We start from the raw sequence: 70,409 nt of genomic DNA, 5'->3' as shown, positions 1-70,409 counted from the left end.
GAGATGGGGCTTGATTCTTTGCATATTGCGCAGCATCCCGTGGTGATCTCACTGAGCTTACGGAAGCGAATTATTCCTAGGTGTTCGGTGTTTCGAGTCCTATTGTCTAAGGGCTTGGTCCATACCCATAGCTTGGCTACATCCTTGATAGTTCCGGAGAGTAGGTTTATAAAGGAATTCGTGACCTGTTACTTGGGAAAAGCTCCCCAGTTGTTGGATCTTTATAAGGAGAAGATGGGTCTTGCAAGCTAGTTCTGAGCTTTATGCACTTGTTTGGGCTAATATATGATGGCAATGAGCAAAGGAGATCATACACCTGCTGTATTGGTCTATGTTGATAATTGGTGATGCTGAGTTTCGTGTTACTTACCTTCTCTGTTTCATCCCTGAAGTTCTCCATGTCTAGCTGTGTTCTATCATAGGCTGCTCCGTTTTTTCATTGGGAAAGTGTGCTCGCTCATGAAGAAAGCTTTGCTCTTAATTTACCTCAGTTTAACCTAAACTTAAGACTTTGCTATTTATTTCTTTCTATTACCGAGGTTACCTAGTGCCATGCTTATTGATCTTCATGAAAGGCCTGTTTTCTTTATATTAATTCTCTGAGTAGACTTTGCTAATTTGTGCAATTCCAACTCTTTGGGGGCGATAGCTTCTCTTATTTTACCTCAAAAAAAAAAACATGGATGTATAGTAAGTTTGCGGTTGTTCTTAGCTTCATGATAGGGTTCCCATTCGAATGCTTATCAAAATTGCTCTAATTTGTACTGTCACCGCTTCCGTCATTTGATGTATGGATCTTGGGCTTATGACATGGTCTCATATGTGCTGAGTTTCTATTCTGTATCACGGCTTGATTTGGGGTTTGATGATGCTGTGTATTGATCCTGTTTTATGCGAGTCTATTGCTGTGTTAAGAGGCTAACAGAGCAGAAGTCAATTCTTGAAATTGCTGCATCTGCTTCATCTATCTTGTCTAAATTGATTTTCCGAGCTGTTAATTGAGTTTTTTGAGAAAGTTATTAGCTATTTATTGTTGCTACTCTAATGAGAATGCAAAGTGTCTGGAAGATTCACTGAGTTGTAAATGGATAGATGACCTGCTTTTCTGCAAGCTTTCCCACTATTGATCGCCAGAGTGGCTAACCTCGTTTGATTCATGTGATTATATGTCTTTTCAAGCTCAAACTACCGGGGATCGCAAAGTCTCAACCCAAAAAGAAGTGATGTTAATGCAGAAGATCCATATGTTCTTCTGTTTCTTCTTTGTCTTCAGTGGCCCATCGAACTCCCTCGTGGCATCCACAACTTTTGACATGAGAGAGCATCTTGCATTTAACAGGGGAGCTTCAACACTTGCAAGCATTGCACTGATCGTCATGTGCTCCATGCTCACGATCGTCAGTTCCAGGCCATATGTCTCCACCGGCGACTCAAATGTTGCTCCTCCATCTTCTCTCCCTGATCTGAGCCGCTCCGAAGCTGATCGAATCTCGCTTTCCTGGATCCCCAGCACGCCATCATGCACTAGCTTCGCGATCCACCATAATTCCCGATCATTTTTGTTTCTGCCCGGTGCTTCAATCAGAGAAAAGCATACGGCATTGCTGAAGTACCCTAAGGGCAGCTTCTCACGCATCAGCCCCGTCATATCGATGGCCATCTTCACAATCCTGGGATCCCAACTGTTCTCATGGTTTCTTCGATGGAGCGACGAGAGTCCAAAAGAGCACAGCAAGAACATCGAACAGCATGGCATTAGGGCACCACTCATGGACTTCCGAGATGAGTCGTGTCATGGTTCGGTTGGAGAATTTGAAGGAGGATGAGGACATTTTGGCGGGGGAGGAGGGAGAGGATCGGGGCGGTGAGGGCGAGTCAGGTACAGGTGAGCCAGGGTGAGTCGGTGATGCGGCGGGTGGGGCCGAGCTGGGGAAGCGAGGCGGGTGGCGGATGGGGATCCGGCGACAGACTTGGGACGACAATCGGAAGAGGAGGGCCCGGGTCAGCGTGCAGGTGGGTGCAGCTCAGGCCCCTGGCTACGCCTCCTCCTTCAAATTCACTTACCAGCCAACCAAAACAATCACAGATTCACATCATGTCTTGTTGCATCGCGGCGGACCAGATCATACATTAGTGAGCAGCCGAAGTAATTGCAATCGCCACCGCCCATTTCGATTTATTGTACGATGCTGTATGCTTTTATTAACTCGCCTGACCGGACAAGTTCGTGTTTTTCGCATTCTACTCTTTGCCGTGTTCACGCGGCACGTCCCAAAAGTATAGATGTCCCCGGTTGTCTTTTAAAACATAGAACGTACGCCGACCCATGAGCGGTCCGCGTTAAATAGAAAGTCGAATTGCGCAAAGTCACTAGACATGACAAGAACATGAATTACCAAAGTACCTTATGCAACCGTGGTATCCCGACTGGAGAGGTGCATAGATTGATCCTCGTGCGTTTGATTGTCTAAATTTCTAATTAGAATTGGACTGGATAGCATGTGATATGAAATCTAGAGATTTTATTATATCATATTTATTGTTTGGGGATTACAGTGATAAAATCTAATATATTCACATTATATCATTGTATAAATGACATATTAATATAATGAACCAAAATTTTACAAATGAAGATGGTAAACACCTCTCATAACACTCTTGCCTACTTTATTTTTATTTGCTTTTTTTATTTTATTTTCCTCCCTTTTTTGATTAATTTCTTTTTATTTCTTTCTACCCCTTCCATCATTCTCTAATAAAATCTTATTAAATAGTAAACTATACTAATATACCTAAAATACTAAAATACCTAAAGTATATAATAAATATAAATGTAAATTTATATTTATATTTATATATTATAAAATGAAATTTTGAATATTAAATAAAATAAGATTAAACTAAAATAATTAATTATTTTTTTTAAAATATTTTCAATTTCTTATATTAGAATCCAAATGTTATTTATATTGAAATCTAATTTTAATTTTGTTAATTTTAGATGATTGTTATTTGAGAAAAATAACTTTTCTATTATGGATATTAAAAATTCTATTTACATTTGTCCCATTTCTCCCATGGAATAATTTTATCCGGTTTATATCCTCTCCTTGCATATGACTTTATTCTATCTTTAAAAGACACCAAATATAAGATAGAATAAATTTTATTCTATCATAAATTTTATCTCGACTATCAAATGCAGTCTAGAGATCACATAAGGCTCCAAATCCCTCTCGCAAAGATCTAAACTAGGGTTTAAGTAGGTTAGGGACTCAATTAAGCTCGACCTTTTACCATCCCCACATTATATTTACACAAAGGTAAAGACCGATGAGAGGTGATAGTGACTTATGCAATCGTGGTATATAGTGTCGCGGTCCAATCGAAGACCTGTACTATACCAAGGGAACCGAGTTAAAAAGGGACTCCTTTTACCATGTAGGAAGAGCGCACTCGAAATTTCAAATGTGTGATAAATGCAAGCAGATCATGATGTTTCCGAATGTAGCCATCGTCCTGTACTTTTTATCATTATGGATATGACCAATATCATTCTAGATATGACTAAACATTGTACATATACACATATTACTGTACATGGTGCCGACAACGATAGAATTTTTGGAGCTGAGGTACTTACTTTTAGGTTTTATGAGTCAACGCTTGGGCAAACTTCTGCTTTTCTGCAATGGTATTCGTGTTGGAAATCCACATTGATATACATAATCCGATTTACTACACCATGGACTCCAATTTCTGGTACCATTACTTGATCTGCCAAGAACAATCAAAACGTCCATATCTTTGCACGTACCTGAATTCGAAACGGCGACCATATATGAGGATCTTGGGGCATGTCCTCCCGGACTGTCAGATCTCTCTCCTCGATCCCGTCGGCTGATTGCAGCCACTCATCGAGACTGGCCCCCACCTTGGCCTGGAGCACCCGGACACCGGCATCGTTCCACTTGACCTCCCAATTGCCGTCCCTGTCCCTAGCCAGTAGAAGAGCAAGTGAACCGAGTGGCGGCCCATCGCACAGTCCTGTGTGGATAGCTTGTAGCCGTGACCGGGTCCGACCGACTTTCTGACACTGCCGTTAGAGTCAATTCGCCCTTGACCCGGCTCTTATTAGAAGAGTCCATCATTCTCTATTCTCGTTTGCGTAAATTTGTTCTTTCCTGGCTTATTGGTTCTTGGTGTGGTGGATGTGAGAGAGAGATCAAGGTGATTCTTGCGTTACTGAATGAAGAATTGGCCACATTTATAAATAAGAGCAACCCATGTGCTGCCCATAACCTTAACGCCGGTTTCAGATCAATGATTCATCCTCACGAATTACATTGGTCCATATAGGTTAGAGAGAGTTCTAGCCATGACAGGATGGCATCGTGATAATTAAATGATATCCTCAAGATCGATGGGGTTCATCCGACCCGTGGGGGAGGCATTGAGAGGTGCAGAAATGGGGAGGGGACGGAGGACGAGTGGTTATATTGGAATGGGGAAGAGAAATGGGTGGGGAGGGACAAGGTGAAGGAGGCAGAAGGTCGAGTGCATTTAAAAGGGGCAACCTTCTCAAGAAAAGAACAAAAGGAACTGCAGAGAGAGCTGTCACACGACCCACGAGCTTTCAAAATGTCATATCAGCATCACACATGGTCATCTATTACATGGAATTCCTCTCAGAGGTGAGTAGATTATAGGTTGGTTAGAGAGGCCTTCCCTCTTCATTTCAGCAGACAACTTTTTGCAGGCCCTTTTCTAAAGTTTGTCGCACAATTTGTCATCTCTTTTTACCACATCAAGCGCCCAATGTGGAATCAGACATCTGCCTAAGGATGCTCACGGAAACCCAGTTGTGGTACCAAACATGCCACATTCACCCCGGAAGAAAAAAAGGACACGTTTTCATTAATTCACGGAATCAATGCTGCTAAATGTGGCCCGTCTGGAGAAAACATCAGTTCAAGCACATATCTCGCCGATAGATCTTGTTCAGTAAGAGACAGTCGTAATGAAGGTGTCACAACAACGCCAAAAGAAGTTGATCCTTCTCTATGACACAAAGTGATATAAAGTTGTTCGGGACAATTGGTCACTTAGATTCATAGAAGGCGAGCAAAATTTCGAGAGGAATTGGAGGATTTTCGCACTAACGACACTGCTTTCCCTTGATACAAATAGTCTCCAGCGTTTTCGTTTACTCCAACATCAATGGTCCTCAACCTTCTTCAGACCCTTCATGTCTGTTGTTTCCACTCTGCACAAGCAAAGCCAACAGAAGAATTATGAGAATCTGGAGAAATGCAGATCCAGATGAAGGGAGATTGCTTGCAGCAGCACCACCTAGCCTGTGTAGAATGTGTATGGCAACTAGCACTACCATAAGCAAAGACATCAAAAGCAAAGAAACTAGGAAAGGATAATGAAGAGAAATAAAGTGATTGATGCCTGCCCAAACAAAGATTCATAGGATTAAAAAGATGAGGGAAACAGGGAAGCCAAAGGCCAGACAACCAAGAAACAGTTGTCAAAAGGGACTGCTTTTACCTCCCTAAGAGAAGAGAATGCAGGTTCATTTAAATGAGTCAAAAGCAAAGTTAAGCAACCTTCGCTAGCAAATATACACAGGACAAGTTGCTATTTAGGCAAACATGGTAACTAAGGGCCCATTTAATAAACCTAATTAGGCATTGAATGAAAATTCATCGGAGATTAAACATGTTTGGTAACCTTACTTAGTATTGACTTAATAGACTAAACTAAGCCAAAAAAATCCATTAATGCGGTAACCAAGAGAGGGCTTACTTAATTCATTCAATAGCAAAAGTAATCAATGACAACTAAAAACTTGCCAAATTTATAGCTAAATCCTACCAATGATTGTAATTGTTACATCTTTGGTGAGAAATTAACAAACTTTACCTATTATTTTTCAATTATCATCAAACAACTTTTTATTTTTATTTTCAGCAATTAAGATTACCAACACTTAAAATTCAGTACTTAATTTTTATCAAAAGCCTCAAGAGACATCCCAGTTCAATCTTTCTCCAATTCCACCAAGCATAAACATACATTATGCCAGTCCTCAGGCTTTTCATAGATCATTTCTTACATTTTTTTAAGCCATGTGCATATTCAGATACAACCAAATACAATCTAATCCATTCCAAATGCAATGCAAATTCCCTTTCATCCAGCTATTTTTCCCAACTTGTCGTAGATGATTGTTCTACAGGTCAATTTGCTTCAACTGTAGTTAATAATGCTCCATTCTTTCTTTTCCTCATGAACTTCTAGCTATTGTTCCCCCTTTTTAAAGTCGCAATATCTATTAATCTTGCCAATTTGCTAAAAGAGATGGCAATATCTATTACTTTTCACAATATATATCTCTTAATCTTCCCTTGCTCTGCCCTGCCCTATCCCCTACCACTCACTATGCTTATGTTCATGATGTTCCAGCAAAATATCTTAATAATGACTGTTTAAATAAATAAGCTACAAAACTATCATGTTAGTGGGATTGGGTAGTATTTCATCCAACAAGCAACCAGCAAAATTTACAAAAGCAATATGAAGGCCAGAAACTAATGCTAGCCAGTAACCATCTCTCTTTTGTCAAACTTCCTTTTTCCAGTTCGGTGTTTATCTATTTTGTTCCTTTCCTTTTAACTCTGATTGTAGCACCAAATACAGGTGAGTAGTAATCTACAAATAGGGAGAACGTACGTGGTTCCATGCATCGCAATCTTCTGCACTTTTGTGATGTCAGAACCAGACTGATTGTCTTCAATAAAGATTGTCAAGCTGAAACACATTTAAAAAGAGAAATTTGGTGAAAAACTGCAAATCATGAAAGAAAAGTAATATTAGGATATCAACAATTAACTACCTGCGAACATTTTGAAATTTGACATACTTCAAGACAACTGGCTTTCCCTACACAAAAAATGGCAAGTTCTAAGAAAACAAACATTAACAATCATTATTCTTACCCTCAAAGATCGATGCATCTTCCAGTTATCTTAAGTGCAAAACCTCAGGGAAGGATAAGTCAAATGACCAGCAAAAGCAGGAACTCTACCTTAAGATTATCTTCTGATAAAACTACTGTGTCGCTTGGAGGGAAATCATTGACATTACTGCCATATTCATTGTCAGAAAGAGGAACAATAAGATTCTTCCTTCATCAACGTATATTAAATCAACGCAATCATCAGGCTATCTCACCTAAACCCCATGTGTTCTCTGTTAGAAAACAGCTTCACTGTCTTAGGACCTACATAAAAAGTCACTCAGTAAAATTCTAAAAAGTGTGTAATTCTACATGCTCAATATAAGGACTGGGGAAAGATAGCCACTATGATCATTATACCTTCCTCTTCAGGCCCTTTTACAACAAGAGCATATAATTTCACTACTTGGGTGAAAGGTATATACATCAAAAGCTGTTCATCTGCATCACTCTCTAAAAGCAAACCATCATCTTCTCTGTAACCCTATTCCAAGGAAAAATAATGCCCTGTGAAAATCATGCTCATAACTATCTTTTGCACATCAAACGATGGAGATCAACGTATCAGAGAGCTTCTATGATGCCCAGTCAAGAGTTTGAAAGTTCATATGAAAATTCAGTGCCCAAACTTAACTTCAAAGTTCAGTAAAAGACAACAGTCTCCAGACATCAGCAAAGGTATAAACATAAATGGTATTCGAAAGGACAAGAGCTTTGCAATTTTTGAACCTGGCAAATTGTGTTCTTCAATGTAACCTCTAATTTTCCACATATGAAGCACTGTCTCAGTCCTAATCTCTAACTGCCTGATGCGCAATGTAAAATTAGCTATTTTTAAACTTAGAACCTCCTTGTAGATAGATATAACTTGGTGCTATAGGTTTGACACAGACATCAACTAAGACAAGAATGACCAATGATATAACATCGAGAAGATTTGTAAACTCATGCATAAAAGAAACAGTTTTCTATGAAAGAAAACATATTAAATTTCGTCAAGGATGAAAAGTACAGAGAGGCATCTTATACCAATCTGACAAGACCTTGCAACTACATGAAGCAAGCCTAGTGGTTTCAAGAATAAGGAAAACAATGCCTAGTCCCTAAAGTTTATCCAGTTTTGCATTTAAGCCCATAAAGCTAAATTGTTGACATTTTTAGTTCTTAAGCATTTGCTTTAAATTGACTGGTTGCTCCCTCCATCTCATGTAATGAAAATATTTATAATGAAGCTGAAGAAATCTGACAAGACTGAGCTATATAATTATGATCTGGCTCTCTAACTGAGGATTCTTTTGATAAAATGAAAAAAAAAAAAAATGCACCACATCATCCAAAATGAGGTTGAGAGACCAATAGATTACATTCCTAGTGGCTCCACCAAAAACGAGTATGTCCTGGTCCAAACATTGACTAATTTTAAACTTCAAAGACTAAAAATGAAAAGCTTTTTTCCTAAGTGCGATGGCCAAACATTAAGGATCATCAGTTGATTTCTGCTATATTCCCTTTAATTTGCAATCTTCACAAATGGAGAATCGATTGGTTTTCCTCTGCCATGGTGTATCAACCAAACACAGAAGGCAATTGGAAGCCCCAACCAGGAGTGACAGGACAAGGGCATTGACCTAACTGCTCCGATTATCACTTCCACATAATTTTGTCCATTTAAAAAAACAGGAAACATATCGATCCCAGTTTGACAGAGGCAAAGACGGCCACCTAAGGGGGGACCTCAAGGCCATCACCCTCATCCCGTCGGCCGGGCAGTGTAATTTTCTTCAGTAATCACCTCGTATAGTACATGAAATCTAATCACAGAATTCATGGGTTTTGTTTTCCCCACCCCAAGTAAAGATTTTGCAAAGTTCCCAGGTCTCGAAATCGCGCCACCCTAATCAAAGTCAGCCCCGCCCCGCCCCGCCGCAACTACTTCGAGGGCCCGGAAATTCACGCCTCCAGAAACGCCCAACCACAAACTCAATGCGAAACAAAACACCCCGTGAAGCTCGGCAACGACGCTGCTTTCGAATTTCCCATCCCATCGCAAGACAACAACGGAGAAGAGCAAGCGGAAGAGGAAGAGGACCGAAGGAGTCACCTGCTTGAGGGCGTTGGGGAGGGAGTGGGAGGCGCTCTGGTTGAGGCACTCGACGCCGGACCAGTCGATGAAGTCCGACAGGTCAACCTGGGACAAACCCAATCGCCGGCAAAACAAAAAAAACTTCCGACATCAGATCCTCCCCATCTTCAGCCACACCCAGATAGAGAAAGAGAAAGCGTACGGGAGAAGGGGTTCACCTGGTTTCTTTGGATTGCGCTGGCTGATTCTGCAGACATGGCGGGCGGATTCGTCGATCGGAGAGGTCGCGCAGGAATCGGAGCGCAGCGATTTCGGATGCTTCGACGCGAGAGAGAGAGAGAGAGAGAGAGAAATGCTTTGAAGAGAATTCGGGGGAAAAAGGGAGAATCTTTTTGCGTGCGGGGCGACGGCGTCGTTTTGCGTGTTCAGCTCGTCCTCCTCGGGGAATTTCTAGGGTGTCCCCGGTTCCATCGGGCGTCTTTTGTGATCCGGGCTTACGGTATTTTGGTACTTAATTCTGATGATGCGTGGCACGGTTGTATGGTATGCCAGGTGTATTATGGACAAAAATGTTATGGTTTTTATTTGACAAACTAGCTTGGCGAATCATGACGGATACCATCCTTGATTAGTGTTGATACGCTAGTTGAGTTTGTCGTGCTCATACCAGTTGACTCCATGCTCAAAATGTAGGCTCGGACATAAAGAAGGTGAATGTGATGGCTGAGATTGGGCCATGACAATATTCTTGACCTATGAAGATCAATTGGTGGATGACAATCTTATTGATCATTGAGATCATTACTGCACAATTGACTTGTAAGGCTTATCAATGGAATGTCTATGAGTTCATTGATCAGTAGTTTTCAATTGATGAAGTTTAAGTGGAGACATGACACGTACCTGCAATTGAATGATTGGAAGCATGCACACAAGTTAAAGACTTAATCAAGGAGGAATAAATCGAGAGTGGTTACCAATCATCTTTAAAATAATGGGCAAGTCAAAGGTAGTGAGATTCTTGTAGGATGAATCAAAATGCATAAAGAAATGACCCATTTGAAGTATGAGCATCAATCACGAAAGGAACAGATGAACAAGTGATCACATCAAAAAAATCATGAGGAGCACATCAAATTTTGAAGATTAGAAAGTAATTTGTAATATATCTATTTAAATTATACTTCGCCTGAAATTCGACTTTAATTTCGAATTTGATTAGGATTTCTAACTTTAGTGCTTATCTTAGATTATAAAAGCTTTCTAGCCATGTCCGGTAAGATTTTTTTAACCTTCTTTATGCGCTGCAGTCATTTCCACTACGAAGTTCATGTTCAGATACAATCATCATAGAGCAAGCATGACATCTTTGATGCCATTTCTTTAATTATTTTCAATCTATCGTCTGCGCACAATTTACAAAATCCTTCGGGCTTCAGGGACGTTAGAATCCAATCACTTTTGATTTGTAGTCAAAATTTGACACTTCTGCTGGCCCACTGATCATTCTCGATTTGAGTTTCTTGCGATTACAACTTTGTCAAAAATCTATGTCGCAGAGTCTTTAGGGTTCAGAAGCAAACGTCTCCCAATAATTAAGAGTTGACTACCATTCCCGGCCCATTAAAATCCCACAAGAGGCTTATGATAATATAATTGGGATGGAAGACCACCGTCTAAGCCTGCCGCCAAGAATGTGCAAGAAAAAGATGGCCTTTGATCTATTCACTCGATTCGTCTTTAGGAATTCAGGATAAAGCTTTTAAGTAAAGTAGACAAACATTTGAGGCCTCGAATGCTAACATTGGGATTGAAATTGCTAAACAGGTTGAACTCACTGCCCAGATGAATCTACGTTGGGGCCATATGGTAAGAGAATCAAAAGAAGAAAAAAAAAAAAAATCAAATCACTAACAAACGAGACGGTAATAACGAGGATTCATGGAATTGTCGAAAGGATGATTGATCCCATGACTAATAAAATGGCCGAATGAGCAATTCAAGCCTTGGAACCAACCTTCGAAAGATAAGAATGTCCATAACTATTTTAGAACTAATGTCAGGAGACTCATTGATGCCTTCAAAAGTAGAATGAATGAAGAAAAATTGGTCGACATGGGCTTTCAGAGATAAACCCGAATGCTGCCGATGGGAACAATGGCCATTTCAATGAACAAGCTCCTGCTAGGATCGATCCCAACTAATAAACCCCTCATTAAAATGGTCAATCCATGGGATTGTGAACTTAGGTCCATGCATGTCATTTTTTTTCAAAAGGGTTATGATAAACTATTAGTATTTCCATAGGATCTATTTTAGACTTTCAAAAGTATATCATACTATATTGTCACGAAAGGGATGTTGCGCTAAATTCACACCTAAATAAACCAAATAATAGTGACTCCATCACTATTAGAGTTTTTTTTTTTTTTTTTTTTACATTAATTGAAAGAAAAATTAATAAAAAAACCTAAATCATATGTATGGAATACAATCGAGTCTTAAACATTTCAATCAATCAATGCAAGTTAAATTCTAAACTTTTATTGGAAGGTGCAATCCAGCCATAAATTAATTTCAGCAATTGTTTTTCCTCCAATAAGCTCTCATTACCCTATCCACTTTGAGTAGATTTGTTAAAATATTTCTTGAAAATAAATAGACTAAAAGTCCTAAAACTTGTCAAGAAGTGTAACCGGATTCTAAAATTTTCAAAAAGCATAATCAAGTATTAAAATTTGTTACAAAACTACAATCAAATATTGGAACTTTCAAAATATGCAATTAACGAAAGGACTTGATGAAATTAATTTGATAAGTTGTAAAATTTTGTTGCACTTTTTGAAAACTTATAGGATTTGATTGCACTTTGTGATGAGTTTTATGACTTAATCATACTTTTCTAAAATTTTAAGACCTAATTATACTTTTGTGACAGATTTTATGATTTTCAATACACTTATCCTTTAAAAAAACTATAATCAAAGCTTAATGTAGCCAATCTTTGAGTGACTTGTTAATAATTTTTGGTATTGTTCATCGAAAACGCGGCATTGCAAATTTTGAGAAAAAGAAAATTAGGATTTGATCATACAAAATGAACAGTTTAAAATTCCATTACACATCATACATAAAATTTAGGATCCTATTCATATTCAAAGGAAAAAAAAAAAGGCAAAAAGGCATCTCCTTTGACACATCCCAAACAACATAAGAAAAGAACAAAAAGAACGAGGATGAGCAGCGGCAAAAGACCAGCCTCCCATTCCTCACTCTCTCTCTCTCTCTCTTCTCTTTCTCTCTCCTCGCCATGGCCATCGCCGCCGCTGCCACCAGCACCGCCACCTCCGCCGCCGCCGCATTATCCTCCCTTATCCTCCTCCTCCTCCTCCTCCCACTCCCGCCTCCTCCTGCGCGCCCCGAGGGCCCTCACCCCGCGCGCCCCCCGCCGGGCGCGGCCCTTCTCCGTCAAGGCCCTCGCCGCCCCGGCCCTCACCCAGGACGACCTCAAGAAGATCGCCGCCGACAAGGCCGTCGAGTACGTGCGCAGCGGCATGGTGCTCGGCCTCGGCACGGGCTCCACCGCCGCCTTCGTCGTCGCCAAGCTCGGCGAGCTGCTCAAGGCCGGCCAGCTGAAGGACATCGTCGGGGTCCCGACGTCGAAGCGCACGGAGGAGCAGGCGCGTGGGCTGGGGATCCCGCTCTCCATCCTCGACGACCACCCCCGGATCGACCTGGCGATCGACGGCGCCGACGAGGTCGACCCGGACCTGAACCTGGTGAAGGGGCGGGGCGGCGCGCTGCTGCGGGAGAAGATGGTGGAGGCCGCGAGCAAGGAGTTCGTGGTGGTCGCCGACGAGACCAAGCTCGTCGACGGGTTGGGCGGGAGTGGCCTCGCCATGCCGGTCGAGGTCGTGCAGTTCTGTTGGAAGTACAATCTGGTAAATGTCAATCTGTTTCGAATTCAGGGCAAGTACTTCCGAATGTGGCGAAAAAGGCGGATTTTTTTTTTTTTTTAATTATGAAATTGTTGCGTTAGGCGTGAAAAAAACTTGCTTTGTGGTTTTAAGATGAGTGTAGCAGAGTGGACTGTTCGATCATGAAATGGGGTTGTTAGATGGATGAAGGTAACAGGAAATCTTTGTTCCTTGACCGGTTAGATAATCGTTGTGGTTAGCGGAGTTAAAGATGAGTGTCGCAGTATTCGAATTGTGGGTTCGGTTCTTAGATGGATTGGATGTGTTCTATCGGTTAACTGGAGACAATTCACCTTGTTTTGAAGAAAATGTCTCTGGAAGAACTTGAAAATCGGCTTTGCATTTTGTTTTTCGGTTCTTAGATGAAGGTGTGACTGGATGGCTTTGGTTACCCGTAAAATTCAAGACATGAAGCCAGAGCCTTTTAAGTACTCTTGAACATTGTTGAATAGAAACTCTGCCTTACTTGTAGTTTAGAGGACTATGCATTTGCAGTACATGGTAGTCATTTTGTGTCCCAACTGAAATTGACAGAGAATTTACCTAGTAGGAATTCCTCATGATACTATTCAGTTCTTGACATTTTGAGAAGCTGATCATTTTGGGAATTCTGATATCGATAGGTGAGACTTCAAGAATTGTTCAATGAAGAAGGGTGTGATGCAAAGCTACGGTTGAATCAAGATGGGAAGCCTTACGTGACAGATAACTCAAACTACATCGTGGACTTGTATTTCAAGACTCCAATTAAGGACGGTCCCACTGCAGGAAAGGAGATATCTTCGCTGGAGGGAGTGGTGGAGCATGGGTTGTTCCTGAACATGGCAACCGCCGTGATTATTGCAGGAAAAACTGGCGTAGATGTGAAGACGAAGTAACATTTTTGCCCAGCAGTCACCTCAGTGAGAATTGTAATCTTCATTAGATTCAAATAGACCGTATCTTGCATCTCTTTGATGAGTAATCATGTTCAATTTGTTGTAAACAACTCAAATGTCTAGATGGGTCCTCCCATGTTTAAAGTGTAAATCTTCCAATTTGCGGCAGCCCTTGTAATGCTTATTATCAAGCCATTTTGAGTATACTCTGCTCATCAGTTTCAGCTGTTATGATAGACGATTGTGTTCGAGGTTGTAACATGTGAGTACACTCCTGTCGACTGTTGCATATCCTTCATTTATCATTCCATGTTGCTGATAAGACTATGGAAGTGATTCAACTGAAGGGAGATAAAAACCAGAGGTTTCTTGGGCGAAGCGATTTGGCCTTTAATTTGAACCATTATTGCATTCATGCATGATACGTGTCAATACTCTTTTGTTTGAGTTTCTTTTGAGGAAACTGATATTCACAAATACTGGCTATTGGTATAGAAATGGAAAGAGTGCGACTAAAAGATGGACCTGCTAATTGAGGATGTTAAGATTTCTAGTTTCATTTTCAGGATTCAGAAAATATGATGGATTCATCTTTATTAGCCGCCGTTCTCTCTGTTTGCTATTATATGGCCTATCAGGTTTTTACGATCTATTACTTTTATCTGTGACTACTATTCATCAGCATCTGAATCACTCTGCGAAGATCAAATATTTCCATGAAATTATCGAGCGATGATGCGACGCTACTGATTTCGAAAAACAGTGCTGTGTCTAGGGCATCAATAGCTCTGTTTGCTGGGCTGAAAGCTGAAAGAAAAGTGAAGAAACGCGCAATCAAGATGTTTTGCGAAACGCCAGTAATGTTTGATCCTATAATGGTTGCAATCTTCGGACACCTCAGTGAAAGGAGTGAAAACACTCTCTTTTATACATGTAATGTAGTGTAGTGTAGCGTCAATCATAAAATTGACATGTTCCTATAACAATTTTACACAAGAATGTCACTTCAACAAGTGAAAGGAGTGAAAGCACTCTCTTTTATACATGTAATGTAGTGTAGTGTAGTGTCAATCATAAAATTGACATGTTCCTATAACAATTTTACACAAGAATGTCACTTCAACAAATAAAGAACAAAGTGTAACGTAAGCAATTGCAGAAATCGAAACTGAGTATAATTTATACGGCTTTAGTACAACTCCACATGAAGTCTCGGTCTCGCGATGACGCCCTCTTCTAGTTCCATAGAACTAAAGCCATGGATGCTGTAAAGATGGTCATCCACAGCAACTTCCCAGGTAGGAACATGTGCGCTGATGAGAAACAAGAAACTAGGCATTAGGTTTGGTGAAAATTTCGCTAGATTGTAGTTCATAAATGCCTGTTTATTGTTCTTAAAGGAAGTTGATGATTTGGAGGTGTGATTATGTTAATAGCTGCCATTTCAGATTGAACTACATGGTCATCGATAAGTACTGATCATGAAGGATGGACTTCTCTTTTTTGACTTCATTGAAACCTTAGGAAGCAAGTAACTAGTCCTTGGGAGAACTTGTTTTGGCCATAAAAAAAGGTAAGATCGAGAGAGAGAGGTTTTTAGAATCTCACCATAGCTTCCGCTGTCTGATCCTGTAGCAGACGAGTTGGAAACTTTGATTCCGAGCTTTTCACAGTCATTACCAATTGCGCCTTTAGAGAATCCAACACGAGACACGTTAAAAGGAAGGTACACATGAGTGGAAAAATTGGGAATTGGTATGAATTGCAAACTCGAGTCTTTGATTATATATCTTACATTCGCTGAAGCACGGGTAGACGCTGACATTCATGAGATTCGTGTAACCGGCATCGCACTGGCAAGTGTGCTCGTAAGTCGAGGACTTTGTGCATGTTCCTCCTCCACAATATATCCAGTAGCAAGCTAAAAAGAAAACCCAGAAACCGCTTAGAATTTTTCCCACAATATGACTTATGTATAGAAAGGATGAGCGAAGTGAAGATGATTTACGATCGAAGACGGATGTGTTCTCTGGAACGGAAGGGACCGGCGGAGGCGCAGGCATGCAGGAGTACTGAACAGAACCTGCACAAAGAGAAGACTTGCAACTTAAGCATCTGTCCACATAGGCAACACAATTCATATGAACCCTCAGCATATAAGATGTATGTTTATGTGAGGTACTGCAGAGAGTCCGCAGATCAAACTCTCGAGCTTCATGTTCAAGGATTAGTTTTTCATTTATCTTCTTATAGTCTCATGATCCATGTATTTCGCCATTTAGCTTGAGCGAAAATTGGAAAATCATACTTTTTGTTCCCATTTTACTGCAGAGAACTAGTTAAATGATTTCTTGCTTCAAGGCAAGGTGTTTGCTTTATCTGCTGTTCAATTCCTGCAACCTTGTGAACACAGAGAGTGATTAGAGAAGAGTGTGCTCACAGTTTGGGATGACACAGGGAAGGAACTTGTAGTCATCTTCATTGTCAAGGCGAGTCCGCTTCCAACCTGCGTTGCACTGGCATTCGAAGCCAAATGTAGCGCTAGTGTTCACGACGCACGACCCCTTTCCACATTCCACTTCGTTGCATAGCTCCTCTGCAAAATTGATTGAAACCGAGCAAGAAGATCAGTCCATTATCGGTTGTTGTTATTCGTGAATGCGATGCAGATGTGAAAATCGGAAGCTGTTTTTGCAGGCCCCGTATGTGGCGACAGTAGCTAAGAAAGAAGAGCGGGCAATATATACCAATGAAAGGAGTCAAACTGTCAGCAGCAGTAGCAGCCATAGGGAGGAGCACAACAAGAAGAGCTAAAACAGCCATGGTTGTGGAAGAAGCCATCTCTTCAGGAGCAGAGAAAATATGAGGGAGAGGGAGAGAGGGGAAGGGCTAGGAGGTAAGTAACGTATTTGGGCGTTGTATAAGGTTGTGGAGATTGAAATACTAAAACCTTTTCACCAGATATATATACAAAAGGAGATTGGTGACCATTGACATTGTTGTCAAGGAGGATTTGATCAGTACAGAAGCTTCTTCAGACATTAGAATCGATCAACGTTCGAAACAGGTTGTTGAGGTTGTAATTTTTTTTGGGAAACTCTTCTAGAATTACAAGTTTTTCCTCAACTTTGAATTCTTGGTTGGAGGTATTATTATTATTTTTCCTTTGAATAGTTCAACAAAATACAAACATCAGTTTTTAATCGGTTCTCATGTCATGTTTGACTTCATTTTGTTTCGTTTTATAATAACACCAGACATAAGGACCTTTTGGCTTGATTGATCCTGCGAATTTTTGCGAACCACTCCAATAATATGAATCACGTAATTGGATAGGGCACCTTCTATAGAGTAATGAGTATAAACTCTGAGATCGCTCTAAGCGAGAATTGCGGTGATATGAAGCTGAGCTCTGCCTGCATCCGAATCGAATACCGGTCCACTTTGCCAACTCGGATTGACTCCCATTTTCTTTCAACCAAATCCATCCTGAATATTTAGGGGTTTTTATGAACAAGTCTGCTTGATTAAGAGCCATACAATGGTTATCTGGGTACATAGGTATTGGAAAAGTCAACAAAGGATAGCAGTTGCTTTATGTCTGAAGTCATGTGGAAGTTTCCCAATCTTCAACGCCTTGATGCTTAAGATCACGGGAAAGACCGCCTTCTTTTCTAGAAGCCTATTAGACTAAAAGGACAGCTCCAAGGGGAAGGAAAAGGAGACAAAGTTGATTAAGCCGCCAGATTAGCTTAATGGATTAAATTATTAATACACAGGAGAATGATATGTCTATGTAATTTGAATTTTTCGTACCATGAGATGCAAATAATTCCAATCAATTTTTTTAATCAGCCTGTTACCTAACTCATAAGAATAGTAGAGTATTTCATTAATTAATATTTTACCTAGAGAAGGTAGCTTCTTTGTTGTCAAGAAAAAAAAAATATCATTCATGTTAGCAAATAACTTTATCGTTTTTAGAGTGGTGAGAGGTATGGTAAAGTATAATAGGGCAAATTACAAAATTTTCATGTTTTATGTTCCCTTTAATTACACTTTCCATCCTCTTGTTTGAAAATTTGTACTTTGCATTCTTTATTTTAAAAGTATTCTAGAATTTAAGTCTTGAGATATTTTAAAAAGTCTATACTTTGTAAGCTCTAACTAAAATCATGTGAACCGTTGATGTTTATCGTTCAAATTTCTTGTTAGGAGAAGTTTCCCAGAAATCTGGCTGTTCAAGACACATGGCAGCTTCCGAAGGACTTCCTAATTAGCTACGTGCATTGCACACTTCAAATCGTTGACTTAATGGCCATTTCTTCCTTGGTGATAAGTCCTTTTGGGCCAAAGACGAAAGAAGCAAGAAATTGTGACAAATCTGTGAATAGTCTAGCGTTTCATTGATGAGGCCACGAGCATCGTAGTTGAGATACACACGCATTACATTTTTCTGATGCTGAATCATCCTCAATGAAAGGGTTTCTGTTGAGTAGGTAGGTATAAGGATCCCAACATCTCTAAATCTTTTGAGAAGGACAGCAGGCATCAACAAGATGAAGCTATAAATCAGCCATCTCTGGCAAGTTGATTAGCATAAGGAAACCCATAAAAATAGAGAGGAATGATATAGGATAATGCTAGGAGACCTACCACTGGTTTACCAATTTGGTGAAGTGATGTGATAAATATTTATTGACGGTGAATATGACCCTTTATTAATTTTGTTTGAAGATCAATCAAGTATTTCATATCATATCAATATTATAGCATATGCACATCGGACAAACTCGAGATTAATATGTATATATGCATACACACATTTGTTTTTGTCGAGTTTTTCTATTATTATCATGTATTCTTTGGGTCAAGGATTGCCAAGTACATAAAAATTTATATTTTTTAGAGTTACATAAAAATGAGGAAAAGCAGGCTTGAAGGTGGAGTGGGCAAAGGCAAGAGCAGCATTAGAAGGCTATTTTCCCTGTTTATGATCAACGAATTGGTCAACTATTCCATCTTAATGTTTTAGGTTAGAATCGAGTTTGCAAAGCTTTCACATAGGTCGGTCTTCTAGGTTTTTATTGTGTACTTACCGGGGGAATAAGATCCTTTATCCCTATTTGTGCCCTGTAATTTGATAATTAGTATCTCACTCATCTTAATCACTAATTCATGTGAATATGGATTAATTGGGAAATTCGTGATTGAATGTACATTTAGAGTTATCGAGACGCCAATGGAGACATCGAGCGTGATAGATAATCTTCAACCTTATGCGACCATCAAGTGAACTATATACTAAATTTTCTCATGCTTTCTATTCTTGCTTTCATTCTCGCTATAATACCTAATCATACAAAGCTCTTGCAATAAAAGAACAAAAAAAAAAAAAACCAAACAAACCCAAATAAATCACTTTCAAAGACAATGTGCTGCATTTCTTATTAGGATTTATTAAAGTAATAGCGCGAGCATAAGACCTTATTATCCGGATGTAGCAAATACAATGAGCGCAAGTAAGCACACGTCTTCCAATTCCACGCTGTGAGAATAGCAATTCACCACGTTAAAATCATATTAAAATATAGCCAAGTTTCTCAAGTTATCTCCTTTTTCAAAATTGTAATTTATTGTTTTCAACATAGTTTAAAGGACACGAGTTTGAACTTTGAAGTGGGCAAATGACCTTGTCAAAGACGTAGTGCTGCTTCTTGGAACAGGTCTTCACCGGCAAACTTTGCTTTTCATTAAACGAAAAGTAAGCACAAGCACGAACACCCTCATGATCCCATGAGGACGAAATGACGAATAACCACGAGAGAAAGCAGAATTTCGGAGGTCGAATTTCATGCAGACATAACTAAATGAAATTACCATGAACCAATAAAAAAAAGAGAGTAGAATGTGGTAAAATCTCTCTTTGAATCTTGTAGTTAAATAAGCACTTTCTTTCTTACTCCTATAGCAACTTCCTTTCATCGATTGGGGTTCTTCCTCAAGAACTATTTTAAGAAATGCGAAGGCCAGTTATATAGAAATTGGACCTCATAAAGAATTAGACCCCAAACAAGACGGTTGAAGTTGATACCTGTATCACAAGCATAGAGACGACAGAGGAAAACATGCAACTCTACACACCAAAGAGCAACAATAAGCACCACGTCAGAAAAACCTTTACTCCAGCCAGATAGTTTTTACAAAGTTAGGTTCCAAGCAGCACACAACCTATGATGCCCATCGGTGCCAATCTTATTTTGAGACCAAGGCAACTCTAAAAACCATGCTTAACAGAACTTGATGATTTTGATTTCATTAAACATCCAAGGAGCCACCTGTAAATGCAACAAATTATTCATGGACTTCAAGATATAATAGATGCAGCAGTTTGCATATAAACTGCTATAGATACTTCTGAAAATTTTTCCCTGAGAAGCTTGTTTCGTCTAAACCAAGTTCACCATCGTAAAATCTAGGAGTTGGATGAATCAAACAAAGCTGCAGCACCTTTCTCCATACTTGATTGGAGAAACTACACTCAGTAAATAGATGAAAAAAATATTCAATGCTTAGATGACAGAACAAGAGAGAGATCTAGTACTCCCAACAGACCAACTGTTAATCCTTTCAACAGTGGGAAGTTTATCATGTATTACTAACCGAAAAATAAAGCCAAATCTTGGGACATTAGGGGAGAACCACCCAAGTTTGTGCCAGTCAACATCAGCATCCTTGTTTCTGACAATATCCCATGCAACAAAAGTTAAGGCAACCATTTGAAGAAGCCGTGCAAAAAAAAACTTTGCTTGCAGCTGAGGAACTAGCAAAAGCACACCCCAAACTGCAGCTTGTATGGGAACCAACTCTTCAGACCTAGCAGCAGGCATTTCCAATGAGAATTAAGTATTGCGGCTGATCCTTTGGCCTGCAGAGAAGAGAAGAGGAGAAGAGATGAGTCATAAATTATTCTCCTCGAGAATGATTCCGGCATGGTGCCACAATTCATACTAAAGAGAAATATTATCTCCATTATCCACTATTTGTATAATGCAGGGTTTGAAAACGTTCCCAACTTTTAACAAATTCTTCCAAGCATAAGCAGCATCTGGTTTACAGTCAAGATGATAGCTATAGAGCCAGGCAAAACACTTACCACAACTCAACGAAATGCTCCACAGACAATTTGAAATACAAGAAGATTTCATAAATCCAGTCTTCAAATGCCCAGTCCTCCAAACTGCTTAGGAGGTCAGTATCCCATCTAGCTTCCGTCTAACTTTTGCTCCTTCCAAAGGAAGCTCTACACTTTCATTCAACCATTTCAAAAATTTTATTTGGGAAACAAAAAGAGTGGACACTAATAGATTATGAAAACAGAATTAATAAGCTGAAGTTTGCTGGCATATGAGCGGCTTTTAACTGTCCAAGCTTTAAATCTTCTCGTAATTCAATCATTTTATGAGAGGCCTACAATCCTCGTCTAAAAGTCTTCCAGACAATCCAAAATTACTAGAAGAACCAACTAAACAAGAACTTAGGGTTGGCTGATTGGTCAAGCTGTATGATTTGATTGCTGCATGTTAGACAAGTTCCTTTTTCAAAACACCGTAAGCTGTTAAGAAACGTGCTAAACAATGTATATATAACGCATTCAACCAAAAAAATGTATATATAATGTATAACTCAACACTGCCCTTGCGTAGAACCGATCTCTTAGACATGCACGACGGAATGTGGACATAATCATGTCAATGAGATAGCGGGGGCTGATAACAAAAAACATAAAAGATGATAAATTTTAAACCATTGATGTGCTTTGATACAATGCTAGAAATGAACAAGTAGAATGCAGACAATTTGCTAATCCTTCAGAAGAGATTCTTTCTAGATTCTGATTATACCCCATGATCATTAGCCATGTCTTTCAAACAGCCTGTCAAAAGAAATAGCAGAAACAAATCTACCCACCCTCTAAACTTTGCCAACCTGCGACTGCAAGGCTATGCATCTCTGATTCCATGAAGCAGAATATGAATAGTTATCAGAATGAACAATAGGCAAAGATTTCGTCAAGTGCTATCCAGGACGAGAAATGCCTTCACTTGTGTCTGTACTCAAACCAACTAAACCACTCCTTAATCTTGGATGCTGCATAAAATGCCAGAATGGAAGGGTTGAGACGGAATAAATCTGTCCCCCATAGATTTCGATGTGCATCACAGTATGCTCAGAAATGAGAAGATTGCATGTGTGGGAATAAGTAGTTTGTATCGGTAAATGCAGACACAAAGTTAATACCGAGTTGCTTCCACTTCTGGTGAATGCTGCAAAAGTAGTTTCCGCATATCAGAATCAGAGATATAAGGGAAACTACTCAGGTACATTGTACAACTTAGTAAATGTGTTCAAATGGAGCTTTCAGACTAAAACAGGAAAGAACATTTAAAGCACCTAACTGTCGTTAACATGACATGAACTTGCTCTATCCATGCGAAGTTCTGAGCTACACTTTTTCAAGGAGATGCAACTTTCAAACGTTTTTAAACTCGTCTTTGCTATTAACTTACCATATAAATTATGTCCAGACTTTAGATTCATCTAACATCAGGGCCAAACAGACACTTACTGAATGGGGAAAGGAAACATATATACATACCTATCTCCATGAGTAATTTGAGAACCAACTAATCATGGAAAAGTTTCCACAAAAGTCAAGATCTTAAGAACAGAGCCCGCAATGGCATTTCCCTTTGTCTCTACAATGAGGAGCAATCTCACATCCAGGGTCCCCTTCAGCATCTTCTCCTCCTAGACATAATACCAGTGAGGCAATGGTGAAGGAAGGGTCTATAGACCTTTCTTCAGGTTGCTGGGTCGTACCAACAAACTTCACCAATGGAATTCCAATGTAATCTGAAAGGCAAGCAAGATTTAGAGAATCTTTGAGAATGAGACAGAGCACAGTGATGACAAAATAAGTGGATGAGTGCAGAAAACTGATAGAATGCAGAAATAAGCTGAGAATCCAAATTTAAATGCAACAGGCCATTAGTAACATCCCAGATTTTCATTTCATTTTGGCTAAATTGAAGAGATTATGCAAAGCGTTTCAATGGATAGGGGAACCGATGCCAAATTTGAGAAGAGAAGTGACTACAAGGAGAAGAGTAGAGTAGGCGGAGTAGTAAATGGCAAGATTGATACCTTATTTTAATGACATCTTCATGAGATGGAGACAGCAGAAAGATGAAGCATAGGTGATTAAGGTGCAGACAACAAAGGAGAAGGAGACGATGATGGAAGGGGCATTTTTCACAGCCCCTAGTTTTGCCCAATTGCTATCTACAAAAATTAAAAACACCCTTTTTAAAGTAACATAATGTTTCCAATGAGTTATAAATTACAGCAGATACTTTGGCCAGCGGAGGAAGAGAAGATTCACAAATTATTCTCCTTGAGAAATGATTCTGGCAAGATCTCAGTATGGTGTCACAAATCAAATTAAGAGAAATATTATCTCCATTACCGACTATATATCTAATGTGGGGTTTCAAAATATTCTCGACTCTTAATGGCTTCTTCAAAGCATAAGTGACATCTGGTTTGCAGTCAAGATAATAGCTACAGAGCCAGGAAAAACATAGAGACCACACCTCAACAAAATACTCCATAGACACTTTAAAATATAAGCAAGATTTCACAAATCCAGTCTTTGAATGCCAAGGCCTTGAAACTTCTTAGGAGGACAGACAGTGTCCCATCTGACTTTTGCTCCCTCTTTAGTATAAGGATCTCCCTTCCGAAGAAAAGCTCTACACTTTCGCCAACCATTTTAAAATCTTTCTTGGGCAACAAAAAGAGTTGACACTAATACTTAATCGCACTATGAATAACAGATTTAATAAGTTGAAGTTTCCTGGTCTTGTTGCAATTCGATGATTTTTTTAGAAGCTTATAATCCCTGTCTGAAAGTCTTCCACAATTACTAGAAGTAAAAACCAAACAAGAACATAGGTTTGGCTGATTGGTCATGTTGTTTGATTCGATCGCTGCATGTTAGACAAATACATTTTTTAAAAGCTTAATCTATTAGAAAACTTGCCAAGCAATGTATATAAAAAGTATAACTTAAAATTCCCCTTGCGTAGAACCGATCCCTTGCACACAACAGAATGTGGACGTAATCACGTCAATGGGATAACCAGGGAAATGATAACAAACAACATATCACACGAGAAATTTTGAATCATTGATATGTGTTTTGATAAAATGCTAGAAATGAACAAGTAGAATGCAGACAAGTTGTTGGATATGCGGACAATATGCTAAATCGTTCAGAAGAAATTATTTTTACCCCATGATCATTACCCACCTTTTAAGCAGCTTTTAAACAGCCAGTCAAAAGAAGTAGCAGAAACAAATCTACTCACCTTTAAACTTTGCCAACCAGCCACTACTGAGTCCAGGGCTAATCTTGGATGTTGAGTAAAATGCTGGAATGGAAGGGTTGAGGTGCAATAAATCCGTTTCCCGTATAGATTTCAATGTGCGTCACGGTATGCTCAGAAATGAGAAGATTGCATGTGTGGGAATAAGTACTTTGTATCGGTAGATGCGGACGGAGAGTTAATATCGAGTTCCTCCCACTTCTGGTGAATGCTGTAAAAGTAATTTTCGCATATCAGAGTCAGAGATATAAGGGAAATTAGTCAGGCACATTCCACAAACTCAATAAATGTGTTCAAATTGAGTCTCCAGCCTAAATCAGGAAAGAGGATTTAAAGCACCTAAACTGCCATTAAGATGACATAAATTTTCTCTATCCATCAGAAGTTCTAAACCGCTCTTTTTCGATGTGATGCAACTTCAAACATTTTCAAACTTGTCCTTGCTATCAATTTATCATATAAATTATGTCCAGACTATAGATTCGTCAAGCGGATTGAAACATCAGGGGGAAAACAGACACTTAATGAACAGGGAAAGAGAACAGATATACATACCTCTATCCTCCGTGAGTAATTCGAGAACCAACTCTAATCACGGGAAAGAGATCCCACAAAAAAGTCAAGATGTTAAGAACAACGGAGCCTGAAGTGGTATCTCCCCTCTTCGTCTCTACAATGAGAAGCAATCTCACGTCAAGGGTCCCCCCCTTCAGCAGCATCTTCTCCTCCTAGTCTTAGTACCGGGGAACTTCACCGATGGGAATTCCTATGTAATCTGAAAGGCGAGCAAGATTGAAAGAATCTTGGAGAATGAGGCGGAGCACACCGAGAACGAAAGAATCGGAGGAAAAGTGATGCCAAATCTGAGAGAGAGAAGTGAGTACGAGTATTGAAGACTAGTAATCGGAAAGATCGATTACCTGTTTCAATTGGAATATATTCATGAGATGGAGATGGAGATGGAGGTGAGGACGACGACGGAGTGGAGAGCCGAAGCAGCGGTGGCGATGGAGGTGCACACAACAACAGGGGAAGGACACAGATGATGAAAGAGCCAGGCCTCAGACTCCTCGAATATCTGGGATTTCGCGGATGAGGGGCCAATAGCAGCCGGTCCCTTTCCTGCATCGCTCCTCCAGAATCCCACATCTTCTGATCCGGAGTAGTTCTAGGGAGGGAGGGAGGCCATCCTGGGGCAACTCCCTCAGCTTCGGGCAATTCTGGATGTCCAAGGTCCGGAGAGAGGGAGGGAGAGTGCTGGACAGTCTTTCCACTTTTCCCATATCATGGATATAGAGACGGAGCAGAGAGGAAGGGAGCGGAAGCACAAGATCCTCCTCTTCTCCTACTCCTCCCACGCTGCCGTCGATCACCAGCTGTTGAAGGGAGGTGAGAGGGGTGAGCCACTCCCTCACCGGCTGCTTCATATTCTCGCATTTTAATATCACAAGAGACTCTAGCTGGGGCGGCAATCCTCCATCGGGGAAGTGCGTCAAACTCTCCCACCCCGAAATTGATAGAAATCGAAGACTCGTGAGTCGATGCAACTGATTAGGTAACGATTTTATCTTTGGACAACCGTGAAGAATAAATCTCGAGATGCTGGGAGGAAGAGGGGGGAAGCACTCCAGCTCCAGTGCAGGACAATTCCGCAAATGCAAGGAAGTGAGCCGAGATAGCTTGTGTAGACCCTGGGGTAAGCTTCTCAAATTCTTCAATTCCAAAATTTTAATCTCTTGAATAGACTGAAGACGGTCTAGATTTATATCCGCAAGCGACTCCACTCCCCTGCAGTAACTAATGTCAAGTCTCTTGAGGGTCGTGGGTAAAAATATACCCTCGCTGAATGGAGAGGATGGCAAAGAATTGCATTCGTAGATTCTTAAGTCTTGTAGACAAGATATAATGTCACTGTGGGTATTGCTACTGCTGCTGCTAGGTTCATCTAGATGAGCACTTAATCCTCTGGGTAAAGATTGCAACATCTTGCAGAACTCGATGTTTAATGATGTCAGAGATGTTGGTATACATATTTCTGGGAAGGACACGAGTTTTGGACAATTAAAGATACTCAAGTCTCTAAGAGAGGAGAGGGTGTGCATCTTGCTTGGAAGCTTCTCTAAATTGACACAATCACTCAATTCGATAGTCTCGAGGTTGCCAGGTAGCTCTATATCTCCTTCTTCAGCCACAAAATATATGAATTCTGAACAACTACATACGACTAATCTCTTCAGACAATTGAGATTCCGAATTACATCTCCATCTTGCCACAGATATATTAACTTTGCACACTTTTCGATCGTCAACTTCTCTAGCTTGATCAAGGAGCTTGTAAACCCATGATTTAAGCAAGTGAGTTCAGCAACATCATTTATGTCTAGAGCAGTAAGAGATGCCAGGTTTACCAAACTATGCAGCACCCTCTCATTACAACCTTTGAATTTTAATTCATTGAGAGATGGAAGGCTATTGAAAGATGGCGAGGCTTCCAAACGTGGACATGAGTTAATTTTGAGATTTACAAGGGAGCTTAGTTGACTAGGCAATCTTCCGATCAGCATAGGGCAATCCTGAATGACGAGATGCTCAAGACGAGGGAATACAACTCCAACTTCTTCAGCGTCAATGCAATGAGACCAGTCCTCCCACAATGGCATGCCCTTGAATTCCAAAGTCAACAAGGATGGAAAAGGACTTTTACTTCCATAAAATTCATACCCTACCATGCATATTGCATTTAAACCTTTGATGTACAATTCTTTCAACGAAGATAGCTGCCCAAGCGATGGTAATTCTTTGACCCTTTGACACCCATATAAATGTAAATGCATTATGTTAACATGTGTAGGACTACCTAACCAAGATGGGAATTTTAGGCCGCCATAGTAGGATATTTTAAGATGTGCAAGGTTTTGGTGAGGGCAAAGAAAGTCAAGGACCTTTGTTTCAAGCTCTTCATTCCGGAAATTTTCAAAATTTGTGCACCATTGCATGTTCAATTGACATATTCCCTCCTTCATGAGTAAATTGGCATCTTTGGCTTCTCTGCTTCTTGAACTTTATGCAAATCAGAGATGCACAATTCCTCTTGCAGGTTCTTTAGGTTTCTTAACTCATTCAACCTTGACCCATTTTCCGTTCCAACTATAAACTTGGACAAGATCTCAAGACCCAACAAATTACCTATATTTAGTGGCATTGCTCTTAGAATTGGAGTATTGGTAATGTTAAGAAATCTTAGATTGATTAGTTTTCCCATACCTTCAGGTAATTTGATAAGCTTGCGACAGCCTTGCAATATTAAAGCTTCTAGATTGTGCAATGCAACAATCGACTTTGGAAGGGTTTCAATATGAGTATGTGATAGATTAAGGTGCCTTAGGTGCCTTAGTTTTCCAATGCATTCTGGTACCTCCCTAATGTTATAGCGACTCAATGAAAGCACCCTTAAGTATTTCAATACCGACAACAAGTCATGTAGCACTTTCTGGGTCACAAAGGAAGACCGATGTTGCTTCTCTAATGATATGAAGCTCCTAAGTCCCTGCATTCGATGATATATCTCGAATCTTTCTGGCATAAAATAATTGCTTGGAAGGAATGAGGCGTGACGAGCTAAAGATGCATTATTGTGATCATCCACAAACTCAAATTCCCCCGAGCTACAATGGGATGCACCTGCAACTAGCTTTGCCAGGTCATTCACAAGATCATGCATTAAGAATTCTAATCCATTGCTACTTGACTTTTGAAATAACGACCTGTCTACTAGCTCATTGAAATAATTCAAACCTGTATTCCATTGACTCTTTGCTTCTTTTTTGTCCACCAAGCCCTCTGCAATCCACCAATGAATTAACTTGTCCCGTTGGATTTCATAGTCCTTGGGAAATATAGCACAGTAAGCGAAACATCTCCTTAGATTGGAAGGGAGATGGAGGTAGCTAAGTTTCAAAGCTGGAAGGATGTCATTTCTTTCTTTCGGTAGATCCCAAATCTTTGTTCAATATAGCTTGCCATTCGGGGGACCAACTTTAGTGCGTAGCAGCCCAGCCAATGTCTTCACTGCTAATGGCAACCCTTTGCATTTTTCCACTATTTTGAGACCTAATGCTTCAAGATAAGGATGATGATCAAAATTTTTTACTCCAAGAGCATGAAATGCAAACAGAGTCACGCAAGCTTCTAGTGACAACTCTTTGAGAGTAAATGGTCGAGCACCGGCTATTTCGGCAACGTGGGAATTACGGGTCGTGACAATGATTTTGCTTCCCTTTGCTCCCGATTGAAAAGGCTTCAAGAGGATAGTCCAGTTTCCATAATTCTCGTTCCAAACATCGTCCAAAACGACAAGAAACTTTCTCCCCGAAAGGTTTTGTTTGAGCTTATCCTGAAGCCAATCCAGGTCCTTATCTTCAGAAGACAAAGTGCAGTCGATTTTTTGTAGGATACTCTTTGTAATAGCAAGCATGACGAAATCATCAGAAACACAAGTCCATGCTTTTACATCGAAGTAGCTGGTCACTCTGGCATCATTGAAGACTTGCTGAGCCAAAGCTGTCTTCCCAAGACCCGCCATCCCTACGATGGGAATCACTCTTATGTTTGTAGTTGTTCTATCATCTTCTTCTTCGGTTAGTAATTTGAGAATCTCCATTTTTTTATCTTCCCTACCAACAAAACAACCCTCGATCAAATGTGTTGTTGGAATTGGCTTATCCTGTAAATGATTTGTTGATCGCTTCTCGTTATTCTCTCTTAGGCTCAGACTGTCTTTTTGAGTTACGATCTCCAGTAATTTGGCATCCATCTCTTCCATCTTAGATCTCATTTTGTGGTTGAGCATGAATTCTCTCGGACTTAATCTGAAGCAACAATTGGAAAGAAGGGAATGCGCCTTGCTAGTGTTGGATTCTGCCTTGGACTTGCTTTCAGCGGATTCTGTGACGAACTCATCAAGCAAATCTTCGATGTCATAGGCCAAGTTTCTAAGATCTTCTAGCCACGACTTCACCCCGAGATGGCCGGTGAGTTGCCTATCCTCTGCATCATCCAACACCTCCTTGAGACTCTCCAGCATCTTCTCCCATTTCTTCAACCGCATATCAATCCCCTCACGCCGTGCAAAGTTGAGGAGCTCCGGAGAGGCCAACCTATCGAACAACACCTGAAGAAAGGCGCCGAGAAAGAGCTCTGTGATGGGCATGGCTGATTTGTGAGCGGTAGAGGACTAAACAAGAGTGCCCAGAAGGGTTGAATGAAAGTGTGCAGAGCGGAGAGGGAACAAAAGTTACTCCGGCCAGGACAACAACATCTAATAATGGAGCGAATCAAAAGACTTTTTAAGCACTAAAGGGCTCTTTCTTTCTCGGAAGAAGCTGCCGTTGCATTTCATCACGTCCCTTTTGATTTAATTTCATTTTTGTTGCCTCAATTTCTCTGAAGCAAGTTGGTCGGAAATGGGACCAAAGTCTTGAAATTATTAAAGCCACCAAAGGTTCAGAAGTGAAAGAAGTGGGCCCGTATCCAACCCAACCCCGAAACTTCTGCTTTATCAGTGTTCATCAGTTTTCTCTCACCACCCCCATCACACTATTCCCAAATGCACCCATCCACCATCATCATGCATCACCTAAATCATATGGCATCATATTTTCTAGAGCAGCCTCGTGAACCCCATCCCGTTATCAAATAATGGGGCGGTTGCTACATATACTTAATCTATGTAAATGTATCATCATAAGCACTGATCAAATGGGTCCTAACCCCACTATTCTATTTAACATGAAAATCCCATACATTGAAAGCTACAAAATTTTTGTTGTCAATTTCTCAACGTGTCAAAAAACATTCGATAACAAAATCATTTTTAAATGATGATAAGAAAGAAAAGGAAAGTTGCTACTTTTTCTTCAATTCCATGATTGTCACCTAGATAAGCTCTCTCAAGAATACATAATCGGATTAGATTAGATGAAAAAAGAGCAGGTAGCTATTGGTCGAATTAACTCTTCAGCATCTTCTCCCATTCCTTCAACCGCGTATCAATCCCCTCACGCCGTGCAAAGTTGAGAAGCTCGACAGAGGCCAACCTATCGAACAACACCTGAAGAAAGGCACCAAGATAGAGCTCCGTGATGGGCATGGCTTGGTTCGTGAGCAGCAGAGGACTAAACAGGAGTGTCCAGAAGGGTCAACACAAAGTATACAGAGCGGAGAGGAAATAGAAGTTCTTCCGTCTAGGACAACAGCATCAAATGATGGAGCGAATCAATGGACTTATTAAGCAGTAAAGTGCTCTTTCTTTATCGGAAGAAGCTGCCATTGCATTTCATCGCGTCTCATTTGATTTAATTTCATTTCTGTTGCCTCAATTTCTCTGAAGCAAGTTGGTCGGAAATGGGACCAAAGTCTTGGAATCGTTAAAGCCACCAAAAGTTCAGAAGGTAAAGAAGTGGGCCCGTATCCAACCAAACCCCGAAACTTCTGCTTTATTGTCGTTCATCAGTTCTCTCTCACCACTCCCATCAAACAATTCCCAAATGCACCCATCCGCCATCACCATACATCACATAGCTCATATGGCATCACGGTTTCGTTGTTGCAGTCTCATGAACCCGATCCCGTTATCAAATCGTGGAGTAGTTGTTACATAATTTTTTTTTTTTGAGCAAGTGTTACATAAACTTAATCTATGTAAATTTATCATCATTAAACACTGATCATATGGGTCCCAACTACTTTTCTGCATAACATGAGCCCCATACATTGAAGCTGCAAAATTTTCATCGTCGATCGCTCAAAAAGTGTCCAAAAACACTATAAAAAATTATTTTTAAATGATGATAAATTTTTTTTTTTTAAATTGTTAGTTTCTCTTCAATTCTGTCATTATCACCTAAATATGCTCTCCCAATAATATATAATCAGATTATATTAGATGGAAAAGAAAATTGGGTGGTTATAGATAGAATTAAATTGCAAACCTTCAAGCTTCAATTTGTTTTTTTTCCCCTTTTTACCAAGCAACAATGATTATATCATAGATTATATCATAGCAAAGCTTCCTTGGTCAAAAAATATACATGTTTATTGTTTTATCCCAGTTAAAGAGGAGCAACCTAACTTTAGTATGCCCACATGCTGTTCAGATAGGTGGAATTTAATATTTACTTGCATATCCTAGTGTTATAATGTGCATAAATGTTACGTAATGCCCATCCATCTCTATTGTTGTTCTTTCCGTTCCTTCTCCTAATAATGGCAGACAAGAAGCTGGTTTAAGACTAAAACCTCATCATCCATCTCCGTACATATACTCGTCTTGATTGAGGCAATCAGCAATAGTCTTTCTTTAACATTTAGGTTTTCTTTTTTTTGGTCTGATTTTAATAGTCAGTTTCGACTAGAGATGATTTAGAGCAGTCCGCTACCAATTACCAAGAAATAGATTGGTGTTTAGTTAAGGCATTAACTAAGGTTAGGCTATAGAGTTCCATGGTCCATACCAATCTCCTCTTTCTTCCTCATGTTTGGGTCTTTATTAAGGTTCTAAATTGTTGGATGAATGGTATTAAATCTCAGCCGTTGATAATTACATATTCCTGTAAAAACTTCCTGATGTTTCTTTCTCCATTGATTGCTCTTCGAGGATCTCCCTCCTTCACCCTTTTTTTGCATTCAAATCTGTTTTGCTTTTCGTCATTCCATATATAAATAAATTTTTGCCCATCAAGCTATTATAAGAATTGAGGAAGTAGCGATGATTTGCATAAAGAGACAAAGTGGATGAACAAGACAACCTTTTTATCCTCTACAACGGTGCATAGAGATGTTTTTATGTAGGGTGGAGAGATTTCTATAAATTATTTCGTTCATTAATATTGCATAATTTTATCCTGTATTACTTTTTTTTAAATCATCGAAGCCACCAAAGGTTCAGAGGGTAAAGAAGTGGGCCCGTCGTCAACCCAACCCCGAAACTTCTGCTTTTTTATTGTTCATCAGTTCCCTCTCGCCACTCCTATCGCACATTTCCCAAATGCACCCATCCGCCATCATCATGCATCGCATAGTTCATATGGAATCACGGTTTCATTGATGCAGCCTCATGAACGCCATCTCGATGTCAAATAATGGAGCAGTTGTTATATAAACTTAATCTATGTAAATGTATATTCATTAAATACTGATCATATGTGTTCCGAGTACTATTCTACTAACATGAGACCCCGATCCATTGCAAGCTATAAAATTTTCATTGTTAATTGCTCTACAAGTGTCCAAAAACACTCAATAAAAAATCATTTTTCAACGATGATTAGAAAGAAAAAAAAATTGTTAGTTTTTATTCAATTCTATCATTGTCGCCTAGATATGCTTTCTCAATAGATGGAAAAGAAAACCAGGTGGCTATAGTTGAATTAAATTGCAAAGCTTCAAGCTTCAATTTGTTTTTCCCTCCATTTTGCCAAGCAACAATGATTATATGCATAGCAAAGCTTCCTTGTTTTATTTGGTCCGGGGTCAAAAAAAGAAAAAGCCTATTGTTTTGTCCCTGGAAAAGAAGAGCTACCCAGCTTCAATATGCCCACTAGCCTTTCAAATAGGTGGAATTTGGTATATAGGAATACTCATACCCTATTACTACAGTGTGTATAAGTATTAGATTAGCGGTACAAAATAGTTGAATCTCTAGATTACAGTTTTTTCATTGATAGCAGAAGAGCCTGACTCTATAGGGGCGCTAGCGCTTGACTAATAGAATATCAAGTAAAAGGGCCTGAAAAACGTAATAGGCTGCTACTATAGGCTCGCTTCGCTTCTTCAAGCTCCGCCCCTTATTGAAGACTAAAGCGCTAACGCGCCAACTATTTTTTTAGTAAAGCAACCTTTCGCGCTAGGCGCTCACGTTTTTTGTCTGGGTGGAAGCTGGCGGCAGGGCTTGCTTAACCGCATACACGGAATTGGGATCTCTCTCGCATGCAACTATGACATCACATCAAAACAAATGAACGATGTGTACACATATCTTTGTCGCCTCTATACTTAAAAAGATCGTGGAAAAGATTGCCTTCTACTTTCTAGAAGCCTAACAGAATAATAGCCCCAAGGGCCATGGCCAAAGGATAAGAATAAGGAGACAGAATCGATGAACCATGCGACTGGCTTAATGGTTAAATAATTGACACATAAAGGAGAATTGCGTGTTTGTATTATTCGAATTTTTCATATGACTAGATGCAGATAACTTGGTTATCAATTAGATATTTCAACCAAGTTTTAATCCGTTTCTTAGCTAACTAATTCATAAAAATAGTAGAGCACTCTATGAATTTAGAATTACCTAGGTAAGGTAGCTTTCTCAGGAAAAAAAACATTATATTAGCAAAATATTAATTTTCTATGGAAAATTACTAAAGATATGTATAATTAAGGATAACCTTTTGTGGCGTTTTCTGTGGAAAATTTTGAACTGTTGATGTTTAATGTCGGAATTTTCTTGTCAGCAGAGGCTTCCCAAAAATCTGGCCATTGAAATCACACGGCACCTTCTAAAGAACTTTTGATTAGCTAATGCACACGTCAAACCTATGACTTAATAGCCCTTTCTCCATTGTGATAAGTCTTTTTTGGGGGAAAAAGAGAATAAATTGTGACAAATTTGTGATAATCTAACGTACAATCATTAATGAGGCCACAAGCATCGTGATTGAAATATACACACGTTGCATTTTCCCGTTTGGAAAATTTTGACAATAAAGTGGATGTCATACAATAATTATGACAATGATATTGTTCTTATCCCAAATTGTTTGGGTGAACTTTTGCAAACTCAGGATGATCCTTATCTTTTCATGTCCCACGGGTCAATTTGTTGTTTTGCTCAAACACAAATAAGGTCCATAGTGCACTTCATGTCTTTAGAGGACAATAATGTCGGCTTCTTGCTTTTCTTTTCCAAAGTAACACTAACGTCGTGGATCATTTGCAAGTAGAAAAAATATTGCATTTCACATGGACATGCGACATTTGATTGGAAGAACTTTTTGTGAACTTAGGACCATAGTGCACTTCGGACAAGAAGTATCAAAAGTCTCCATAATAAGGTCCACCCTCCACCATAATGTCTGCTTTTCCTTTTGTTGTTTTTCCAAAGTAACACTAATGTTACGAATCCTTTACAGCTAATAAAGGGGCAACGTTTCGCATGGCCATAAGAAGGTTCATAGTTCATACTCCACTACAGGTCCTTTAAGGATAGAATAATAATAATTGTCTCCTTCCTCTTTGGCTGTTTTTCCAAAGTAAAGACAATGGGGCGAATCATTTCGACAATGGTGCGTTTCACATGGCAATATGACGTTTCATTGAACGCAAAAAGAAAGAAGAGTAATTGTCTCCTTTTCCTTTTGCGTTTTTCAAAAGTGACACAGTGTCACTAATGGCCATATCGTGATTGATTGGACACAAAAAAATTGAGTATAACCACGGCTTTTCTCAATCAAAATCACCACAACTTGTCTTTTAAAAGAATTATCTTTAGGTTGCTCATAAATCGATTAATAAAAGTTTGATCGTACTGATTTTTCCCCAGAATATGTGGGATCGATTTTTAATTGATATTTCATTATTAAGTAAAGTCAACATATAAAACGACTTAATAATTTCCCTCACTTTCAAAACAACTAGAATTTGACACCAGCGATTGAAATATACATCTCAACACATACATCTTGTTTTTGGTAATTTGTTTCATTATCTATATTTTAGTTGCATAAAAATAAAGCAATCGAACAATAATAAATCAATATGCAAAAATGAAAAATCTAACACCATATTACATGGTTCGGTTGATATAATTTTGTCCACTGTGAGAGCAACATAAAATTTCATATTTAATTAAACAATACGGCAGAGGTTATAACAGTGCTCGAGTCATTCAAGTACTCTTAGTTTTTCTTATTCCCCAGTCCCATCTAATAATTCACATAGTTTTCAACATGCACAATTCCTTGCAAAATAATCACTAAATCTTATCAAGATTTTCACAACTATTGAACACAATGATCAATTCTCTCCCAATACAATTCACAAACTTATGCACAATCTTGCATATTGAAGTCGAAGTATTCACTGAGCTTGTACAAAAAAGCACTCCCAAAACAACCTTCCCTAGAAGAAGAAAAGGATTGTTGCAAATTGATTGAAGTATCCACTACTCACAACTAGATAATGACACGACCTACTTCATGGGACCCCATAGTAACAAGATCACGTTTCTTGTGTTTTTCACTTAAGGTACAATGACTTTGCAATTCTAATTAACATGTCGCTATTATCATTCCCTTTTCAAATGTAAGAATTGTCCAAAAAGTCTTAAAACATATTATACAACAACCTAAACCTTTCAATTATGTCAATTTAGTTATAAAATTTTTGATCTAAACCTTTCAATTGTACTAATTAGTTATAATATTTTTGATAATTTATCAATTTAGTCCTAAACCTTTCTGATGATTTGCCAATGTAGTCCTTCTAGCCAATTATCTAAATAATAGGTAGCTTTAGAACTAAATTGACACAATTGAAATGTTTATAACTAAATTAACAAATTCTTAAAAGATTTAGAACTAACTTGGCACAATTGAAAGGGTTTAGAATTATATTAGCTATCGTACAATAGATTCAGGACTTTTTGGACCACTATCCCCTTCTCATACCATTAGCATGGGATATTGATTGACCAGCTTAATGACTTCAAGTCATGAGGCTTGCGGCTTGGGCCTTCTACCTTAAAAATAGTATTCTCGTTCGATCCACATTCAGATCGGATACTTTGTCGATTGGTCTACAATTAACTTTCTAATGCTCCAGAGTAGGATAGGCACTTTCTTAAGCTATACACGAATTTATGAAAATTGAATGAACATATATAAGGATTCAGACAAAAAAAGTATTTAATATTGGTTTTTGTGAGCTGGATTCAACTTTCATCTTAAGTTCGTTACCGTTTCATGTGTTATTTGGAGTGTCGTTAACTCTCCTGCTTATAATGCTAATATCGTCATCACTTTCAACTCATGTTGGGCAACGACATGTTCTATTCTGCGAAAAGCCCCAATTTTTCAAGCTTTCATGTCTTGCCGATTATTCCCCGCTTCATTGGATAGGCTAAAGGCCATTCATTCTATCCCCAAATCACACATCTATCGAAAAGAATTTTGCTTAGATTCAATGGGCCACAACACATTTATTGCTCATGTTTGTGGCATGACTTAGCTTACCATCTGACTAGGAGCTGATTCAAGCAATCTTATTTGTGAGAGCTGCAAGGGCTTGAGTTAAAACTATTTAATTTCTATTATGGAAAGAAGAAAAGAAAGGCTTGATCTTGAGGTGACCATATGTATCATGATCCAAGAGATCTTTAAAGTTTTGATTGTAGCTGCTTCCTTCGATACTTGCCTAGCAAAATGCAGAAAGAATAATGATGACGACGACAATAACCATACATGCGGAATTTGGTCTTTAACATCCTTTTTGTCCCAAGACCACAAGTGTTCAAGCTATACAAATGCATGAAAAACACACCTTATATATAGGCACAACTCCATGGGTGAGTATTGCGTAAATTTAATCTACTAGATCAAGATAATCACATTGCAAGAATCTGTAGATCCTACGCTAAATCTTGCTAGTAAACATAGGTTTTTATATAGCTTCTACACTTTAATTCGTTATGTCTATAACATAATTAGTTATGTCTATAACATTACCCATAGACTAAATCTACATATGTTTTCTATAACTACAACTTCAGGAAGACAGTTCTAAGTTTGTAGTATTTTTATGTTTATCAATCTCATCAACTTTGGATTGATAAACATGATACCATTAATTATTCGTAATATTTTGGGAAAGACCCATTTGCGTCACCACAATATTTAAACCTTAATTTTCCTCAACAAGTTAAACATGCATTTTTTGTAATTAAAAAGGAAATATATATATATTAATTAAAAATAACTAAAGATAAATAAAAAATGGAAACATAATAATGAAAATTAGAATAGAAAATAAACACAATGAAGCACCAGGTCCATCAAAGCCCATCACTCCAGCCCGGTTTGATCACCTTGTTCCAGCCCAGCTCGATCCGACCACAAGCGCAGCAGACCACAAGTCAAGCCCATCAAGCACCTGGCACAATTCGTCTCAGCCCATCAGATCCATAAGAGCAGCCTAGGCAAGTTCTAATGAAACCCATTAAGCCCAATTCGGCGAAACACTTAAAGATGTATATTGAGCCTAGTCCATCTCATTGGAACCGCTCCCTCTCCCCCTCTCCATCGCTCTAAACGTTGGAAACAAACTCGCGCGCGTTACATTGCTTAAATCGCGTATTGTGTTCGTGACCGAGGGCTTCCTGTTATGAAATTGGCTCATTTATAGTTCGCTTGCATCGCTTTCCTCATTGTATATGAGTTTATGTTGATCGTTTTTGCTGTATAGCCGTTCTTTAAGTATGTTGTCTTGCAATGAGAATCTACATCAGAGCTATGCACTTTGATTTGTTTCCGTCTCGGTCTAGATCTACATTCAGCGTTGTCGTGACATAAATTCAATTTTGAGTATTGCTAGATGTGGCTAAGAATATCTTGTATGGAACTGAATTGAATCTGATGTGTTTTTGTCGAGTTCACATGTTGAATTTGCTGGAATCACACTTAGATCGCCTCCTACGACCGGTGAGGGCTCGAAGACCTTCTTCAACCAATAAAAAAGAAAAGAAAAAAAAAAGAAAATTTATCATTTTTTTTAAATTGTCCACATTAGCATTAATTGTGCCACGTATGATGGCCAGTGTTTATGTCAACTATTTTCGACCAAAATTGGCTTGAAGCACAACAATGGCAAAATGTCAACAAGTTTATAATTAAAGTGATTAAATTAAAAGATTTATGATTAAATTGACATTCATACAATATGTTTATGTGCCATCTGTACAAGATATGGTAAATGTCGCGCACATTTTTCAAAAGGAAAATGAAAATTTTAATTAAACTTAAAAACTGAAAAGCTTTAGGAGATTAATGCTCGTTACGTGACATCTTCACATGTATAGGATAGTGCACTTCACAAATGGCAAATGCAGGATCACGACCCAAAAGCGAGACAAAATATTTTGTAAATTCAACGAAACTTAACATAAGATAATATCTACTTAAGTAAAATTGTATAATGTAGGGAGTAATAGACATTTTTTTTTTGTTCGGGATAATTATTCAAAAAATCTTAAATTTATTATACGGTGGCCAACTCAATCATAAATTTTTTGATTTTATCAATTCAGTTCTAATTCTTTTGATAATTTGTCAATTTAATCTTAAAAATTTTGACGATTTACTAATATAGTTATTTTAGCTAATTTTGGCTATAAATTGCTGATATGGTGATTGTACCACATAGGACAGCCGATATTCACATTAGATATTTCTGGCCAAAATTGGTCATTGCTAGATTAGGCACAAGTATATGATAATGACGATTCGAGTTCTCTTTCTAATGGATTATTGTCTTCGTTTCAATTCACAAAGTACTTCCCTTCAACTACCCTGCGAGGCATCTCCCTGCAACGGCAGAAAACAATGTTGCTGAGAGAAAACAATCTCAGAACTTTCATATCCAAGGAACAAGATATTTAAGAAAGATGGGGACAAAATAAAACAGGAAAAGCCAGACCATACCATACATAGTCCATTGGCTTTCTGAACCTGTAACCTCCTGTCATACTTGTTATGGAGAATTCCATCCGACATACCAAAATAAACTGGGTTAGTGTTATGCCCGATGAGCAGAAACTGCTCTTAAATGGGATATGTGGTAGGCAGTGAGGAAGACCTTGAGAGGCTTAGCCAATAAAAAAATAATGAGAAATTTACTCGACATTGTGCGCTATTATTACCAATTTTCTCTTGTGGAAAAATAAATACGAGCAATCATCTTGAGTTTAATTTTTGGCATAACTTTAGGTCTCCTAGGTCCACTCGAGCTAAAAGGGCCATTCTCATATCTGACCAGATCACACAAGCATCCTAAATGTGTTTTAGATTTTCCAGGGAACAGCAGGGACTCCGTGCTTTACATGCATGGAGTGTTCTATCGTTAGCCAAAAACAACTTCTAACAGCAAACGATTGACTTAGGGTGCGTTTGGTAACATTTCTATTCAAAAATTGTTCCCGGAAACAGAAATAGAAAAAATTATTTTTGTTCCAGCAAACAATTTTTAAACAGAAGAATGCATTTGATAAGCTGCACAAAATTTATATTCTTGGAATAGAAAAAGAATAGAAACACGTTTGATAAACTTGTATCATTTTTTTGTTTCTTTTAATTTTTTTAGTATTTCTATTTTTTTCCTTTTTTTCTTTTTTTTTTCTTTCTTCCTTTTGGCCGGTCACCAGCCTCGGCCATGGCCGGCGACCGGCTGATGAGGGTCGGCGGCCTCGTTGCGGCCGTGACGCCCGGAAGGTTGCTGGCCCTCGATGGTGGTCGCCGGCCATGGCCGAGGCCGGCGACCGGCCAAAGAAAAAAGAAGAATAAAGGAGAAAAAAAAAGTGTTTCTCGAAAGTGTTCCCAGGAACAAGAAACAAGTTTTTTCTACTTCTTGTTTCTGTTCTAAATCTATTCACGGAAACAAAAGTGTAAACAAATACATTTATGTTCTTTTTTTGTTTCTCAGAACAAAAGAACATAAATTTGTGTTCTGGAAAACAGAAATAAAATTTGCCAAACAAGCCCTTATACACTCAATAATGGGAGCTCAAGTAAAGATGAAAATCGAAATTCTAAGTTACTGTACAAAATGAAGGCGTCCAAGTAGAGCGAATCCTTTCATTTTGTGAGCAGCTGCCAGACTAGAGCTCAGACGGGAAAAAGAAACAGGAAGCCCTCTAAACTTATGCAATGTCAAAGACTGGAAACATTAAAAGGGTATTCCCCTCCCTCGGATCAAGAATCGTGCTCACAGCAGTTTTTTTCACTCTCCTCGAAGTCATGCTGCACCGATATCATGAGTTGGAGCAGAACTCACTTCCAAAGCGCTGGTAGAGATGAGAAAAGCTGAATCCATTAATCACCTAGCCCGGAGAAAATCATTCAGCAGATATGAAGAGTTGCACCATGTAGCAATGACTTGGTTCCCTAATTTTAGGTGGAAAACATACTCACCTTCAGCTTTGGTTAAATTACAGAAACGACTCTTTGCATGCGCCCCATCAGAGGCTCAACCAGAAAATGGCATGAAATATACTTTGCCTCTTTTATGTCTTTTCAACTCAAGGGGCCGAAAATGCTGATATTGATGAGCCGGGTCAAGTTAGGAGAGCTAAAACGACACGTCGCACCCCATTTTAGGAAGGAAAGCCTGCCCCAAGTTCAAGCCAACCTGATTTAAGCGGAAACCGAAGGAAGTCATGGATTTGGTCAAGATCAAAGGAGGTCAACTCCATTTCATCTTGGCAACGTTTCTAACCTACGATGTGGCACCACATGTCAGTGGGAACAATGTATATTATTCAAGTTTCCAAATCTAATCTAACTGGGAAGTAAAAGCAGTCTATATGGCTGGGATGCCGGAGTGATTTTCGAAAATGCAAAGTTGTCGAGGCATTTTGACAAAAACTTCAAGAGTGCATTTGCTCCGGTAATTGATTAAGGAAAGATTTTACATTTTCCTATATAGTCAGCTTATTTCTCATTGCGCTTAATAGATATTTTAAAATGAGAAATATTTTCCGTACAATACTCTTATTAAACATAACTCTGAGGTGAAACATTCTTTTATTAAAAGTTAATGCGATCATTTTTCAATGGGAAAGACTTTTTGCAGCTTTCCCATGCATTCTCTGCCACTTCATGTTTCTGATTTGTCCATTCCTTTTGTTTGTTCCTTACCCTCCTCCTCCAACTCTTTTCAACGTTGATATTCTTTCTGCTCCTGCAAAAAGAAAAAAGAAGAAGAAGAAGAAGTGCTGGCCTCAAATCAAGCCTCTTCCAAGCATATTAATCGAACATTGCCCAAGATTTTAGTTTTAATAAATATATTTATCGACACCTTTCGATGCCCATCTCGTAGTTTTGATATGTGTCCCGATGGTGATGTTTTGCAGCTGTCACACCTCGATTCACAAGAAAAAAGGACATGACACGGCCATCCTTTTTCCAAAGGACGCAGCCTCAACGTAACCAAAAATTCAACCCGATATCAACATATATACATCCACATATATATTTGACAAAAATGGGCACTTGGTTACAATATCTATATCAGAGTATATCTATAATCCACAAAAATCAAAACACAAACCTTCTACAAGGACTAACTTATAAACCTATTAACTATGCACAAGTCATACCAAAAAGTTCCATCATAAAAGTCCTCCCCGAGCGAACGCTCACGCCTACTCGCGACTCGCTGAAGAACCTAAAAAACAAGTATAAGAAAGGAGTGAGCTACCACGGCTCGGTGAGTAACAGATTTCTTCTAAGCAGATCGAGAAATTACTAAGCACATTTAAAACATAACTTGAAAACATAATCATAACTCAAATACCGAAATACTAATGGTCTAGTCCATTAGTCAATCTCATAAAACATGCATCAATGGTCTATTCCATTGATTAATCTCATCAAATCATATTAATGGTCCACTCCATCGACCAAACTCAAATCACACGTTAATGGTCCACTCCATTGACTAATTCATGCTCAAATGTCTAACCATGGTCACACGTAACGCCCGTGACAAGACGACCAAGATTCCCCCCTTGGCAAGGTCTCCACCTATTATTAGCCGGTGGCTCGGCCCTTTTCATGTATCTTTATTACGAAAATATGTGCCAAATCCTAATCACGTATTGGATTTTACACCATTGAAGTTGAGAGAAAACTTAACGTACGAGGAGCAGCCCATTCGTATTATCGATAAGAAGGATCAAGTGTTGCGACGACGCACTATTCCTTATGTGAAGATCCAATGGCAAAATCACACAGAGAGAGAGGCCACTTGGGAACTCGAGGAAGAGGCAAGGCGCAAATACCCTCGCTTGTTTCATGATTGAGGTGCCTGTAAATTTCGAGGACGAAATTTTTTTTAAGGAGAGGAGAGTGTAATATATAGGCTTTAAAACAAGAAAATAAAATAAAATAAAAGAAAAATAAAAGGGTTGAAAAGTCAAAAAGGGAGGCTGAAGGAAAGTGGAAGAAGCTTCGGCTGAGTTTAAAAAAAGAGAGAAAGAGGGAGAGAAAGAGAAGAATATCGGCGAAGCAGGGAAAACGCGAAACGAGGGGAGAAGAGAGAAATAAAAAGAAAGGAAAAGGGAAAAAGGGAAAAAATTTGGCGCGCTCGTGATTCAGACGCCTCATCAAGCCGACTCAAGTGTGTTTTGCAAGGCCGGTAAGAAATTGAAGCCTTTAATCACTTACTTGAAGCAATCGCCGCAATTAGGGCTCGAAATTCGGATTTCTTGAGTATTTGTGTGGCGAAGCCCGATTTTTGAGTCGTTAAGCTGTATATTTTTAGAAATGGTACTTTGGGATGTTGTGAAGCTATAGCATCTTACGGATCATGATTTGAGCTTGCGGTTTGTTCGGAACGGAATTTTGAAGTTGGGGACGCAATCTGGTACTGTAGCGAACAGTGGCTTCAAGTCTCTTTTTTTGTCGTTTTCGGTACTGTTTTGGGGTGGCTGAGTTGGGGTTGTTGTTGTACGTTAAGAGAGCTTTCTAAAGACTATAAGACGGCTTGAAACAGAATTTTTTGGAGGGAGTTATGGCGTGACGAAGTTGGCGCATGGGCCTCGCCTAGCTGAAAATGATGGGTTTATGCTAAATTGTGAGCTTTTGGGGCGCGTAGGTGTCGTTTTATCGACTAATAGGCCTAGTATAGGCAAGTAGTTATAAGAATATCTTTTTTACTCGGCCTTTTAATATTATTTTTCCGTTAATTGTTAGGAATCCGAATGCGTTGGTTCGTATGAGCATCGTAGTTGATTTTTGGCTTTTCTCGGTGAGTGACATTATTTCTTCTTCGTATTTTAAACTCATGTTTTGAGAAACGTGGTGGATTACATATTTCATGAGTTGATAAAAAGCATATTTTGTTGCATAAAACAGGATCAAGAAATTACTAAGCACATTTAAAACATAACTTAGGTGACCCTAAGTCTTTGATATGAAAAGACAAATGTAGATGGTCTTTAAGCTTTTTCACAGCGGAATCATCATTTCCCATAATAAGTATGTTGTCAACATAAATCATCAAGTATATGACTGACGTACCTTTTGCCCAAGTGAACAAAGCATAATCATGTTTGGACTGCATGAATCCAGCTCCCGTAAGTGCAGTAGTAAACTTGGCGTACCACTGTCGAGAGGCCTGTTTCAATCCATAAAGAGATTTGTGGAGACGACATACCTTCGACTCCCCCTTGTCTCCGTAATCCTTGTGGAAGATCTATGTAAATCTCCTATTCCAGATCACCATGAAGAAAAGCATTATGGACATCCATCTGATGCAATGACTAGTTGCGAAAAGCGGCAACCAATAAGAAGGAGCGAACCGTGACATCCTTGGCTACCAGAGAAAATGTCTCATGGTAATCAAAACCTTCTCGCTGTGTGAAGCCCTTGGCCACCAATCGGGCCTTGTATCTTTCCACAGAGCCATCTGCTCTATATTTGATCTTATAGACCCATTTACACCCAATGGGTTTGTGATTAGGAGGTAATGACACAACATCCCAAGTGTGATTATCAATTAGGGCCTTAAGTTTTGCCTCCATTGCCTTTTGCCAGCGTTCATCATGTACAACCTCATTATAACTAGATGGCTCCCTTTCCTCAGAAACTCGACTAATGCAACATAAATGGTCTGAAGACAAGCGGTCAAAAGATACATATGAGGATAAAGGATAACGGGTACCTAATGATAGTGATGAGGAACAGAAATAATCTTTGGTCCAGGCCGGTGGACGAGTGGCTCGACCAGATCTTCGTGGTGGCTCATCCAGCACCTTCAAAGATGATTCCTCAATGCTTGTAGGTTCTCCATGATTTATCTCATGGGATTCCTGCTCCATGAGTTGTTGCTCAATGGAATTGTCATGAGAAGAATCATCGGGTGGTGAAGGCAAGACTGTATCTACTATCTGATGTCTTGGAGGAGAGGTAATAAAGTATGATTCTCCATAAAATAGATCTTCTTCTAACAGGAATCGATGATTAGTTCTCATATCATCTGCAAACATAGAAGTAATATCCCAGAAAGGAAAAATATCTTCATGAAAAACCACATCTCTGTTGATAAAAAAACTCCCCGGTATACTGTTCATAAACTCGATAACTCTTTTTCAAGTTGGGATACCCCATGAAGATACACTGTCGAGCATGAGGGGACATTTTATCCCTGGGACCTACTGTAGCCACATAACATAAGTAGCCAAAGACTCTGAGATGACTTAGATCTGGTTTCCTTCCATACAATAATTCAAATGGAGCTTTGCCTTCTAGAATGCGAGATGTCATACGATTTATCATATATGCCGCAGTGATCACACAATCTCCCCAAAATTGTTCTGGTATAGATGCCTGGAATTTAAGAGCACGTGCCACTTCTAACAGATGACGATGCTTTCGCTCAACTACCCCATTTTGCTGTGAGCTATAAGTGTAGGTACTTTCATGTAAAATACCATTTGAGGTAAGAAAGGAAGTACAATCACCATTGAAGAATTCCCTACCATTATCAGTGCAGATGTGACGAACTAATTTTCCAAACTGAGTTTTGGATAAGGAAAGGAAGATTTTAAGATGAGAAAGAACTTGACCTTTTGATTGTATGAGAAAGACCCAAGTGGCACGTGAGAAATCATCCACGATTGTAAGAAAAAATCTCGAACCATCATGATTTATTGTGTGATATGGTCCCCAGACATCAGCATGAATCAAAGAAAAAATGTCTTCTACTCGGGTCTTACTGTTTTGAAAGGGGGCACAAGTTTGTTTTGCCAAAGGGCAAATGGTACATTAAGGACAAGGGAAAGAAGCAGTGTGACCCAATCTTTGATGATGCAGAAAATTTCTTTCATTGGCAACAATGTTACACAATGGTTTATTAAATGCAACAGAGGATAATTTAAAATTGCTTGGAGGATTACTCCAAAAATAAAGACCTTGATAGATTCTACCAAAGCCCATCAGTTTGTCAATCGAAAGGGCCTAAAATAGACATTTATCAAAGTCAAAAGAGACATGACAAGAATTTTCTTCACAAACTCAAGAGACTGATATGAGATTAAAATGGAAAGTAGGAACATAAAGGACATTTTTAAGAATGATGAGTGGACTAAGATTCACGGTGCCAGTCATTCCAACATGTGTGGTATTTCCATTGGGAAATTATACTGATATTGGAAAAGATAACCTTTTGACATTGGAAAAGAATTTTGGATTACAGACAATGTGATCACTAGCTCCTGTATCTATGATCCAGGCATCAATCGAAATTGAGTTCATCAGGCAATAAGAAATACCTGTGAAACTGCCTGCCTTGTCAGAAGGATCCAATTTCTTTAGAGCTTCCATCAGCTCCTGATATTCCCCATGAGTTATTGGCTTGTCTACTGATTTACCTATCACCTGAAAGACAGTTGAAAACTTTCCATTTTCTTTTTCACCAGGTTTACCATGTAATTTCCAGCAACTTTCAATTGTGTGGTGCGGGTGTTTATAGTACTCACAATACAACTTACCCTTTCCTTTGTTGTTTTTTTTTTGCAAATGAGGGAGGCCTGCTAATAGCATGGGCCGCTGTTCCCCCATATGGGGCTTCGGATGATGCGAAAAATTGCGCCTGTGGGCCATCGGGCCCAAAAATGATTTGGCTGTGTGGACCTTCGAAACCATAGAAACCCCCTGCACATGAATCGTTGGATTCAGCGGCTGCGCCACTCTGTGAGCCGTCGGATCCAACAGCTCTAAGGATTGACCGTGGGCCGTTCGATCGATCAGGAAAATCGTGGCCATCTGTCGTTCGTATATAAGATATAGGGTTTTCGTAAAACCCTAGATTAGGTCTTCGACCTTCTCTTCCTCCTGTGGTTTTCTGTAGCGGGTGAGAGGAAACCCTCGCCGCTAGAGCCACTCTCTCGCCTTCCTTTCCGAGATTTGTTGCTCTTTGTTGGTTTTCCTCCTGGATTGTGAGCTAGTAGATACGGTCAAGGCTTGGCATCAGCTCCATGGTTAAGATCTGCGATCGAAACGAAAGGTAAGATTCGTTTAATATGAGGAGAAATCCGATGACTTTCTCCTTGTCTCGCATCCTTTTGTATTGCTATAAAATCGGCTTCGGCCAGTCGAATTTTTCTTCGACCGCTTCCAATTCATTCCACAGACTCAAAAGTTTGTTAAAAATTGCAGCAACAGTCATGTTTCCTTGCTTTAAATCCGAGATCTGTTGCGTCAAAGAAAAGATTTTTACTTGATCCAATTTTCCATACATCTCCTTGATGTTCTCCCACATTTTTTTTTGAGTCCTCCGTCAGAGGAAGACCGGCCGCAACTTCGGAAGCAATGCTATTTCCGATCCACGTTCTGACTAGCTGATTACATTTTTTCCAAAGTCGCGCTAGTCGTTCGTTGGACGGAATCAAAACCGTTTCATCAATAAAGCCCTCCTTATCCTTCGTTACCAGAGCGAGTCGGAACTCGCGCGACCATCTCGAGTAATTATCAGGTCCAGTTAACTGCTGAGCAACAAGCTTCAGTTCTGGTCTGTCGGCATTGGTTGTGTAAAGAGGGTCGCCGGGTTTCGGCTGGCTGCTGGCAGCGTAGATCTGGTATGGGAGGAACCACGTGGCGGACTCGGGTAGGGATTTGCTCCCAAACCCGATCCCCGTTCGATTGAATGACCCACATTAGAAAAATGAACCCGGGTAGGGATTTGATCCCATACCTGGCTCGGCTGATCCGCCCGTCTGCTGTGAACTGGTGTTTGTGCCTGCCCTGCTGCTGGCAGGTAGGCCTCCATCAGTTTGTACACCATTTCAAAATCCCGGAAATGATGCATTTGGGCCCGTCCCATAATACCAAGGATTTGGTACCCATTGGTAAGGTTGGCCCGAATAGGGTTGCCCCAAATTAGCCTGAGCCGGAACAGGTACCCTCTGTGTATGCTGAGTTTGACCCTGTGACTGGATTTGCCCTTCAGGCATAGTAACAATTGATGATTCCTGGATCTGCGAGACTTGTGGCGTTGTTTCTCCTGCAGACTGATCACCGAATCCTGAGGTAAGTGCTTGTGGATTTGTCATGGTGACAATTTTCTAAAAAATCTGCAACAACTCTATTTTGTAGATTAATTTTTGAACAAAGAATTGAAGGCTGGATGAAGAACCTCCTCCCGGATGTTGTTCTGTTCTGCGAGAGTTGCAGCAACGAGAAACAGAGAAGACTGGATTCTGTTCCGTTCTGCAAGGATTGCAGCAATAGAAAACAGAGAAGTAACAAAGGCTGATTTTAGTGCGGAAGCTTATGTCAGAATCAAGACACACTCTGATACCATGTCACAGATTCGAGAAGAAGACAAGAAGAAAAGGAATATGGGAATTTCGTGTAAGGAGGAAAATTGTATTTGCTTCATTGATTTCTAGATGTAATACAATGATGTATATATTGTACAAGAGAGTTCAATAAAAAAAGTAAATAAATTCTTCTAATTTTTCTAGTCCTAAATTAATCACATCTCCTATCAATTACAATCAATACAAATCCTCAATCAGATCCTAGATCTTCAATCATATTTTCTTTCAACAAGTTTTGTGCATCGCTCCTTGAGAATCCCACATTATACTATGCAGAGTAGCTCCACGGAGGGAGGGAGGCCATCCGAGGGGAATTCCCTCAGTTTCGGGCACCATACGATCCATAAGGTCTGGAGAGAGGGAGCGAGCTGCGAGACTGCTGGACAGTCTTTCCACATTCCCCATTTATGAGATATCGAGATGGAGTAGAGAGGAAGGGAGCGGAAGTAGAAGATCCTCCTCCCCTCCCACGCCTCCAGCGCTACCGTTGATCCTCAAATATTGAAGGGAGGTGAGGGGGGTAAGCCACTTCCTCACCGGTTGCTTCTTATTCCTGCATCCCCATACACCGAGTTCCTGTAGCTAGGACGGCAATCCTCTATTGGGGAAGCGTGTAATACTCTTCACATTCAGAAATTTCCAGATCTCGGAGACATGAAAGTCAATGGAACTCATTAGGTAATGATTTTATCTTCGGACATCCCAAAGACAAACTTTCAAGATGCCAGGTGGAAGAGGAGGAAAGCACTCCAGCTCTAGAGCAGGATAACTATCCAATATCGAGGAAGTGAGATGAGACAGTTTGTAGGCACTGGGGTAAACTGCTCACATTCCTACAACCCCTAATTTCAATCTCTTGAATCGATTGAAAATGGTCAACATTTATCTCTGCAAGTGACTCCACTCTCCTCCAATTCCAAATTGCAAGTCTCTTGAGGGTCGAGGGTAAAAATCTACCCTTGCTAAATGGCAGATAATTGCATCCGGAAATTGTTAATTCTTATATGACTGCTGCTGCTTGCTTCATCTAGATGAACAATTAATCCTATGAGTAAAGATCATAACACCTTGTAGTATATTGGTATGCCTATTTCGAGAAAGGACACGAGTTTTGGATAGTTATCGATTGTCATACGTCTAAGAGAGGAAAATGTGTGCATCTTGCTTAGGAGCTTCTCTAAATTGATGCAATTTGTCAATTTGATAGTCTCAAGGTTACTTAGTAGCTCTATATCTCCTTCTCCAGCCACAAAATATATGAATTCCAAATAATTGTTGACGACTACGCTCTTCAAACAAGCGAGATCATGAATTACATCTTTGTTTTGCCGCAAGTGTATTAACTTTGTACACCTTACGATCTTCAATTTCTCAAGCTTGACCATCATCATCATGCATCACATAGATCATGACATCACCATCTCACTTATGCAAGCCTCGTGAACTCCGTCAAATTATCAAAATAAGAATAAATTAATATCTAATTTAGTTTATGCAGACCATATCATTATATGATTGTCTAAATTTTATGACATGTCAAGTGTAATTGGTCTCTATTTTTATTTTCGATTTAACGGTCACGTGGTATCTCGATCAATAATGGTGCAACTCAGTGAAGGGTGACAATCTTCATTGAGCTCAAAGCAAGCGTCTCTCTCTCCTCGTCAGACCTAACTATAAACGCTGGCTTTTTCTCTCATACGGTTTTCGTTTTCGATTTTCCATATTTTTTCTTCTGTCAGAATTTAATATCTGTCATGCGTTGATGTAGAATGCCACATTATTGTTTTTATACACAGTCTAATCTCAGGACCAACATGACTAAAAAGAATATATATGTATGTATGTATGTGTTTGATTGGCCAACAAAAGTTAAAAAAATTTCATTGATTATTTGGCAATATTTACGTATATAACCTTTAAACTGTACCCAACTGTACCCATTCTAATTGTTGAAGAAACCCTTCCAAATTTCTCTTACGTATTGATTGCAAATCAATAAAAGAAGTATTACGAAAAGATATTTTAAACACTGCACCAACACATATTTTTGCAAGATGGCAGCCATCCTATTAATTTTTGATCTTGATATCCAATTCACAAATGGTTCTTCAAACCCTTTTACCTGATTTTCTTATAAGAGAATTTCTACAGGGTTACAGTCATGCCACCAAAACTATCCCGAAGACAAGAAAGGACTTGTCTATTAGATCCATTACAAATAAACGGTTCCATCAAGCGACAGAGACAAGCCGACCACTCGTTTGTGTGTGCGATTATGGCAACCGGAATATATAACATCCAAAACCAATGGCTAAAAATGCTCCTTACGCTGTAAAACCACAAAAATTGAGGACGTTAAAAGAATAATAATATACATAATCTAATCATTTGCACAATACTAAACACCTATTGGAAACAAAACTTGATGCAAAGCCGACTTTTTATATAAACTTTAGATTTCATGCCTTGAACTAAGATTAACTTGTAGAGTGTCATGCACAATTTCCAGAGAGATAATTACCAAAAAGTTCTATATTATTGTACGGATGTTAATTCAGCCTTAAACCTTTCAATTTGATCAGATTATTTTTAAATATTTTGACAATTTGTCAATGTGATCATTTTAGCCAATTTTGATTAGAAATCTTTGATGGGGATGTCTATCATCCTACATGACACAAATAGCGTTAACATAGATAATTTTTGTAAATTTTTTTAAAGAAATCTAAAAAAATCAGCCCCCTCCCCCGGTGGCAGCTGGTGAGGGCTTGCAAGCCTTCGCCTAGTGGCTGTCACCAACCACAATGAAAAAAGAAAAGAAATGGAAAAAGCAAAGAAAATTTATAAAAAATTCAAAAAATTTTAATTGCAAAAATTGTTTTTATCAGCGCCAATCGTGTTATGTAGAATGGCTAGTATTCACGTCAATTATTTTTTACCAAAATTGGCTAGAAGGATAAGATTGACAAATCATTAAAAGGTTTAGAACTAAATTGATAAACTAAAAGGTTTGTGATTAAATTAGCATTCATACAATAGGTTTATATGGCATATGTGTATTATGTTTTTTGGCAAAATGTCACGCACAATTTGCATAATGAAAATGAAAATTTTAATTGAATTTAAGAACTAAAAAGTTATAGGAATCTTTGCTAAGTGATGACTTCAAATATATAGGGATTATACACATCACAATGACAAATGAAGATCAACAGCCGAAAAAGGAAGACAAATTATATTATAAATCGGCTCAATTCGTTTCCCTGAAAATATAGCGTTTCTGAAAAATATTTTCTAGAAAAATATAATTATTTTTCAATATTCAGCTAAAACTTAAAAATGAAATGGAAAATATTTTCGTTGTTCGGTAAGGAAAATCTTTTCTCTATGCAATTTTTTTCTATAACTTTGATTTTATTATTTTTAAAATTTGATTAAATTTATTTTTTAAAAATAAATTTAATTATCTTTTATTTTTGTTTTTCTTTTCTTTTTTCCTTTTCCTTTCCTTTCCTTTCTTTTTTGTCTCCTTCTTCTTTGGCTAGTTGCTAGCCACAGCTATTGTCAGCGACCGACCAAAGGCAAGCTTCCGCTAGCTTGTAGACCTTAGGCTAAGCTAGAGGCTCACGCTTGTTACTTGGCTCACCGATTTGGTGAGTAGTGAGCCAAAGGTTCATGCTCATCGCTGGCTCACGGATCTGGCGAGCGGCAAGCTCAAGCTTGCCATGGGCTTGCCAAAGATAGGCGAGCACGAGGGCAAGCCTTGAGCTCTCTATCTTCCGGCCTCGCTATTGCAAGCTAGAGATAAGCAAGCGTGAGGCTGAGCCAAGTGAGGCCCAAGGCTCGCTTGTGGCTGATAACCGGCCATAGCTGTGTTGGACGACCAACTACAAGAAGGTGGAAAAAAATAAAAGGAAAAAGAAAAGAAAAAGAGAAAAAGATTTAAAATTCAAATTAAAAAAAAAAAAAAAAAGGAAGGGGGCTAGTAGAGTATGAGACAAGAGAGAGTGAGTAAGGAAAATGTTTTCCCTAACTTAAAAAGTGAAAAACATTTTGTCCTCTTTTAGAAGACTTTTTTTCCTTTGTGGAAAATGTTTGCTATAACTAGTTCATTTTTTATGAAATAAACACCGGAAAATCAAGAAAATGTTTTCCGAGAAATTGTTTTTCGCGAAAGGAATGAAGCCTTAGTCTCTCTAGGGAAATATGAGAAAATTCAACTTAACAAAAGATAATATTTATTCAAGTAAAATTGTATAATGTAGGGAGTAATATACGTTTTTGATTCAAGATAACTGTCCAAAAGATTTTAAACCTAATGTACGATGGTCAATTCAATCCTAATTTTTTCGATTTTGCCAATTCAGTTCTAAATCTTTTATTAATTTGCAATTTTAGTCATAAATCTTTTGACAACTTGTCAATATAATCATTCTAGCTAATTTTGGCTAGAAATTACCGACGTGGCAATTGCCATGTAGGACGGTCGGTGTCCATGACAAAGATTTTTGGCCAAAATTGGTCGTTATTGGGTTAGGTACAGGAATATGATATTGATTATTCAAGTTCTCCTTTCTTCTTTTCTTTTTCCCTCATATTCTCAGACTTATTAAATGTGAAGCATGTATTGTATACTTACCTAGCCTAGAACTGCTGAATCAGGTTTGCAAAGGGAGGTCTTTGCATGGGTAATGATTTGTGGTATGAGCTCATAGGATGACGAGTTTTGTTCAATGGTTTGCTGTGTCTATAGAGCATCAGTGAATGATATGAAGAAGAGGAAGGAGGAAGGAGGATTAAGATGAAAAATTGCAGAATTTGAAGGAAGATTATTGCTTATGGAAGATAAGCACCATAGGACAGGGAGAGGTTGAAATGTGTTGGTTTTGCTTATTGGTAAGTGCAGGGGTTGTCTTTTTCTTTGAGTTTAGAGAAAGTATAAAAAGGCTATATAAAGGTCGTGCGCAGGCAATCGAAAACTGGAGAAAGCTAGATCTCATGCGGACCTGCTCGTGAAAGTTGAAGAATTAAATCCTTATGTTAATGGGATTTTATCATAAAGCGAGTATGCGTTATGAGCGAAATATGTATCTATCAGCACGTGAAGTCTGAGATGCTTTTAGCTTATCATATCTGTGAAATAATTAGTGTTGAAACGGATTAGGATACTGTTCTGATTCTTTAACTGGTGCACATCATTCCGTTTTTGGTGGTCTTACTTTTAGATTTGCCATTATTAATCAAAACCAATTACCTTGTCGTGAACTCCATGAAATTAGGTTGGATCGAGATGATTCAGCTGTTGTTGGCTCATGTTAGAACATTTATTCGGCGTTCTTTGACCTGAAGGCTTTTGGAATCAAAATCAATAAGTCGGCCACGTATACTTATGGCTATAATTGATTGAAAATATTCATTGTCACGGTGGAATTCGTTATCTAAACGGATGGAAGCATTGATTGTTTTTGACACCTCAATTTTTCATCGAAAAATCCAACGTGCACTTATGCGTCTGGCGAGTTCGATACCAGCATTGACAAAGTTCTCACGAATGATTCGGTCAAGCTTAGAGATCACTCACTCTTCCTCCATAGCAGCTCCCAAAAAGCCCCGTCACCAGCTCTCCAGTTCGCAGGAGGATCTTCGGGTGAAGAAGAATTCAGAAGCGATTTCATCTTCTTCGCTGCTTTTCAATAGAATCGACAGTCCTCAGACTCAGTGAGTCAGGAACGGGCAAAGTTGGATTCGGCACATTGAAACTTGGATTCTCACCACCTGCGTGGACGATCGAGACTCCTAATCTCCGAACATCTCCGTCGAACTTTCCCTGGGAAGCACGCAATGCAGAGGAAATGATTAGGAAGAAGCTGAAACCGGAGGGAAAGTGGAGCCGTGAACAGGGGAGTCGCTCGCCATTATCCCCCGCAGCGATTGTGAGTTCAGGCGACCATGAAATCCGACTAACGGCTGCCGCACTTACAAAATTCAACCGTCAAATTTCAATGCTAAAGAAAATGTTGGAGAGAGGCCCATTAGAAAGTTAGAACAGCTCATAAGCCTGCCGTCTGAGAATGGCAAGATTCATAAACTACCTTTCCTACCAGTGGCAACAAAGCCTATAAATAAAGCACTCCAGTGGCCTCACCTAAGTTCCCGCGAAAGCCGACCCGTATCTAAAAATGTTGAATTCAGACATGGTTCACTCCGAAAATCAAGAAAGGACTTTGGTGAAGGGCATAAATATGTGTATTCTGTTCTTGCTTCTCCGTATCAAATCGGGTCACTTCTAAACACATGCAAATATGGAGGCAACAGGCAACTTTTCCAAACTCAAGTAATGCTTTCTCAATTAAGAATTACAGCAGATGCTTTGGCCTGCAGAGGAAGAGAAGAGTCATAAGTTATCCTCCTTGAGAAATGATCCGGCACGGCGCCACTCTTATTTTGAACCATTGACATGTGCTTTGAGACCATGCTAGAAATGAACAAATAGGATGTGGACAATTTGTTGGAAAATGCGGGCAATTTGCTAATCCTCTGAAAGAGATTCTTTCTAGATCCTGATTATACCCATGACCATTAGCCGTGTCTTTTGAACATCCTGTCGAAAAATTTAGCAGAAACAAATCTACCCACCCTTTAAACTTAGCCAACCAGCGACTGCAGGGCGATGTTTCTCTGATTCCATGAAGCGGAACATGGATAGTTATCGAAACGAGCAAATATTTCATTGATTCCTATCTAGGATACGAAAAGCCTTCATTTATGTCTGTACTCAAACCAACTAAACCATTCTTTAATCTTGGATGGTGAGTAAAATGATGGAATGAGGATTGAGGCACAATAATCCATTTCCTACATATATTTCGATGTACCGCAGAGTGTGGTCAGAAATGAAGATCACGTTTGTGGGAATATGTACATTGTATCTGTAAATGCCGACCAAAAGTCAATACAGAGTTTCTTCCACTTCTGGTGAATGCTGCAAAAAGTAATTTTTCCATATCAGAATTCTAGATATAAAAAGAGTAATCGGGCACTTTTCACGCTTAGTAAATGTGTTGAAGTTTCCAGTCTAAAACAGGAAAGACAATTCAAAGCACCTAATGGCCATTAACATGGCATGAGCTTGCTCTATCAATCTGAAGTTCTTAACTACAGTTTCTAGATGTGATGCGGCTTTTCAAGCTTGTCTTTGCTATTTGGGTATCGTGTAAATTATGTCCAGACTCAGACTCATCTAGTGGATTGCACATCGAGGAAAAACAGGCACTTGTTGAATGGGAAAAGAGGAGATATGCATACCTATCCTCTTGAGAAATTCACGAACCAACTAATCGTGGAAAAGTTTCCACAAAAGTCAAGATCTTAACGAGAAAGGCCGCAGTGGCATGGTCGGATGTCCCCCTTAGCATCTTCTCCTAGACTCAATACTGGTGAGGCAACGGTGAAGGAGAGCTATATAGACCTTTACATGGGTAACTGGGTCGTACCCACAAACTTCACCAATGGAATTCCAATGCGATCTGCAGGGGAAGCAAGATTGAGAGAATCTTGGTGAACGAGACAGAGCCAAACATTGACAAAAGAGTGGGATGAGGGAATGCAACAAACAGCTAGAATGCAAAACTAAGCTGAGAAAGCCAAATTCCAACGAGCCACTCCGTTAATGACATCCCAGATTTATTGGCATTTTCCCTGGTGTGTTGACATCTGACGAAGCATTTCAAATGACAGGGGAACTGATGACGAATCTGAGTAGAGAAATGACTACGAGTAGAAGAGTTAAAGAGTAGGAGTTAGTAAATGGCAAGATCATACCCGAGTTTGATGATATGAATCGAGGCATGGAAGTCTTCTTGGGAGCAAATGCACGTCTTGATTCAAGGGGCGAGGATGACTTGGAAGAAGGCATTCAAACAATTCCAATGCCATCACCGCATGAACTGTAGAGGGATCATTGCAACTACCGCAATCACAGCTACTAAGCAGAGAATAGAAACGAGAAGCTGTAGCTGACAGGTTATTCTGATGGAGTTGACAAATCTTATCTGCAAAGCAACGGAGGGTGAATGTTAGAATTTAACAACCCTTCAGAACGGATCCCGTTCTGAATTCCAATCGTACTCCATAACCATAAACTCTCGTCCTTCAAAGTGACAGCAAGAAGAATAGCAAGAAAGCAGTTGAAGATCATCACCTGATCGAAAAGAGAAACTCTGCATTTTAAATTTGGAAAATAACCACGCATTGCATCACTTCCTAGCCTGATGAACGATCTAGCACTTAAATCTCATCGTCATAGGCTCGACAAAAAGAGAAAAAGAGACGACAAGTCCCACCCACACACCAATTAATCTGCCTTGGTAGATTTATACTTGTCCCAGCAATTCACAACATGAGTACAATCCCTCAAGAAGAATAGGGCTTTGGTTTTCTTCGCCGTTACGGATATTTGATTGCAGCACGTCTCTTTGATTTTTGAGGAATTAATGAAAAACTAAATCGAGGTGAAAATATGCCAATCCTCTATGCATCAGCAAGATTTGTAAAGTGGGATGGATGGGAGTATGGGGGAAAGAGGAGCTGAAAATGCCGAAAGAGAAGAGGCCATATTTTGTGTAAAGTGAAGAGTATTATTGTCTGTTTAGATTAAATGGTTGTGGCAGCAGTTATTTTAGCTGTGGAAATAGCCTTGGCCTATATACACAAAATTTTTGGGTCCAAAAAGCCCTTTTATTTAATCGACTTAGATTCAAAAGTCGATTCAAAGTACCTGGATGTGACTTGCGGGATTTCACGGATGAGGTGCCAATAGCAGCCGGTTAGTGTCGAGCATCGCTCCTTGAGAATCCTACATCTTTCAATCCAGAGTTCTCCTAGGGTGGGAGGGAGGCCATCCTGGGGCAATTCCCTCAGCTTCGGGCAATCATAGATCAATAAGGTCTGAAGAGAGGGAGGGAGTTTGCTGGACAGTCTTTCCACGTTCAGCATATCTTTAATTTCAAGATGGAGCAGAGAAGGAGGGAGCGGAAGCAGAAGATCCTTCTCCTCCCCCACTCTTCCAACGCTACCGTCGATCCTGAGATATTGAAGGGAGGTGAGGGGGGTAAGCCACTCCCTTACTGGCTGTTTCATATTCCTGCATCCCCATATCCTAAGTGTCTGTAACTGGGGTGGTAATCCTCCATGGGGAAAGCTTGTAATACTCTCACACCATGAAATTATTAGAACACGGAGATATGTAAGTCGGTGCAATTGATTAGGTAAGGATTTTATTTTTGGACACCAAGAAAACCACAAGCTCGAGATGCTGGGAGGAAGAGGAGGGAAGCACTGGAGCTCTAGATCAGGACATCTGTCCAATACCAAGGAAGTGAGATGGGATAGCGTGTGCAAGCCCTGGGGTAAGCTTCTCAAATTCTTGCAATCCAAAATTTTGGTCACCTCAAGTGAAGGAAGATGGTCTAGGTTTATCTCCATGAGCGACTCCACTTCCTTGCAATTTCCAATAGTTAGTCTCCTAAGGGACCCAAGTGAAAATCTACCCTTGCCAAATGGAGAGGTTGGCAGAGAATCACATCCAAAGATCCTCAACTCTTGCAGACAAGGCATCATGCCACTGTGATTACCGCTACTATTGCTGCTTAGTTCATCCAGTTGAATACTTAATCCTCTAGGTAAAAATTGCAACATCTTGCAATGATTTATATCTAATGACATCAATGATGTCGGTATACCTGTATCAGGGAAGGAAACAAGTTTTGGACACTTTTTAATGGCCAAGCCCTTAAGAGAGGAGAGGACGTGCATCTTGCTTGGGAGGGTCTCTAAATTGAAGCAATTCCTCAAATCGATAGTCTCAAGGTTGCCGGGCAGCTCTACATCTCCTTCTTTAGCCACAAAAGATATCAACCTAGGACAACTATTGACAAGTAAGCTCTTCAGAGAAATGAGATTTCGAGTTACGTCTCTATCTTGCCATAAGTGTATCAACTTTTCACAACTACTAATCTCCAACTTCTCCAGCTTGATCAAGGAGCTTGTAAACTCATGATTTAAGCAAGTCAATTCAGCCACATCTTCTATGACAAGAGCGGTAAGAGATGTTAGGTTAACCAAACTCTTTAGCAATCCCTCATTACAACTTCCAAAGTATAAATCATTGAGGGATGGAAGGCTAATGATAGAGGACGAGGTATCCATACGCGAACATGACTTAATTTTGAGCTTTATAAGGGAACTTAGTTGACTAGGCAATTTTCCGATCAACAGAGGACAATCCCGAATGATGAGATGCTCGAGACGAGGGAAGAAAACTTCTACTTCGGTACCAATGCAATGAGACCAGTCCTCCCATAAAGGTATGTCCTCAAATTTTAATGTTATTAAGGATGGAAAAGGACTTTTAGTTCCATAAAATTTAGGCCCTACGGTGCATATTGCATTTAGACTTTTGATGTACACTTCTTTTAGCGAAGATAGCTGCCCAAGTGATGGTAATGCCTTGGCCCTACGACAGTCATGTAAATACAAATGAACTATGTTAACATATGAGGGACTTCCTAACCATGACGGGAATTCTAGGCCACTTTGTAGTAGGATATTGTGAGACTTTTGAGGTTTTGGTGAGGGTGAAGAAAGTCGAGGACCTTTGCTTCAAGCTCTTCATTCCAGAAATTTTCAAAATCTTCACTCCATTGCATGGTCAACCGGCATATTCCCTCCTTCTGGGGTAAGTTAGCATCCTTGGCATCTTCAGCTTCTCGAACCTTATGCAAATTAAAGATACACAATTCCCCGCCAAGGTTCTTTAGGTTTTTTAACTCCTTCAACCTCGACCCATTTTCTGTTCCCACTACAAACTTAGACAACATCTCAAGACCAACCAAATTACCTATATACAACGGCATTGCTCTTAGGCTCCAAGTGTTGGTGATGTCAAGAAATCTTAAATTGACAAGTTTCTCCATATTGTTAGGTAATTCAATAAGGTATTGACAACTACGCAACATCAAAGCCTCTAGGTTGTACAATGTGACAATTGACTTTGGAAGCCTTTCAATATCAGTGTACGATAGATTGAGATGCCTTAGGTGCATTAGTTTGTCGATGCAATCTGGTACCTCTCTAATGTTATAGTGACTTAATGAAAGCACCCTCAAGTACTTCAATCCCGACAACAAGTCACATAGCACTTTCTGGGACACAAAGGAAGTACAATATTGCTTCTCTAATGATATGAAGCTCCTAAGTCCCTCCATTCCATGATATATCTTCAATCTTTCCGACACAACAAGATCGCTGGGAATGAATGAGGCGTGACGAGCTAAAGATGAATTGTTTTGGTCACCCTCAAACTCCAACTCCCCTAAGCTAAAATAGGTTACACCCGCAACTAGCTTTGCCAAGTCATTCACAAGATCATGCATCAAGAATCGTGATCCATTGTTGCTTGACTTTTGAAATAATGATCTAGCTACTAGCTCATTGAAATAATCCAAACCTTCATTCCAACAGTTTTTTCCTTCTTTTGCCTTCACCAAGCCCTCTGCAATCCACCAGTGAATCAACTCATCTCGTTTGATTTCATAATCCTTGGGAAATATAGCACAGTAAGCAAAACATCTTCTCAGCTTGGAAGGGAGATTAAGATAGCTAAGTTTCAAAGCTGGAAGGACCTCATTTCTTTCTTCCGGTAGGTCCCAAATTTTGGTGTTCAATATAGTTCTCCATTTATGGGGACTAACTTCAGTGCGTAATATCCCAGCTAATGTCTTCACGGCTAATGGCAATCCTTTGCATTTTTCCACTATCTTCTGACCTAATTCATGAAGATCGGGATGACGATCGAAATTTCTGACTCCTAGAGCATGAAATGTGAACAAAGTCATAGAAGCATCTAGTGACAACTCTTTAAGAATTTTCGGGGGAGCACCAGCTATTGAAGCAACATGGAGGTTACGAGTCGTGATGATGATCTTGCTTTCCTTTGCTCCCGATTGAAGAGGCTTCAAGAGGGTAGTCCACTTTCCATATTTCTCGTTCCAAACATCATCTAACACGACAAGAAACTTCTTCCCAAAAAGGTTGTCCTTGAGCTTATCTTGAAGCCAATTCAAGTCCTTACATTCACAAGATGAATGGTCATTGGTTGCCTCAAAGATTCTCTTTGTAACAGCAAGCACATCGAACTCATCAGAAACACAAACCCATGCTTTCACCTCAAAATAGTTGGTGACTCTAGCATCATTGTAGACTTGTTGGGCTAGAGCTGTCTTTCCAACACCCCCCATCCCTACTATGGGAATCACATTTATATCTGCATACGTTCTATCATGTTCTTCTGTGATTAGTAATCTGATGATCTCCATTTTTTCTACCTCCCTACTAACGAAACAAGGCTCGGGCAAATGTGTAGTGGGTAGGGGCTTATCCAGTGGGCCATGTGCTGATCGCTGCCCATTATTTTCTCTCAAGCTAAGACTATCTTTCCGAGTTATGATATCCCGTAATCTGTCATCCATATCTTCTATATTGGATCTCATTTTGTGGTCAAGCATAAACGCTCTTGGGCTCAATCTGAAGCAACAACTCGGAAGAAGGGAACTCACCTTTTTAGTGCCGGATTCTGCCTTAAACCTGCTTTCAATGGATTTTGTGGCGAACTCATCAAGTAAGTCTTCGATGTCATAGGCCAAGTTCCTAAGATCTTCAAGCCATGACTTCACTCCGAGATGTCCGCTCAGTTGCCTGTCCTCTGCATCATCCAGCACCTCGTGGATTTCGATCAGCATCTTTTCCCATTTCTTCAACCGTGTATCAATCCCCTCGTGCCGTGCAAAGTTGAGCAGATTGTGAGAGGCCAACCTATCAAACAGCACCTGAAGAAAGGCACCAAGAAAGAGTTCTGCGATGGGCATGGCTTGGTTCTGAGTGTCAAAGGATTGAATAAGAGTGCCTAGATGGTTTGAAGCAAAGTGTACTGATGCGTAATAAAAGGTGTGAACAAGAGACGGTTATTATGCCCGGGAGAACAACATCAAATGATGGTGTGAATCGAAGACTTTTAAGTTCTGAAGTATTCTAGTTAGATCGAGATGGCTTTTGTCTTGATGTGTATCGCTTAAATCCGATCAAGATGAAAAGTGGACTTTGAGGCAACAATCCGTATAATTTGATTGGTCCAAATATAAATTGTTGCATCTACCTAATATACGTAGAAATGAATTCGAACCTTTAATAAAGGTTGACACACGTGAGTCTTACAAGGTTTGACAACCCAAATCCAATTTAATATGTGTACTAGATTTCACTAAATAATTGCTTATATCCAATATATGGTGATAGAGGGTCGGAGTAAATTTTTCCAATGTTAGCAAGCATCTTGGGGTACTTGCTAAGCATATGTAATTTCAAAATAATTTTTTTAAGTATTTATTTCACATAACATGAGAACTCAATGCATTGGAAAGTGCAAAATCTCCCAAATTGATTGCTTAACAAGTGTTTTGAAGCACTTGCTTGTAACAAAATCTTTTCAAATGATGGCCAGAGAAATTGTTACTTTGTCTTCATTTCTGTCGTTGCTGCAGATACTTGCTCTCTCAAGGATACATTATCGGAACATTAGGGGGGAAAATGAGTGGCTGTAGATCGAATCAAAATTGCAAATCCTCAAGCTTCATTTTGTAGGAAAACAGGCGAGATTTTTTTCCATTACTTTAACTGTCAGTCAAAGTCCACTAATTAGTCCCCAACTAAAATTCCCAACTCCGAGCGTTTGACCCTTTGTCACTCAGGACAAAACTGAAGCGGAGGCCGTCCTTCATCCCGGCAACCTCACACGAGGGCCCGCAACTCTCAAGCATCATCAATGAAAAAGGTGATCGCAAGTTAGCCATTGATGCTACGCTTTGGCCTCAGCCCTTGGTCTCTGCTCTACTATGCTTCAGGAAAGGCCAGGATTGAGAGTAACCTGGTCGTCGCGTTTCTCCAATAAATAGTATTTATTAAATCGGAGAATTTTCTCGATGTTTCAAACTTCTTTTAATTGTTGCATATGATCCTATTGTTTAGAGGTCCATGTATAGTATGTTGTATCCTTTGTGCATCATGCTAGTTGACCGTTCTAATAATATCTAGCTTAGTTATCTCTTAAATGGAGAGAGCTAGCTGATATCATTGATAATGCTCTGACAAATCAACTCACCGTCGTAACTACCGATCAATTTGATACTCTAATCCATATTTTCCATAGCTCAAGTAGTCTAGACACGAACATAATTATCATGTTCCAAACATTAGAAAGCACATAGCAAGATCCATCATCATTCAAACACGAAATTGAACATAAGAAAATTCAAATTTTCACTTCCATCAAATGCTATTCTATTGAACATTAGGTTATTAAGAAAACCAAATACAACCATAGAAGTAAGGCAGTTTACATAGTGAGTTCAGGAAGGTGGCTTAGGTGGTCGCCCCATAAAAATTGTGTTACTTAAATGATCATTTGAAAATTTGTGGCCCCAAATGAGTATTTTACAATAATCATGACAATGATACTATTCTTGTCAAGAAATTTTGTATGAACTTTTTAAGATCATTTTGGTCTTTTCATGTCTTACATATTCACCTCTTTTTTTTTTTTTTTTGAACATGAATAAGGTCGATAGTCCACTACATGTCCTTCAAGGACAATAACGTATGTATCTCCTTTTGCTATTTGTTTTTCGAATGTGATACTAATATCACAAATCATTTGCACTTAAAAATGTAACACATTCTGCATTGCCATGCGACATTTAACTAGATAAACTTTTTTGAAGTTAGAACCATCTTCACTTTTTCATGTCTCCCCATGTCTATCAGGTGTTTTATTTGGACATTAAGGGCATATTTAGGGCGCGTTTGGTAACGTTTCTGTTCAAAAATTGTTTTAGGGAACATAAATAGAAAAACTATTTCGCTCCCGGGAACAATTTTTGAACAGAAGAAGGTGTTTGGTAAACTTGTTCAGAATAAAAATGAACGAAACATGTTTGGTAAATTTATGTTCTTTTTTTGTTTCTTTTAATTTTTTAATATTTTTATTTTATTTTTCTTATTTTTCTTTCTTTTTTTCTTTTTCTTTTTTTTCTTCTTTTGGCTGGTCGCGCCTTGGCCATGGTCGGCGACCGCCGACGAGGGCCGCGACCTCGCTTGGCCGGGCGAGCTCGAGCTCGCCTAGCCTTGCCCCACGTCGGCGACGCTCGGTGAGGTCGCCGGCCCTCGACGGCCGATCGCCGGCCATGGCTGAGGCCGGCGACCGCCAAAGAAAAAGAAAAAAAAAAAAAGAAGAAAAAGAGAGGAGAGAGAAAATTTGTTCTTAAAAATCTTTCCAGAAACAAGAAACACGTTTTCTTGTTTTTTTGTTCCAAATGTGTTCTGGGAACAAAAAACATGAATTTTGTTCATGAACGAAATAAAGAACATTAACAAACAGGCCCTTAGTAACCATTCTATTTCTAAAAATAATTTTTGCTTGGAAATGATTTTTTATTATTTTGTTTTCGAGAACAATTTCTGAATTTTTAAAGTGTTCGGTAGTTATCCAAAAATTTATTCCAAAATAGAAATGCATTTGATAAGATTTTTAATATTTTTATTTTTATTTTTAATACTTTTATTATATTTTTCTTTTCTTCTAATTTTTTTCCCTCATTTTTCTTCTTCTTCCTCCTTTCTAGCCGGTCGTCGGCTATGCCCGCGGCCAATGATCGGTTGGGCGAGGCCAAACAAGCTCATTGAAGGCTCACCTGGCCACCACGAGCCTCGTGAAGGCTTGGTGAGGCTCAGCCTCTTGTCAGCTAGCAAGGTCAAGCCTCGACATGGCTGGGTGAGGCTTGGGTTGACAAGTCTTATCATGGCTCAAAGATCGCCGACCATGGCCAAGGCTAATGACTAGCCAAAAGGAAGAAAAAGAAAAGAAAAGAGAAGAAAGAGAAGAGAAAAGAAAAGAAAAAAAATTAGACTTGATTCTAGGAATTGTTCCCGGGAACAATAAGAAATTTTCTAATATTTCTTGATTTTGATCCAAATCTACTCCTGGAAAAAAAAAAACGAATTTTCGTTTTTGGGAATAAAAAATTTACCAAACCAATTTCTATTATTATTATTATTTTTTGCTCATGGGAGAAAAAAAAATAAAATTAGTTGTTTCTGGGAGTATTACCCGACAAGCCATAAGCATCAAAGGCTTTATATGAGGTGCCCCCAATCCACTACAGGTAATGTCTCATTGTCCTTTTTCAAAATTTAAGAAAAAAAGTCTAAAAAAAAACTCAAACTATGCCCATTATAATATATATATCATGAACTTTTGTTAAGATATTAAAAATCCCAAACTATATCATCATGATGCATTTACCTTAATTTTTTCTTGCATGTGACATATTTACTTTCCATCAAGGTGTCGTCAAATAATTTTTCAGTGAAAATAATATCGTGTTTACTTCATTTGACTCACATGGGCGTCATATTAAATATTGTTCGTTTTCTGACTTCTTTGGAGACAAAATTTTAATGATTTTCATTGACAAAACTTTGATGTGTGTATCACGCCAATACAAATTTGGATTTTTTGTCATCTCACGAATCAAGCTAAAATTGAGGCGTGGCTTAGTAATGCCCCCTCCTCCTTTTGTCGTTTTTCGAAAGTAGCAGCCAAAAAGGAGGCGTGTTACCCACGCTGTTCTAATAACCACGATTTTTTTTCCAGTCAAAATAACCCCACTTCTGATTGGAAATAGTTGGCAAAATGCTTCCGAAGTTGGAATTTCTTGTCAAAGACGTTGGCTGGTCATTGGAAGGTTTTCATCGGCACACTTGCTTTCTATTAGATGATAGTAAGCACAAACATAAACGCCATCGCTGATTCCAAATTAAATTCTTCATTAAACGATGACAATATTATGACCAAGTATTACAAGCGAAAAGTCGAATTCAGAAGTAGAATTTCTAGCAGGTGCAACCGAGTTAAATTACTATCAATCAAAAGACAAAAGATTGACTAAAATGTTGTCAAGTCCCTCTTTGATACATGCAGTCAATGAGTAGCTACCTTTTTAATCTTATAGCAACTCCCTTTCACCGTTTGTAGTTCTTCCTCTAACTATATGTAAAAGTGAGGACATAGAAATTGGACCTCATAAAGATTGGACTCCAAACAAGATATTGAAGTCGACATCTGTCTGCCATCACAAGCATAGAGATGACATAGGGCAAAACATGCAACTCTACACACCAAAAACAACAATAAGCACAACCCCAAACAAACCTTCCTTTAGCTGGATAGTTTCAGAGACTTAGATTCCAAGCAAGACACGGACGGCCTATGATGCTTACCAATCCGAATCTTATCTTGAGACCAAGGCAACTCTCAAAACTATGCATAACAAAGAGCTTGATAATTTTGATTACACCAACATCCAAAGGACCACATGTATATGATACAAACTATTCATGGACTCAAGATATAGCAGATACAGCGGTTATAAACTCCAATGAACACTACTGAAAATCTTTCCCTAAGCAGCTTGTTTTATCCAACCACATTCGTAATCCCAAATCCTAGGAGTTCTATGAATCCAACAAAGCTGCAGCCCCTTGCTACATACTTGATTAGAGAAACTAAACTCAAAAAATAGATGAGAGCAAGATTCAATGCTTTTATTACAGAACAATCAGAGAGATCTAGTACTCCCAACACACCAACTGTAAATCCTCTCAAAGTGGGGAATTTATCACATATTACTGACCAAAAAAATGGCAGCTCTTGGCACATCAGGGAAGAACCACACAAGTTTGTGCCCGTCAACATTAGCACTCTTGCTTCTGACAATTTCCTTAGCAACGAAAGAGTTATAGCAACCATATGACAAAATGTGGACGTAATTATGTCAATGTGATAACTATGGAACAGGAGAACAAACAACATAAAAGGCAAGAAATTTTGGACCATTGCATGTGATTTGGTACAATGTTAGAAATGAAGAAGTAGAAAGTGGACAATCTATTGGAAATTTAACAAAAAAGTGAGAATGCAGACAATATGCTAATCCTTCAGAAAAGATTCTTTCTAGATTCTGATTATACCCCATGATCATTACCAGTGTCTTTCAAACAGCCTGACAAAAGAAATAGCAGAAACAAATTTTCCTACCCTTTAAACTTTGCCAACCAGTGACTTTAGTCTATGCATCTTTGATTCCACGAAGCAGAATTTGAATAGTAATCAAAATGAACAATGGGAAAAGATTTCATTGAGTGCTATCTGGGACACGAAACGCCTTCATTTGTGTCGGTACTCAAACCGACTAAACCATTCCTTAATCCTGGATGGTGAGTAAAATGCTGGAATGGAAGGGTGGAGGCACAATAAATCTGTTTCCCCCATAGATATTGATGTGCATCACAGTATGCTCAGAAATGAGAAGATTGCATGTGTGGGGATAAGTACTTCGTGTCAATACCAAGTTCCTTCCACTTCCGGTGAATGCTGCAAAAGTAATTTTCGCATATCAGAATCAGAGATGTAAGGGAGATTAATCGGGTACACATTCCACAAACTTAGTAAACGTGTTCAAATGGAGTTTCCAGACTAAAACAGGAAAGAGGATATAGAGCATCTTAACTCCCATTAACATGACATGAACTTGCTCTATCCATTCGAAGTTCTGAGCTACACTTTTTTGATGTGATGCAACCTTCAAACATTTTCAAACTTATCTTTGCTATTAACTTATCATATAAATTATGTCCGTTACATCTAGTGGATTGCAACATCAGGGGAAAAACAGACGCTTAATGAACAGGGAAAGAGAACACATATACACACCTCTATTCCCCCATGAGTAATTTGAGAACCAACTCTAATCATAGCGAAAAGTTTCCACAAAAAGTCAAAGATGCTAAGAACAGCAGAGCCTGCAGTGGCATCTCCCCTTCGTCTCTACAATGAGGAGCAATCTCACATCCAAAGTCCCCCCCTTCAGCATCTTCTCCTCCTAGACTTGATACCGGCGAGGCGACGGTGAAGGAAGGGTTTATAGACTATGCCCCATGAAACGTTGCAGCAAACACCATGTCCTACGAACAAGGTTAGAAACAATTAATCCAATATAGAATTCAACGGAAGCTATAAAAAATAAGGACAAAAATTAGAGAAACCGTCGCTCGTTCAGGCTATTGAGATCAATCTACAAGCCGCGTTTAACCGAGGAAATGCAGCTGACTACTGACTGACTCGTCCCCGACGAAGGCTAATTTTGAACTAAAGAAATTACCTTGTGTAGATGAGAAGAGAACCCCGCGGAAAGCGACGAGTAAGAGTTAAAAATAAGGAAAGCGCGAAGTAGCTTTATTTACCTTACCTTCGCCTTGCGAGCCCGGAAATACGGATAATTGCGGGTGGTGCAGCAGGAGGTCCGGAACGATCCAGGCAAGAGTTCCCCGGACGGCCCTCCCCGATCACGTAATCGATCTCCGATTGCTGATGAACCAGGTCAGCACCCAATGCAACTCACGGGATTTCGCAGGTGAGGGACCAATAGCAGCCGGTCGGTCTCTTGCATCGCTTCTTGAGAATCGCACGTCCTCTGATCCAGAGAAGTTCTAGGAAGAGAGTTCTGAGTCCGTAGTATCTCGACGCTTGTCAAGCCTATGAATTTGGATTGATAAATATCATACTATATCATTTGATTATTCGTAATATTTTGGGAAAGGTCGAATTGCGTCACGTGCTATTAATATCTTAATTTTCGCTGACAAGGCGAACATGCATTTTTTGTAAAAATATAAATATAAAGATATATAAATAATGCAAACATAAAAATGAAAAAAAAATAGAATAGAAAATAAACATAATGAAGCACCAGGTCCATCAAAGCCCATCACTCTAGCCCGGTTTGATCACCTTGTTCCAGCCCAGCTCGGTCCAACCACAAGTGCAGCCCCGACCACAAGTCATGCCCGTCAAGCACCTGGCCCAATTCACCTCGACCCATCGATCCACAAGAGCAGCCCAGACCACACCAGGCCCATCAAGCCCAACTTGGTGAAACCCATAATTGAGCTCGGTCCACCTCATTGGAACCGGCCCCCCTCTCCCACCTATTGTGTTCGCAACTGAGACCTTCTTGTTATTAAAATAAGCATTCGACAATTCAATTGCGTCGATTTCTTCATTGTTTTAAGGATGTTTGTTGATCGGTTGTTGATGTATAGGCGTTCCTTAAGTCCTATTGTCTTGCATTAAGAATGAATCTAGGAGCTATGCACTTCGATACATTTCTACCATTTTTTTGCAACATAAATTTGATTTTGAGTATTGCTAAATTAGGACAAGAATCTTTTGTATGTATTCAATTGAATCTAATGTGTTTTTGCTGAGTTCACACGTTATATTTATTGGAATTACACTTAGATTGCTCCCTACAGTCAACGAGGGCTCGCAAGCTTTCGTTAGCCACAAGGGGAAAAAAAAAAAAACGAAAATTTATTAAAAAAAAAATTCCAATTTTTTTTTTTTTTAAATATGTCTGCATAAGTGCCAGCCGTGTCCCGTGAAATAGTTAGTGTGCACATTAAAAATTCCAAGCAAAAGTTATCCAAATGACTACATTAGCAAATTATTAGAAGATTTATGACTAAATTGGTTAAATTGAAAGATTTATGACTAAATTGACATTTGTATAATAGGTTTAGATGGTATTTGTACAATATATTTATAAAAAATTTTGGTAAAATGTCACACACAATTTCCAAAAGGAAAATGAAAATTTTCATTGAATTTAAGTACAAAAGCTATAGGGAAGAATTGCTTGCTATGTGACAACTTCAAATGTATAGGATAGTATACTTCACAATGACAAATGAAAAATCATAGTCTAGAAAGCAAGACAAAATATTTCATAAATCTTAGTTTCTATAGGGGAATATGAGAAGACTCAACAAAACATAAATGAAAATATTTATTCAAGTAACATTCTATAATGTAGGAAGTAGTATACAATTCTAATTTGAATAATTGTCTAAAAAATCTTAAACTTAGAGTAACCAATTCAATCATGAATTTTTCAATTTTGTTAATTTAATTCTAAATCTTTTGATGACTTGCCAATGTAATTCTTTCGGCTAATCTTGACTGGAAATTGCTAATGTGGCGGTTTTGTCACGTAGGATGGCCAGCGCTTATGTCAGAAATTTTCAACCAACATTGGTCGTTGCTAGGTTAGGCACAAGTATCTGATACGATTGTTCGAGTTCTCCTTTCTTTGTTTTGTTTTCTCTCATATTCTCAAATTTATTAATTGTGAAGGATGTATATAGTAATTGTATACTTACCTAGTCTAGAACTGCTGAATCAAGTTTGCAAAGGGAGGTCTTTGTATAGGGCATGGGCTCCTGGGGATGACGAGTTTTGCTCAGTGGTTTGCTGTTGTCTATGACATCTGGGAACGAAATAAATGAGTTGTAGAAGGAAGGAGGATTACGATGAAAAACTGCAGAATTTGAAAATAAGATTATTGCTTATGGAAGAAGGGCATCTTAGGAAAAAAAATAGGTCGAAGTGGTCGTCTTGGTCATTCGATTGTGTAGTGGCCGTCTTTTTCTTTGAGTTTAGAGAAAGTATAAAAAGGTTATGCAAAGGTCACGTGCAGGCAATCGAAAACTGGAGAAAACTAGTACTCGTGTGGACCTGCCCGTGGAAGTTGACTTGGGATTTTATCATAAAGTCAAAAACACTTTTCCTTATCATATCAGTGAAATAATTAGTGGGGAAATGGAATTTGACATTTTTTTGGTTGTGTAACCTGTGTGCATCATTCTATTTTTGGTGGCCTTACTTTCATATTTGCCATTGTTAATCAATCCCATTTACCCCGATAATTCCTCCAATGTTAGCTTATTCTAGGACATTTATTTGATGTTCTTCAACCTTTTGGAATTAAAATCAATAAGTCAGACATGTAATGTTATGTCAATAATTGATTGAAAATATTCAATGTCACAATGGAATTCGATACCTAAATGAGGGAAAGCATTTTTTATCGTTGACTCCTGAGTTTTTGACGTACAAATCAAACATGCATTTATATTAAAATAAGTGAATGATGAATAAACACCAGGCCCATCACTCTCCCGCCCATCCATGAAGCTCGTCCACTTCCGATCCAATTCAGACACTCTGGCCTAACCCCTCACCGCGAGCCTGATTTCCACCGGCCGACGGCGCCATCCCATTTTCTCGGTGACAGCACCTCAGCTTACTGCTAGTTAAAGTTCCTATTGAA

At 39.1% G+C, this 70,409-nt stretch overlaps 7 protein-coding genes and 2 long non-coding RNA genes across 16 annotated transcripts in view; 2 read left to right on the top strand and 7 right to left on the bottom strand.

The window, feature by feature from the left end:
* Nucleotides 1-2,306, top strand: part of LOC104432511 — a 3,397-nt gene extending 1,091 nt beyond the window's left edge. Inside the window, exon 1 of the mRNA XM_010044951.3 lies at nt 1-2,306. This exon is cut by the window's left edge and continues 1,091 nt beyond it. Within this exon, the coding sequence (XP_010043253.2) occupies nt 1-252 (252 nt within the window). The 3' untranslated portion in view covers nt 253-2,306.
* A 2,591-nt stretch (nt 2,307-4,897) lies between these two features.
* Nucleotides 4,898-9,502, bottom strand: LOC104432509 (PITH domain-containing protein At3g04780). Its single transcript, XM_010044949.3, has 8 exons — nt 9,332-9,502; nt 9,132-9,218; nt 7,391-7,514; nt 7,246-7,294; nt 7,100-7,157; nt 6,908-6,954; nt 6,745-6,822; nt 4,898-5,269 (listed from the first exon to the last, which is right to left on the bottom strand). Exons 1-8 carry the CDS (start codon nt 9,368-9,370, stop codon nt 5,221-5,223), a joined length of 531 nt encoding a protein of 176 aa, XP_010043251.2. The 5' UTR covers nt 9,371-9,502; the 3' UTR covers nt 4,898-5,220.
* Nucleotides 9,503-12,368: 2,866 nt separating this feature from the next.
* LOC104432508 (probable ribose-5-phosphate isomerase 3, chloroplastic) lies at nt 12,369-14,342 on the top strand. Its single transcript, XM_010044948.3, has 2 exons — nt 12,369-13,054; nt 13,714-14,342. The coding sequence occupies exons 1-2, from the start codon at nt 12,668-12,670 to the stop codon at nt 13,966-13,968; spliced, it is 642 nt and encodes a 213-aa protein (XP_010043250.2). The 5' UTR covers nt 12,369-12,667; the 3' UTR covers nt 13,969-14,342.
* Nucleotides 14,343-14,907: 565 nt separating this feature from the next.
* On the bottom strand, nt 14,908-16,915 carry LOC104432507. The gene is made up of 6 exons (XM_010044946.3): nt 16,716-16,915; nt 16,409-16,564; nt 15,977-16,051; nt 15,764-15,889; nt 15,577-15,657; nt 14,908-15,281 (listed from the first exon to the last, which is right to left on the bottom strand). The coding sequence occupies exons 1-6, from the start codon at nt 16,807-16,809 to the stop codon at nt 15,205-15,207; spliced, it is 609 nt and encodes a 202-aa protein (XP_010043248.2). The 5' UTR covers nt 16,810-16,915; the 3' UTR covers nt 14,908-15,204.
* A 3,672-nt stretch (nt 16,916-20,587) lies between these two features.
* On the bottom strand, nt 20,588-21,239 carry LOC120290360. Its single transcript, XR_005548283.1, has 2 exons — nt 21,125-21,239; nt 20,588-20,896 (listed from the first exon to the last, which is right to left on the bottom strand). It is a non-coding gene; the product is annotated as an uncharacterized LOC120290360 (long non-coding RNA).
* Nucleotides 21,240-21,741: 502 nt separating this feature from the next.
* LOC104432501 (putative disease resistance RPP13-like protein 1) lies at nt 21,742-29,893 on the bottom strand. 7 transcript variants are annotated; one of them, XM_039306400.1, is made up of 7 exons: nt 25,340-29,880; nt 24,975-25,194; nt 24,402-24,630; nt 23,176-23,313; nt 22,628-22,884; nt 22,270-22,295; nt 21,742-22,119 (listed from the first exon to the last, which is right to left on the bottom strand). In XM_039306400.1, exon 1 carries the CDS (start codon nt 27,440-27,442, stop codon nt 25,481-25,483), a length of 1,962 nt encoding a protein of 653 aa, XP_039162334.1. In that variant the 5' UTR covers nt 27,443-29,880; the 3' UTR covers nt 21,742-22,119; nt 22,270-22,295; nt 22,628-22,884; nt 23,176-23,313; nt 24,402-24,630; nt 24,975-25,194; nt 25,340-25,480. The 7 variants fall into 7 exon arrangements, with proteins under 7 accessions (XP_039162334.1, XP_039162336.1, XP_039162333.1 ...); XM_039306402.1 differs by having other exon boundaries at nt 21,742-22,295; nt 25,340-29,893; XM_039306399.1 differs by having other exon boundaries at nt 22,270-22,884.
* A 25,012-nt stretch (nt 29,894-54,905) lies between these two features.
* On the bottom strand, nt 54,906-58,646 carry LOC104432502 (putative disease resistance protein At3g14460). Its single transcript, XM_039306381.1, has 4 exons — nt 56,849-58,646; nt 55,894-56,123; nt 55,378-55,598; nt 54,906-55,054 (listed from the first exon to the last, which is right to left on the bottom strand). The coding sequence occupies exons 1-2, from the start codon at nt 58,276-58,278 to the stop codon at nt 56,120-56,122; spliced, it is 1,434 nt and encodes a 477-aa protein (XP_039162315.1). The 5' UTR covers nt 58,279-58,646; the 3' UTR covers nt 54,906-55,054; nt 55,378-55,598; nt 55,894-56,119.
* Nucleotides 58,647-58,655: 9 nt separating this feature from the next.
* Nucleotides 58,656-61,134, bottom strand: LOC120290694 (putative disease resistance RPP13-like protein 1). The gene has a single exon (XM_039307056.1). The coding sequence runs from the start codon at nt 60,993-60,995 to the stop codon at nt 58,656-58,658; it is 2,340 nt and encodes a 779-aa protein (XP_039162990.1). The 5' UTR covers nt 60,996-61,134.
* A 5,144-nt stretch (nt 61,135-66,278) lies between these two features.
* Nucleotides 66,279-67,621, bottom strand: LOC120290372. 2 transcript variants are annotated; one of them, XR_005548303.1, is made up of 3 exons: nt 67,483-67,621; nt 66,953-67,203; nt 66,279-66,613 (listed from the first exon to the last, which is right to left on the bottom strand). It is a non-coding gene; the product is annotated as an uncharacterized LOC120290372 (long non-coding RNA). The 2 variants fall into 2 exon arrangements; XR_005548304.1 differs by having other exon boundaries at nt 67,488-67,621.
* Nucleotides 67,622-70,409: the final 2,788 nt, after the last annotated feature.

The sequence above is a fragment of the Eucalyptus grandis genome, chromosome 2 (genome assembly GCF_016545825.1).
Source record: "Eucalyptus grandis isolate ANBG69807.140 chromosome 2, ASM1654582v1, whole genome shotgun sequence".
NCBI classification, from domain to species: domain Eukaryota; kingdom Viridiplantae; phylum Streptophyta; class Magnoliopsida; order Myrtales; family Myrtaceae; genus Eucalyptus; species Eucalyptus grandis.
Note: the sequence above shows the minus strand (reverse complement) of the source record. Positions and strands in the feature narration are given on the sequence as shown.

What these genes read in the sequence shown, in the direction of transcription:
- LOC120290694 (XM_039307056.1), bottom strand. Translation starts at nt 60,995, where the DNA reads ATGCCCATCGCAGAACTCTTTCTTGGTGCCTTTCTTCAGGTGCTGTTT.
- LOC104432501 (XM_039306399.1), bottom strand. Translation starts at nt 27,442, where the DNA reads ATGAAGGAGGGAATATGTCAATTGAACATGCAATGGTGCACAAATTTT.
- LOC104432508 (XM_010044948.3), top strand. Translation starts at nt 12,668, where the DNA reads ATGGTGCTCGGCCTCGGCACGGGCTCCACCGCCGCCTTCGTCGTCGCC. An exon ending in TCTGTTGGAAGTACAATCTG is followed by an intron (nt 13,055 to 13,713) that starts GTAAATGTCAAT and finishes TGATATCGATAG; the next exon opens with GTGAGACTTCAAGAATTGTT.
- LOC104432507 (XM_010044946.3), bottom strand. Translation starts at nt 16,809, where the DNA reads ATGGCTTCTTCCACAACCATGGCTGTTTTAGCTCTTCTTGTTGTGCTC. An exon ending in GAACACATCCGTCTTCGATC is followed by an intron (nt 15,890 to 15,976) that starts GTAAATCATCTT and finishes TTTTCTTTTTAG; the next exon opens with CTTGCTACTGGATATATTGT. An exon ending in ATCAGACAGCGGAAGCTATG is followed by an intron (nt 15,282 to 15,576) that starts GTGAGATTCTAA and finishes GTTTCTCATCAG; the next exon opens with CGCACATGTTCCTACCTGGG.
- LOC104432502 (XM_039306381.1), bottom strand. Translation starts at nt 58,278, where the DNA reads ATGGATACCTCGTCCTCTATCATTAGCCTTCCATCCCTCAATGATTTA.
- LOC104432509 (XM_010044949.3), bottom strand. Translation starts at nt 9,370, where the DNA reads ATGTCTGCAGAATCAGCCAGCGCAATCCAAAGAAACCAG. An exon ending in AAAAGGGCCTGAAGAGGAAG is followed by an intron (nt 7,295 to 7,390) that starts GTATAATGATCA and finishes CTTTTTATGTAG; the next exon opens with GTCCTAAGACAGTGAAGCTG. An exon ending in TATCAGAAGATAATCTTAAG is followed by an intron (nt 6,955 to 7,099) that starts GTAGAGTTCCTG and finishes TTTTTTGTGTAG; the next exon opens with GGAAAGCCAGTTGTCTTGAA.